Here is a 72,089-nt window from a genome sequence, read left to right as displayed (position 1 = left end):
AATACTACACTTTCCTTATCTTTCATCTGTCGACGGACATTTAGGTGGCTTCCATGTCTTGGCTATTGTGAAAAATGCTGCAATGAATACGGGAATACAGATATCTTTGAGATCCTGATTTCAATTCCTTTGTATATATACCCAGAAGTAAGGTTGCTGGATCATATGGTAGTTCTGTTTTTAATTTATGTAGATTTTTGAAATCTTACGTCATGTATCCTTTGTTTCATAGTTAACTAATCTTTGCCAAACCCATGGTATCTAAGATTTTCCCCAGTGTTTTATTCTAGAAGCTCATAGTTTTAGCCCTCTCATTTACATCTTTGATCAATTTGGAGTCAAATTTATATAGTGTGAGCTAAGGGTTAAACTTTATATTTTTGAACATGGCTATCAACTTTTCAAGCATGATTTTTTAAAAAGATTATTTTTTCCTCATTGAATTGTTATGGTACTGTTATTGAAAATCAACAGATTTTATATGTGTGAGTCTATTTCTGAAACTTTTATTCTGTTCCAATGTTGTATTTGTCTATCTTTACATCAATCCTATAATTTCTCAATTATATCTTCATAAAAACAATTTAGTATCAGTAGTGTTAGTTCCTCAAATTTGTTATTCCTTTCAAAATGTTTTTATTAACATAGTCCTTTTTAATTTTCATGCATACCTGACAATCCTTTTGTCAATTTCTACAGAGCTTTCTGCTGGGATTTTTATTGGTATTACATTAAATCTATACATCAATTTGGATTAGAAGATCCATATTAAAATGTTAATTCTCGGGTGGTGTAGTTGGTTGGGCATCTGACTTTTGGTTTCAGCTCAGGTCATGACCTCAGGGGCATGAGATCAAGCCCCACCTCCAGCTCCGTGTTCAGCTGGAGTCTGCTTAAGATTCTCTCTCCCTCTGGCCTTCCTGCTCATTCTCTCTCTCTCTCTCCCTCAAATAAATAAATAAATCTTAAAAAAAATAAAACACAATGTTAATTCTCTCCAAATTGATTTGGAATAAGTATGTGCAATATATATAACAGGCAAAGTAATGTTCATTTTATTAAAATAATTTTTACAAATAAACAAGAAAAAGACAATCTATAAAAGTGCAAACATACAGGGTAAGTTGTTCAACTGCTCTCGTAATCAGGAAAATGCAACGATACTAACAAAATACTTTCAAGTTGTCTAAAATCTAAAAAAGACTGAAATAGTGTTAACCAAGATGCAGGGAAATAGGTTTCCCATATGTTGTATTTTGCAGTGTAGATTGTTAGAACCATTTTGGAAGGCAACTTTTCAATACCAGTAAAAATATAACATTAGGGGAATTCTTTGACCCAGCAACTTCACCTCTAAGAATTCATCCATGTATAAATATATGTATATAAATCATATGTATATATATTTGTTGATTTGTGATTCAGATTATAACTAAGAGAAGTAAAACATTTAAATATTATTAGGAAGTGTGCAAGTTAATTAAATTTTTATACAAGCATACGATAAAGTCCATATGTGCGTGTGTATGTATATGAACACATCTCAAAAATACATTTTTAGAGGTGTGGAGGGGGGCTCTCAGTCAGTTGAGCATCAGACTTTTGATTTCGGCTCAGGTCCTGATCTCTGGGTCATGAGATCGAGCTCTATGTCAGGCTCCAGCCTCAGCGGGGAGCATGCTTGAGATTCTCTCTCTCCCTCTCCCTCTGCCCCTCTCCTGGCTTGCATGCTCTCTCTCTCTTTCTAAATAGACAAAATCTTTAAAAAGAAATCAGAGGGGGAGACGAACCATGAGAGACTATGGACTCAGGGAAACAATCTGAGGGTTTCAGAAGGGACGTGGGAGGGGTGGTGGGGTAGCTGGGTGATGGGTGTTAAGGGCACATGTTATAATGAGCACCGGGTGTTATATGCAAATAATGAATCATGGAACACTACATTAAAAACCAATGATGTACTGTATGGTGACTAACATAACATAAAAAAATAAAATAAAATAAATACATTTTTAAATAAAAAAAAACAAGCTGCAGAAAAATACACCTGATATGATCCAATTTATGTAAGAAAATTGGGTATTTATGTGAGCACCCTTATAAATGAAAAAGTCTGTGTGATTGTCAAGACATACTCCAAACTGCCAAAATGGGTTATCATAGGTATTGAAAAGGAAATGGAGAGGAGATGGGGAGAGTCAGATTGGGCTTTCAGGCTTGACTTTACATCCTTATGTAGTAACTTGAGTCTTTTACAATAAGAAAAGATTTGTGTGGGTTTTTTTTTGTGTGTGTGTAATAATAATATTTCAACATAAATTCTAAAAATGAAATTAAATTCCAAATATTTGTCCGTTATTTATCCCTTCCCCCAAATTGTCTGTATCCCAGTGATGGGTGTGCTACAGATAAGCAACTTGTTTTCAAGAGCAAATGACTCAGTTTCTGAAATTCATTCCCATGTTTGAGGAGTCGGAAGGGTTAATATGATGCACTATCCAGAGCCTGGGCACCTCTTAGGGTCTGAATGAAGAAAGTCTTCGGGACAACCCCGTGGTTGTTCTCACCTATTTCAGGGAGACCTATAGAGAAAGCAACATTTATTTAAGACAAAGAGCTACGGCAAATTCTCATCTCCCTTTCCCTTTATTGTAGGTTTACAATTGTGTCTCTTAGTTTCCTTGCGAGCTTTTTAGTCCGTCCCTTTGATAACGTAAGCTCTTCTTCCTCATCCTCTTTGTTCCTTCTATCCTTTCCTCTTTGACTCCCGCACTATCTTCACTTTACTCTTTCCCCTTTTCTCCTTTACTTCGCTTCCGTTGGGCTCCTGCTCATTCTTGTGCCGTGGACTTGGCGACGGGGGCGGCGGCTTCCCTTCCCCCACCAGGCAGATGGTGTACGGGGGCGGCCCCATCTGTGCCAGTGTGCCTCTCTCAGGATGCAGTAGTACACACCAGCGTCTCCCAGGGTGACCCGCGGCAGAATCAAGGTACTGGACTTTCTAGCTACTGCCACGATCAGAGTGGCCTTTCCATCAGTCACATTGTCTTTTAGACCACGAATCATGTACTCTGGACCCTGGTTGGGAATCTGTCGATACCAATGTATATACTCATTTCCACTGATTGTGGAATGGTTACAAGGCAGGTGGACAGGCTCTTCTTCAGTACTCTCCATTGCATTTGGCTGTGTGGTCTTAGCATCACTCATAATACCTGAAGGGTTGAGAAACGATAGATTAGCTCTGGTTTGTCAAATGTGGGTACCTCTAAGGTCAGGGTCACAAGCACTCCCAGAACTCTCCTCTCTGGCCTTACACCAAAACTTGAGCATTGCGGTGTGTATTACATAGGGCAAGAGAAATATTACTGGTATTTATTATTGAGCAATCCCGATCCACAAGGCCAAAGATAAATTTCTGTGTTCCATGACCATTGGGCTCAATGAACTCAAACCTCCCTACAAGCCTGAGAGCTGTGAGACTCGGGAGATCTTCTGTGAAGAGTGGATCTGATCAGCCCCTCACGATGATATTCAGACTCTCAAGAGAAACCCATAGACGCACAGAAAAGTATAGATGCAATTTTTTTCTAGCAGTTTAGTAAATACAGTGGAGGAAGGAGAAGTAGCAGATACCTGTTTTTTTGTCTTTAGCAATGAAAGTCATCCTTATTAGACCCAGATCACTTACCTAAAGTTAGGAGAAGAGTGATTCCTGTTAGTGATCTCATAGTTCCAGTGCGAACCAGGGTCCCAGGTCTCAGAGCTCAGGGTTTGTATCTTAACCTAGGTTGGGGGAGGTCCCAGCAACAGCATAGCAGCCACTAACATAGCTTTTTCTCAGGCAGCTTTCAATTTGGGTGTTCCCCAGCCAAGCATCGGCTAAGGACGGAGCAGTCTCTTGGTTGGGTCTACTCTCATCCTTAGGATTAAACAAAAAATTTGAAAAGAGAGCTAAGAATGTTTTCCCAGTGTCTAGCCCTAAGTCAGAGGGTTTACACTGAGATCCTTTTCAAGGTTCAAACTCAAATAAGCTATGTCTGAGTGAATCTGAATGAGCAAAATCATCCCCAAGGAGATTATCTATCTCACGTTTGTGGTACAAGGCAAAACCCACCACCAATTGGTGGCTTGATGTTCCGTTGAGTTGGTATGAAATGTCCTTTAATCCAAGAAACCTATGCTGAGCCCTGGACGGCAAAAGGAAGCAGAGAATTCCTATCCATTTTCCCAGCCACAGCAAGCACATCTCAAGAGCTGTAATAAACAATATAACTTCAAAAGTCAGAGACTTCTTTCTGTTAAAAAAAAATGATCATAATCTGAGTTAAACATCCAATAAGAAGAAAATATTTGCAACTCTGTGACAAAAATAACTTCATAGCTGTATGATGCTACGGTGTTCAGTTTACCAGGAAAAGACAAAATTGGAATCTAGTCTAAGAGTCAAGGTGCCTAGTATTCAGGTCTCCCATGCCGGCTCCAGCAATGATGTTTCAAGCAACTTCCAGATAGGCATTGATGGATGCCTCTGGTCTTAATACAGGAACCAATGACTTGAGTGGTACTTATTCCTATCCCACCGGAGCCCCTCTTTAACACATATTTTCTCATCTCCATGCCCATGCCTAGTGGTGGCATGCATCGGGGCCACTAAAATGAAAGAAGGCATGAGAACAGATGATTTGAAATGAAGCCATTTTCCAAGAAAGGTGGAAATAAACATAAAAGAGTTTCCCTGTTTATTCTCAAAAATGGTTGTTAATAAAGAAATGGGATAGAATAAAATTAAAATTACTCATCCTTCTCTGCTATAATAACTAAGCTTATCACTCTACTAGAGGAAGCAATGTTTGGCCATTAAAAATTAAACTATGAATCACCTCTCTCTTTTCTTCCTATGAGTGGTCAGCTCTTTACGTTGGGGAAGAGGTTTGCCTGTGTCCTTGAAGCTGTGCACACACTCCATGTGAGATTATAGGAAGTACAAGGTGACAAAGAGGAGGAAAATAAAATTTTTGCACAACTCAGTGATAACCTCCCCCTCACTCCGGAAGGAGCACTGGTTTGCAGGTGTAACAGCTCCCTCTTGTGACTATATATGAACCCCTTTACTTAGAACTGGGAACCAAGTCAGTCCACAGTCTTCCTTCCTTCCTTTCTTTTTTTTTTCTTCTTCAAGGTTTGTGTTTTAGATCTCAAGATAAATACCTTGTAAATGCTACCTCCCTCTAGTGGTAAGGCTCAGTAAAGAGCTTTCTACCGCAATACCCCAAGATTCAAGACTGCAGCATTTTCAGTCAGTTGGGGATTTTAGAACTATTTCTGTGATATTTTTTCTCCCAGAAGTAGTTCTAAAAATCTCTCTCAACCAAATTCCTTTCACATCCCTTAATACTTTGTTCTTTCCGTGTTTGAAGGCAGTTGCCCAAGCCCACATTATTCATTGTTTAGTGTACGATTTGGTGGAAAGGAGGCAAAAAAAAAAGGGAAATTATTAGCAAAAAATGCATTAATTTAGGCAAGGTCACCTTCCTAAGAGGAGCAGGGAAGCTCTTATCTGGTAGGTTATCTCACTAGTGCTGACGGGTAATTCCATGTTGACTGGTTAACGGTCACATTCCTGGGGGGCTGGAACTACAGTTAGCTTAGGGATTAAGTCTTGGTTTACTTGGTTTACTGATGTGGGCATTAGCACAAATGACGCCATTCTGAGCTTCCTGTTTCCTTTTTTAACAAATCTAACTGTTGAAGGATCATTTGAGGAACCACTTTGTGGTTTATTTAACCCAAGATAAAAACATAATACCTGGAAATCTGAGCAGATGGCTGCCTTTATGGAGCTAAGGTTTTTGTTTATCTTTCACTATTATTTTTATTACTGTGGAGCTACCAAGAGCACAGAAATACACTGCTGAGTCTGTCAGTTGTAAGGGAGAGATGGTGAGACTGATGGATTTTTCTGTCTTTTGAAAGTTCACAGAGAAGTGACCCTGCTTTGCATTTGGCTTGTTTTCATCCTGGTAAATGAGGAAAGTCATCTCTCCACTGGGAGGCTGTTTGTACCAATACAAAGTGTAATAATTACTCCAACTGGTTTCATACTTGCAGAAAATGGTGGCCGCTTGTCCTTCCTGCATTGTTACTGCACTCCGGGTCTGGATGACTTTCTCAGCCGTGCTGGGTCCTATGGAGAAAAAAGACAAGGTTGGTTCTCTGAAATGTCTCAGATGGGTCATGGGGACTAGATTCATTTATGACACAAGGACAAAGAAAAGAATCACACAGCATTTCATTTCCCCACCTCTCTTCCCTCTTAATACCCCTGATTCTTGGACTCCAAGAGGAAGCTAAGGCCCTGTGCTTAGGGCCACACCTACTGAAGCCAAAGGAGGCTATGAATGCCCACAGCAGGCCAGGGTAGAGCATGATAGAAATTCTTCTTCTGGTTGAAATTTCTCTTGTTCTCACTCCAGTCCAGAGACTGGCCTTCATACGAGTGCCTGAGTGTAGAGTTTCTGGGGCTATAAGATGTTTCTGCCCCCAAACAGGAAGTGAGGTTCGAAAATAGGGTGTTATACTGCTCTATTCAGAGACCGAAAATCTATCCCACCGCAAACCTGCTTTGGCTTGGTGTTCTTCTGTGGCAATACATTTGAAAAACGGCTATTATATCCAGTAAGGTACAAAAATGAAGTTTAATTATCTTTTTGTTATCGAATTCTTACTTAATACCATTGTGGTCGGAGACTACATTCTGAATGATTTAAATCCTTTGCAATTAAGTCTTGCTTTAAGATCTAGAATACAGTCAACTTTGATAAGTATTCTTTGTACGTTTGAAAAGAATCTATATTCTGTTGTTGGGGGTTAAGGTGTTCTGGATATGTAAATCAGGTGAAGAGTATTAATTGTGTTGTTCATATTTTCTCTACATTTCTACTAGGAGATGTATGTGTTAATGTCTGCCACTACAGTTGTATATATGTTTATTGATTTTTTTAAATCAACAAATTTTACTAGCTTAATTCTACTGATTCATGTTTGATATATTTTGAAGCCATGCTATTAGGTGTGTATAAAAATAGAATTGTTCTATCATCCTAGTAGGTGGTGCACTTAATCATTTTGAAATGTAGCTCTGGATCTCTAGTAATAACTCCCGGCTTAATGTCTACTTCAACTGATATCAGTATAGCTACTCAGCTTTCTTTTGGTTAGGGACGCCGACTGTCTTGTTATCCATATGCAACAGAATGAAATTGTATCTCTATCTCCCACCGTATTAAAAAATTAACTTGAAATGGATCCATGACCTCAACATACAAACCTGAACTCTGAAAGTCTTAGAAGAAAACACTGATGTGAATCTGTGTGACCTTGAATCGGGCAATGGTTTTAAAATAGGACATCAAAGCACAAGGAACTAAAGAAAAAAAATAGATAAATTAGACTTCATCAAAACTAAAAGCTCTTCTGCTCCGAAAGATACTCTCAAGGAAGTGAAAAAGACAACCCCCAGAATGGGAGAAACTATTTGTAAATACCTGTGAAGGGTTGAGTATCCAAAATATATAAAGAACTTGTACAACTGAAGGATAAAAAAACAAATAACCCAAGGAAAATTTTAATTTTATCCATGGTTTTCCTAGGCTGCTGGGGATAGTGTGGCTGCGGGTAGTGACTGGGAATGTTACTTTCCTAGGTATACTGTATTTCATTTTTTAAAAAATTTTATTTAAAGATTTTTATTAATTTATTCGAGAGAAAGAGAGCGAACATGAGTGGGGAGAAGGGCAAAGGGAGAGGGAGAGAGAGAATCCCAAGCAGACACTCTGCTGAGCATAGAGCCAACACTGGGCTCAATCCCAGGACCCCTGCATGACTGAGCCGAAATCACAAGCCAGATGCTTACCTGACTGAGCCACCCAGGCGCCCCCATTATATATTTTTTTTTATGTAATTTGTATTTTCTTTTTTTTTTTTAAGATTTAATTTATTTATTTGACAGAGTGATAGCCAGCGAGAGAGGGAACACAAGCAGGGGAGTGGGAGAGGAAGAAGCAGGCTCCCAGCAGAGGCGCCTGATGTGGGGCTCGATCCCATAGCACTGGGATCATGCCCTGAGCCGAAGGCAGACGCTCAATGACTGCGCTACCCAGGCACCCCATAATTTGTATTTTCTACCTTGTGTTTTTATTACCTATTCAGAAATCCAAGAATAATTTGTATTACAATTATTTTCACTACCCTAAGCTTTCCTTTATAAATATTAATTACTTTTTTGGCCTTATAGAGGAGTTGGTGAGGTTCCTTCCCCTCTCATTTGAATCATTTGATTACAATGGTTATTATTTCCCTTTCACGAAGGAACATTGGGGAAAATGGAAAAATTTCATACTCTTGCTGATGTATCTACAGACCTACGAGGTATGAAGGGATTGATGCTACGTTTGGGCAAAATCTCAAAACCCTTGAGTAGTGTCAGTCGAACCCTGAGTGTACACTTCGGTCAAAAACTTTCCCAGTGATTTCTGGAGAGCAGACACTCATCAGAGGATAGAGTCAGAACAGAGTTAAATGTTATCCCTTTCTCTTCATCCTGCTCAATCCTTAGCACCAAACCCAGTGTCTGACACATAGTAGACAGTAAATATTTGTTGAAGATACAACAGTCACAATGTGAAAAGCTTTGCAGGAATTCCTCTGGTTGTTATTTAAATTGTATCTTTTATAACCAAGCACCCAATACTTTGAAGATGAATTGTACAAAGGAGAATGGACATAAATGTTACATGAAAAGTATATTCTTCAGGTCCTGGGATCCAGCCCTGTGTGGAGTCCTGTGTGGCGGCCTATGTCAGGCTCCCTACTCAGTAGGGAGTCCTGTTCTTCCTCTCCCTCTGCTCCCTCCACCCCCCTTGTGCTCTCTCTCTCTCAAATAAATAAATAAAATCTTTAAAAAGAAAAGTATATTTTATATGTTAAATTGATATGAAGGCATATGCGGACCACCTAGAGAAAAAATATTTGTGGTAAGTGATTATCATTGGGTAGCAGAATTTTACATGACTCTAATTCTTCTATTACATTTTCTATACTCTCGAAAGTGTCCATAATGAGCATGTGTTGATTTTATAATAATTTTTAAGGATATATATATATATACATATATATGTATATATGTATATATATATATATATCCAAATTTTTAAGGCTATATATATATATATATATATATATTTCTTTTTTTTCCCTGAAAGCCACCCACGTTGTCACCTGGAAGACTTTTAGATCTCTTTGGCACATTATGAAACATGTACGGTCTCAATCAGAGAACCTTAAACACCCCAATGAGGTTATCCTTACAATTTACATATCTATTTAAAACACCACCATTTCTTCTCTAGAATATACTGGAGTTAGTACAAATTGTTGTAGCTCGCTTGAGTCATTGGAAACTGAATTTCTTATCATCACAGTGATTAGAGCTCTGCATTCATTTCAAGTTGGACACAAACACATTACGGCAAGCCTTTCAACCCCAAACCAGTTCCAGGACAAAGAATGTGACTGGTCCCTCACTGTAGGCTGCAGGTGCCTGGAGAGCTCTGTGCGATGGGGGCACAGAAATCCAAGGCTTAGTCTCCCAGCTGGGTGGCTGTGATACGCAGGCAGGCACGTTTCACTTTTTTATTCAACAGTACTGTGAATCTCCTGTCCTGTTTTCTATCCACATCTGGGCGAATCTCTGTTAGAAGAGTAGAGTTTTTCTCTGCTTCCTTCCTGTACCAAGGAAATACCTCAGAGTCTCTCAGTGTGATTGTAATTGATAACAGCCGTTTTTCTCTCCCAGACATTCAGGATTGAAGGACTCTGCTCCACATTCTTTTTTTGGCCACTCGTCCCTGTTGAGGCAATGAAGATGGGTTACTGGATAATTTTCGAATTTACATTTTATTTCTAGAGTCTATAGGAAACTGGAGAACCAGAATAACCGTCTTCTTTCCCAGACGTGTGATGGCTCTTTCCAGAAGCCTCTGGACTTAACAGTGTCAGCACCTATGACAAATCTTGGACAGATAAAAATATTATTAAGAAACAGCCCCCTTTTTTTAACCACCTTCTTCAGAATGATACCTGGTGAATAAAAGTGTATGAGCTAACATTTCTGACAGGAGTGTCCAGTCATGTCATCTCTAGGAACAGAAAGCCCTGAAAATAGAGAGTTCTACCTTATTAGGCTACCCTGACTTAAGTATCAAAGTTTTCCTGAAACAATCTTACTGCTTCATGAGCCATTGAAAATCTAGCTTCTCAATTACTGTTAATATATGTAAACTTAATAACACTGTTGTGGTTATGTTAAAAAGGAATCTCTTCTATAGTAATCCACTTTAAACTTTTAGCTCCACCTTCAGCTTGAAGCTGTCCCGGAATTCCTGTGGCAGTGAGATCTCTCTACTTACCCTTGTTCCTCCCCCAACAGCAGATGGCTGTTGGTTATTCAGAGCTTGCTAGGCTGACTGTGTGGGTAGGTAGACTGTGTTGTCTTGGTCCGGTGTCAATGTAGACTGATCCATGTACCTGGATCTTGGATGTAGGATTTTCTCAGCATTCATGCCTCTCTTCCCTGTGGCAGCCAAACACCGCCATGTTTCTCGGTGCGTCTTGTGTAAGAAGATTTTCTGCCTCTTCCTCATCGTATAAGCAGAAAGAGTTAGGGGACCTCGGAAAAAGAGAGATGAGGCATAGCTCTCAGGACACAAGAGACGTCATTGTAGGCCCCCATCTATTTTTGTGAGTTATGCCCACGACGGGACTGTTTGCCCAAGCACAGGGCTCACAGGCTTGCAGAGCTTTCTTGAGAGGTGTTGGAATTACAAAAGAATGCAAAAACCTCTGCAGTTAAGGATTTTAAGGAAACAAAGGGAATGAAAAAACTAGCAATCTCTAGGAAGCCAGGAGAGAGCCTAACATATCAGAGATGGTAAATCCCTGGTAAAACTCCCAGTGTTTTTCAAAAGTAAGGATTGACCTAACACACATTCTTGAGTTGTTTCTGCAGGATTTAAACCCCTTTGAGCCTCAAACACCAGACTGACTGGCGCAGAGAATTGAAGATACTGACCGTTGCTGGCCCTCATGACTTCAATCAACCAGGACCGGGACTCTGTCAACTTGAGGATGGCTCTGCCAGGATTCTATACTGAACTCTCCTTTGTCAAGCCCTTCGTGAATAAGCATGTGCCCTTGGCCTAAAACTTCCCCAATTTTGTTGTTTGGGGTGTGATGGCTTTGGAAATTATTCCCCATGATCTCCCTATTTGCTGCAAATAAAGATTGCTTTGTGTGACGACTCCCCGCTTCATGTAGTCTCTATCTGTAACTCACCAGGGACGGAACCCATGCTAGTTCAGTTCTGATCGGTAGCAGAATGATTAACTGTTCCGTTACAGGGTTTTCAGCTCAGAGTGTTTTCCTGCCCCTCTACCTTAACCAAAGTTCATGCGCTTTTTCCTTGACTATTCACTCTGTTGCAGTAGATCTCAAGTGTGCCCTAGGAGTGTGTGTGTGTGTGTGTGTGTGTGCCCACGCACATGCATGTGTGCATACAAAGAATTTCCTCTTTACTCCCATGCCCAACAGCCCCAGGCTTTTCCTCCATGTGAGAGACTGACCTAGGTAAGGTCCCTAGCTAAGGGACTTGTGCCCCTTGCAGTCACATTGTGCAGACCAACATCTCAGATGGGGCTCCCTCTGTCACCCTCTCTGCTCCCAGTCATTTTTGTGAGCTTATGGTGGAGGTCTGTGAAAATGGTCCCACCAGTGAATGCAGATTCCTCTTGCGTCTGTGACTCCCTGCAGTTCTACATTGTCATAAGAGACCTCACTCAGTCTTTTAGCTGATTTCTTCTTGCTCGCAGGGCAGCCAGCACCTGTTTTACCCATGCTCTGCTAATATGGTGTCAGTCCACAAGCCTACCTGTTCTTCAAGGAGGCTGTTCCTCATTAGAATCCAGCCTACTTGGCTTCCCTGTGACTTCAGGTCTCTGATAGTAAAAGCAAAGTTACGATTTTGCTGTTTATCTAGTTTTACGAGGTAGAGCGGAAGTGACACTTTCATGCTTTACATATCCTATGACTAATTGGAACTCTGTCCATCTTCCAGTGTACCTAAAATTGAAATAGTGGTATCAGGAATGCAGCACATACTACATTGTAAATCACAGTTCATAACTGAAACACCTCACACCTATTCTATCAGAAAAAGACAGCACTGTTTTACCTTCTGCTCGTTGTATTTTGAGCCTATTTATATTTTATTTTTAATAATCTCATAGAAATGAGAATCTTTGTTGGATCTTTGCTGAGGGAGGAATAGGCAAGTTCCAGAATGCATTGTTGTTGATTCTGTGGCTTCATCTAGGTTGGGAACCATAGGAGTAAATCAGGACCCAACAAGAATAAATCCCAAGGAACACTGCAAGGCTGAGGAATCAGGTATTGGTAGTTTATTCTGGCCCAGATGGGTTCTTTCTGGGATCTTTAAAAATAGGTCTTGAAGATGAGCTTATGGATAGCACAGATATCAAAAGAATATCCTCTGTCTTATTATTAACCTTGGTCTTGATCCAAAGATCATGAGGAGGAACATTCTGTAATATATACGAGGGAACTTGGACAGAGACATTTGCCTGAAAGTAATTAGAAGCAACTGAAAGGTTTTACGTGGGACCTGGTATTTTTCTCCTGAACAAACAAGTGACTGACTAAACCAATGGGAGTAAATATTCAACAAGCATAGCAATGTTACTTTAAATACACACAGATACAGTTTCAGGGGAGGAATGCCCAAATTGTCCAGCAATAGGTGACAACCACAAAAGAGTTGACACTTCATGTATTTCATTTTTGGTTCTGATAAGCTGTCAAAGCCTTAGTTCAGGGTGCAAGATTAAGAAGAAAGGTGGGTAAGGATCTGGCACTGTGTCAGACCTGAAGACACGGAAGTAGGGTCCATTCATTATCCTTAGCAGATGATTCCTAGGAGGGATTTTAGGGAATTCCTAAGGCAAGGAAAATGACTCCTCAGAATGGAAAGACTAGTCCTGTGGACTTGACAAAAACAGTTGGGAAGCAGGCATCTGAATTAAAAAAACACCTCGTTTAAAAGCCATGGTCTCATTTCTTGTTTCCCATGAACAAGTCAGGTGGCTACGAGATCAACTTCAGACTCCAGTGTCTGTAGTAGTGCCTCACCACATTCATCCTTTCTCTGTCATGATTAATTAAAGCTTGTGATGGGCATGTGACTGTAGGGGGACTTCAATCAACAAACCCAGGTACAGGGAGGATGTGAATCAAAGGGCATGGTAAGCCAAGCTGGAGCTGGCAAGAATTAGGGTGAAATGTGGCCAAGGAGATAGGAAAAAGTGGTCTAGAACATGTTACTCTACTACATGGTGTGATATACTTCTGTCTATAATTATTCAGCCAAGGTTCCATTTCTCTGGCCAGTCCTTAGGCAACCCAGCAAATAAATTTCTATTTTGTGTGCTTATTTTTCCCTAGTGCTTTCCACGATTTATAATAAGAAATATGTATTTGATCTTTAACCCCATTTGTGGCAGAGGGCTTCTAAAATTCTTGGAATTTCTGTGATAAGAACAATGAACCCGTCTTTTATGTTAATGATGTGGCTTTTGGAAACCCTTAGGCAACCTAAGGATGGGGGCTGTTGCTGGGGAACCAATCCTGGGATTCTTTTGGAACTTTCAGTAACCACCCCCATCCTCCAGGGAGAGGAGAAGGGCTGGAGGTTGAATCAATTGCTGATGACCAGTGATTTAATCAATCATGACTAAGTAATGAAGCCTCCGTAAAACCCCAAAAGGACAGGGTTCAGAGATCTTCTGGGTTGGTGACCCCAAGGAGTTGCTGGGAGAGTGATGTTCTCAGAGAGCATGGAAGCTCCGCATTCTTTCCCTATACTTTGCCTGATGCAACTCTCTCATCTGGCTGTTCCTGAATTCCTTATGTCCTTTTATAATAAACAGTAATCTAGTAAGTAAAATGTCTCTTTGAGTTCTGTGAACCACTCTGGCATATTAATTGGACCTGAGGATGGGGACATGGGAACTTCTGATATATAACCAGCCCGTCAGAAGTACAGATAGCAACCTGGGTTTGCAACTGGCACCAGAAATCTAAGGAAGGTGCTGTTGGAGCCTCACATCTATAGCAAGTTGGTCAGAAGTACAGGTAAAAACCTGGGCTTGTGATTGGCATCCTGGGTTGGAGGGGGTTCTTGGAACCTCCAATATGTAGCCAGTGTGTCAGAAGTACAAGTAGCTTGGGCTTTTAACTGGCATCTGAAGTAGGGGGGAGCAGTCTTGTGGGACTGAGCCCTCAACCAGTGGGATCTATCTCCAGATAGATGGTATCAGAATTGAGTTGAATTGTAGGACACCCAGCTCATATTGGAGAATTGCTTGGTGTTGTGGGAAGCCTCTCCTTCCCCCACATTGGAATTGGGTCCAGAAACCCAAAAGAACTATCTTCCCCAAAAGATTGAGTTGAGCACGTATAAAATCTGCAATAATCAAGTATAATCTTAAAATACTGTCCTTCGTATGCTGATTTTTTAAATGACCTACTCCATGGGAAGAAATAAGAAATATGATGATATCTGAGGAGTTTGACTTTTGCAAATGGTTCTGAGTGGTCCCCGAGCCAGCTGTGAAGGAGTGCTTTCTGGAATGAATTCAACAACTTCCTTTTTAGATCTTATCTTACACACCTTAACCACCAGCTGCTAGCAAATGTCTGGGTAAGGTTTGAGGCTTCCGTGAGAATATGGGAACAGGCAATTGCCTCAGATTGAGCTCTGTGCTTTTTGTAAGGCCCTCTCTGAGACAAGAGAAATATGTTGCCGTCTTCCAAATGTGATGGTGATATGATGAGCCTGATAGTTTTAGCTGCTTTCTGGAAATTCACAAAATACTGACCCTGTGTGACATTGGTTTCTGTATCTGTGTGCTGGCAAATGAGGAAAGTCATCTCCCCTTGGGAAACTTTTTGTACCAACACAACACATAATATACAACCCCGGCATCATATGAACAGTCCAGTTTCACAGTCTTGCCCTCCTGCCTTGATGTTGTTGGTTGAGATTGAATGACCTTTTTGGACATGCTAGATCCTGTAGACAGAAGAAATAACAAGACTGATCTGCTGAGCTGATCTTAAGGCAGTTGGCTACTAGGTCATGAGTTAAATCTTCAGTCAAGGCAAAAGGAATAAAAAATCTGGTTCCTTTCTCCTTCCCTTTATTCCCTCCAGAGTGTCTGTCATAATTAGCCATCGTTTATCCCCTCTTCCCCCCTTCCCACAATCTCAAAAAGATCAGAAAGGTGACCCAGCTCCTGCCCTCAGGGTGCTGTCACCGTTATAAGCCTCTCCCAGACTCAACCAGGTACTGATGGGCCGACTGCCACAACAGCGTGCACGAAAGTCTCTTCAGGGGAGTGGGCCAGGTCAGCTCCTGGGTGACCTTCCTCAGCAGCAGTTACTTTTGAGCTCAGAGTGAGGCCCGTTGCAATTGTTTCCAGAACGCTGTGACTCTGGAGGACAACCAATCAGAGAGACATCACAACACTTTCACTCTTCCCACAGGATTGTATACATCTAGCTAGAATGCTTTTAAAACAATGCTTCCCTGTGGCCAGGCTGAGAAATGTTGATTAAAATGTGAATTTGGGGGGCGCCTGGGTAGCGCAGTTGTTAAGCGTCTGCCTTCGGCTCAGGGCATGATCCCGGAGTTCTGGGATCGAGCCCCGCATCAGGCTCCTCCGCTGGGAGCCTGTTTCTTCCTCTCCCACTCCCCCTGCTTGTGATCCTCTCTCTCGCTGGCTGTCTGTCAAATAAATAAATAAAATCTTTAAAAATGAATAAATAAATAAAATGTGGATTTGGGCTTTTCTTTAATAAGTTTACATCCAAGATATGTCCTTTTCTTGCTATAAGGAAAAGCCTAGCAATGTACTGTGTTAGAGAGAGAATTACTCCAGAATTAAGAGGAAAAAGAAAAATCAAGGGAAAATATACATACAATTATATATAAACATATATCTACATGTATGAAAACAAAATAATGTTTTAAATAATATAACGTTCCATTGTGCCATTTGCTTGTTCAGATGCCTTTTAGTGCTCATTAATGCCTTCCGGATAATGTACAGGCATCTTATAACGGCTTATAATTATTTTCACAAAGTGATTTCTGCTTAGTGCTTTAGTTTTATATTTACTGTTGCCCATTTTGAGTTGAATGCTCCAGCCATTCTGAATTCCTTTCACGTAATTCTCTTAAACTAATTTTGTCTTTATACTTCTGCACATTCTATTTCTCTTCTTCTGTAATACCCTTTGTCTGACTCTCTCTTTGGCGAATGCTTTTATAAGTCTTAACTTAGACATCACCTCTCCCAGATAGCTTTCTGTTACATTCTGTTTCCAATTTAGATGCCTCTGTTAGGTGGTTTTATTTTACTTGCCTCCTATGGTAGCTTTGATTGCACTATTTTGTAATACACTCCATAATATTATATGTTTCCTGAAGGCAGACACAATGCCTATTTCTTTTTGATTGCATCTCCTGTATTCAAGTCTAAGGTACACATCAGGTGTCTAATATATGAACTGTTAGAAGAATCTCAAATAAATAACGCATTTGGCAACTTCACAAAGAATATGATTGTTCATTTGTAAAGTTGAGAGTATGGCTACTTTGCAGTGTTAGTTTGAGAAATATAAATAAATAAATATATAATTTTATTCATGACAAAATTTTGGCTTTCAGTCCTAAAATTCACTATGATCTTTACAGTCTTCTATGCAGGGAGGTGGGGCAGGGAGCAGAGGGAAAGGGACAAGCAGACTCCCCACTGGGCGGGGAGTCCACAAGGCTTGATCCCAGGACCCCAGGACCCCAGGACCCTGAGATCAATCATGACCTTAGCTGAAGGTAGACACTTAACTGACGGAGCCACCCAGGCGCCCCTGTGCGGTTCCTACTTTTAGGATCACTTTCCTACCTCTTCTGTCCTTCAACCTGACTAACTTCTACTAAACTTCAGGTCTCAGCTTAGGCTTCACATCACAGACTCTACACTGTCTTTGACTCACTACTAAGGCTGAGTGACAGTGGGACTCTATGTGCCTTCAGATCACCGTTTGATTTCCTAAGCTTAGTCCTTGACTCATTTTAGAGTAAAAATTCAGTGAGAGAAGATACTATTTATTTTCTCATAGTTCTTTTTTCCCCAGCATGTAACATGCATATAGAATTTAGTAGGTACTCAATGAATAATTGTTGATTGATTGAATGAATAAAATCTGAGAGCCATGTTAGCTGGAAATGATTGGCCTTGAAATACACATGAAGTCCTGATATAAGATGCTGAGAAGTTGATCACTTGTTCAAGATGACCTGGCATGCTCATAGCTAGGTCAATGGTAGAAAGTAACCCTTTATCAATGTCACTTCTCAAGTATATCAAATAAGAAAAGCATATAGATTAATGAGTGTGGGAACGAATAAAATGTGAACGTTGTAACATAAAGAGCTTGAACAAAAATAACAGGGATGAGATTGTATATAGCATTCCCTTTTCGGTGTGATGTTTTGTGTAGTCTTAGGAATGTAGAAAAGGCATCAATCCATTCCCACATTATAGCCTCCCTCATGCATAGACATGAAATAGGGTAAATATAAGTGGCAAGCAGAGTGAAAAATGTCCATTGTAATGGAACTTATAACTAAGTTTGAATAATTTATAAATCATGTTAAATCTAACTGAAGATAAGAAAAGGTATTTGATTGATTGACTTAGGATGTTAGAAATAGTTTTGTTAAGAACAGAAATATACAATAGCTAGACTGATTATCCATATTTCTTTATCTTTTTAAATTTAAATGAACTGCACAATATCTCTTATACGTGAAATCTTTTTTAAAAATTGAACTTATAGAAAGGAGTAGAAAAGTGGTTGTGAAAGCCAAGCAGTAAGAGAAATAGAGAGGGGTTGGGAAAAAATAAAAAATAAATGATAAAAAAATTGAATTCATAATAATATACAGCATATAACAAATATTAAAATACATATCTAGATAAATGGTATGTATTATGTAAAATAATATATAATATTCTATCATGTTATATATATTTTTCCCCATCCAGCCCCTGCTGTTGTGGAACATATATATATATATATATATATAGTGATATATTATGGTGGGAATGTGAGACCTGCTTTGGCCAATTTGGTATTGCAAATCGTAATGGAAGTAAAGGTTTAAAAGATGCTTTCATGTTTCAAGTCTTGCTCCCCCATGATTGCCATGGAAATATGCCTGACCTAGGCTGCTGGAGGATAAGGCGAGTGGAGAAGAGTGGAGTAGTCTTAGTTACCCCAGACAAGGCCATTCTAGACCAGCCAGCAGCCAGTTGATCTTCAGACATAACAGTGAGCTCAGCCATGCCCAGAAGTGTTCATCTGCCTCCAGTCTAAATTATCCATTCACAAATTTGAGTGAAATAATTTGCTGTTTTAAGCTTCCGAGGTTTAGAGTTATGCACTATTACTGTAATAATTGTTTACAGAAATAGCAGGAGAAGTGGGTACTTCATTGAACAGCCTGTGGTGTGGCTTTGAGAAGATAAGGCTATATTTCATTACAATAGAATAAATAAGTAGGCTCTCCAGTGAGCTCTGTACCGACTCCACGGTCAGATGTCTCACGGTTCCAGAGATCGGGACTCTCTGAGCCCATCCAAAATGGAATGACTATTGAAATCATCTCCTGTGTAATATAGCTTCTTAACTCAGGGACCACTTTGGAGGGCCACCTGATTTTCTTCTTAGAAAGGTATCTCAGGAATGCCTTTAGCTTTTTGGTGATGAATCGGGAGAAGGCTCCTTGGCAAAGATTACACACACACGTACACACACGACACGACATGTACATTATGTGCACAAGTAGTCTCTTGTTTTCTCAGGCGAGCCATGGGTGTCTTATCCTATTTCTCTTTTCCTTTTTGGTAGTTGGCATCTTTTTTCTGTTTTCAGCTTGAAATTCTACATTTAAGGGACTGAGAATTCAAGGCATAAAGAAGAAAATTTTTTCATAGAAATTCAGATTGACTAATTTCCTTCTATTCATCACGTACGTGAAAAGCATAAAACTAGTGGTCAGTAAACGTTTGAGTGGAATCCCATCCTCATTAGGCTGTAAGGAAGTGATATCATCTAGTTCTAGCCTGTATTCCACAGCAACCTGAGTGATTAATAAAAATGCCAAGGTCATACAAATCGACAGTGGGGAAGTTGGAATATAAAACATCAGGGTATTTTTTATTAGCTATGATGCTCGTTTCATTACTACTTATTTGTCGGAAAGGGGAATCCCAGGTAAGGAACTTGGGCCATTTAGATCACTTAAGTCTGAAGCTGCAAACTGCTTGTATTTTTATTTGAATGACGACCTACTGGAGACTGCTGATTAATAAACATTTGGGATATTTGGGATGTTTGGGATATTTCTATGTCTTCTGAATTCTTAGAATGACCTTGGCCTGGTTCTTCACACTATGAACTGCACCCTAAATGCTCAAATGTGATGTATCCATCTCATCTGGGAGTCGGGATGGCTCCCCAAAACAAGAGCCTTGCGGCTGGCCAGCTTCATGACATGCCTGTATTTATTATGATCCCCAGGGCAGCACATTTCCTGATGGACAGCGTGTCAAATAGTTCAGTGTCTTCCTTGGGAAAAGGACACACAGTAAGTGATTTACTGAAGCAGTGCCTGGAAGTATCTTGTGAGTGATGAAACAAATACATGATTATGACTTACAACATGTATATTCTCAAATGCATTTAGTGTAAAGATACAATTATCCGGAAGTGATGATGAGGTATTATTTTGTTCATTTGACACAAAAATGAAGCACATAATTGCTAGTACTGAAAGGCACACAAATATTCACTGGGAGAACTTGAAGTAGGACCCCGGTTTCCCCATTTCAAGTGTATGTTTTCCCCGAAGCTACAGGGGAAACGGTATTTTCATTCCAGGGTCTAGTGGAATCAAAGCATCACCAGAGATGGGTGCTTCAGCTAAGTAGTACCCCCTCTCTGTAAGTGAAAAGGGAGAATGATTAGACTTTTTGATACCCTAAAACCCAAGGAATGACCTTAACTCATTTGTAGGACTTGCTACGTATCTAGTCTTCCTTAAAGCTCGGCCCACTCTCCTACTTTAAAGCACACCCTCTCTTACTGCTGTGTGTAACTGGAAGCAAGTACGTGCCTCCCAGTAGAGACCCCAAAGAGGCAAGGAGCCAGCTGCAGGTTGGGGTACAGGCTGCAGGTGCCTGGAGAGCACTGTGCACATGCTGCACAGAGGTACAAGGCTGAGTCTCCAGGCTGGGAGCCTGCGATATGCAGGGACAGGCGTCTGGCGCTTTTGTTGAGGAAGACTGTGAATCTTCCATCTTCAGTTTTACCCGTAACTGAGAATATCGATATCAGGAATTCAGGACCTTTAGCAGGGTATTTTTTGTACCACGGGAAGTAATCAAATAAATCATTATTGTAGTCACAGTTCAGAATAGAAATCTTTCCTTCTTGCACGTTCAGGGACGGAATTTGCTTGACCTGCTGCTGGTCACCCGTCCTCTGTTGACCATTCACCCCTGTTCGGAAAGAGAATAACAGATTTTAAATTCTATTTTTTAAGTCCCCACAGAAAAACATCATGAGCCAGAACACAATGCAAAATAAAACACAACTTCCCAATGATCCCATCTCCCAGCCTTGTGGCGCCTCATGGAAGTTTTCTACTATTTTCAGACCTCCCGCCCAGAACTCACAGTCTGGCTGAAGCCACAGAATCAACAGCGATGCCCCCAGGAGCTTGTCCATTTCTACCGTGGACACAGGTTGTCTTCTCTTCTGCCCAAGCAACCATAAATCTGACTTCAACTTCCTGCACTTCATTCATTTCCTTCCACAGAGCCTTCTATTTCCAGTATGAGCTGCCCTGTTTTTAACTGTTCATCTTTGTAAAAGGAAGCACTGCCCCCTTTAGTCCTCATGTAGAAAAATTCTGAAAATGTATTTCTGTTTCCTAAAGATCAACTTGCAATCCCTCCCCCATAAAAATGTTAGAATAAGAGATTGATGGTGTTTGGGGAGAACACAGGGTATGATGTTGTCTTTACCATGGTTACAGATTTAGAATACGGGGAGTTTGATAGCTTAGCCTTTAATGTAATTGCGTTCTAACATGGTCTTCAGAGCTGTCCATATTTGCTCTGAATTAACAAATGCCACAAGGCAATTAACGCTGATATAAATTCTGGACACTTCTCTTAAAAACACAGATCAACACAACAAAATTTATCCTCTGTATTTTTTTTTAAAGATTTTATTTATTTATGTGACAGAGAGACAGCCAGCGAGAGAGGGAACACAAGCAGGGGGAGTGGGAGAGGAAGAAGCAGGCTCCCAGTGGAAGAGCCTGACGTGGGGCTCGATCCCATAACGCCGGGATCACGCCCTGAGCCGAAGGCAGACGCTTAACGACTGCGCCACCCAGGCGCCCCTATCCTCTGTATTAAATCATCCGCTGCAACGTCTCTCTTAGAACTTAGATGTGATTATTTTGTGTGTTCTGTATTGTCAAATGAGAAAACATTACATAATCCTGTAAAGTTTAGAAATGGCAGGAAGCCGTATACGTGAAAGGCACCAGAAGATGCCAAAAGGCAACATGTTTGTTTGCCTTCACTCTTGGTCTATATGTAGTGTACGTCTCCCCAGTTTAATCCAATGGAAGAGACGAGAAGAATCTATTGTGCTTTCGATGTTAAATCAGTAGGGCAACTAGTGATTGCAGCTAATGATAAATCTCAAAATAATGTTTTGGAATTGATTTGAGCAAAGACAACAGAACACAAAACAAAACAATTTCCAGTGCATATTTTATATGGGAAGAAACACTTTAATTTTTTATTCGAATAATAATTCCACTATTAGCTATACTGCAAGAACCAGAAAATCTTTTTCTCTTAAGATAACACTCACATATTTCCTCTCTTTTAAAGGCAATTGTCCATTTTATTCACTAGTCAAAATGTGTCATGTTTATGTATCATATTTAGCATATCCTGTGTATCTTATTTAGAAATGCTTTCTGCATTTAAAAAGGAATCAGGGTCTCTAGAAAAGTAATGTTGCTTATCATTCATTAGTTTCACAATTCTTTTGATTAGTCCTCAATGCAGCTATCCCTCTCCGTGCTCTGTGAGTATGTAGGCGTGCTGAGTGCTCCCTGTACCCTTCACCTTGCTGTCTTATAATATACAGACAACGCATTTCAAGGATCTGGTTTATTTTAAGTCTCTCCTAGCATGAGAGTCACCCATGCACACGGTCTTATCATTTGCAAATTATATTTTAGGACTCAAATTTGCCAAGATCTGCTTTGCTTCACACACACACACACACACACACACACACACACACACACACACACCCCACCTGCACTTTTCCCTGACCCGGAGCACTTTTCCCTACCCTCTTCCATCCTTCAGCTTGATGAACTCCTATTAGACGGTTAGGTTTCAGGCTGGGGGGTCACATAGCCCAGAAAGCGATCTCTGACTGACATGTATTTGTTTTCATAATATCCTTTTCTCTCCCAATTCAGTTCTTCTCTTCGTTTACAGGAACTTTATGATAACAAAAATGTGCTCCCCGCTCAACTGTATGTTCAATGAGGAAAGGAACTCTTCATTTAGTCAAAGCTCCCTATCCAGGTCTCACAGGTACTCAAATAAATATCTGCTGGACGATTGAATGTATGGAAGTACGAGTCATGGCGGCGGGAAACACCGTCCCCAACTACATGAGGATTCGGAGGTACAAAAATGGTGACTTACTCGCCCAAAATGCTACAGCATATCTGTCATTGGAAACTAGATTTTTTTCAACGGCTTTCCACATACTAACAGAGAGGAAAATGGATATGAACAGAGCGAACAATTAAATGCACTGTACGAAGTTGGAACAAAAGACAAGAGAAGGATTACAGAGCATAGCGTTGCTCTTTCTTTGACACTTTATGTCTAAGGTTTGACTTTCTTATGATTTCCCTTCATACACGAGCATCATTTAGGGTGGGGCGAAAACAGCTTTCAGGGTGAAAATACCTGTATAACATAAGCTTTATAACTGGGCTTGAGGGATCTGCTAACTGGATTTGCTAAGTCACTGGTTCCCCAACTTAGAGATTAGGAGGTTAGGCATGGTTTAGTTTCGGACAGAGACGGTCACTACGTTGAATACTCATCAGCATTTCCAAGGGTTTGGAAAGTGGAATCCCTTTGATCAAGTGTGCCCTTCCCCACACCACGTTAGAAGATAGCGAGAGCGTGCAAACATCTCTCCCGTGCTGCTGGGCGCGGGGACTGCAGCCACATGCCTGGGTTCAGGCTTCGGGTGGGAAGCTCTATGCGCCCACTGCGTGGAAGTAGGAGGCTGAATCTCTGGTCTGGGATGCGGAAAGCTCTGCCCATCCTTCATACTAATAGTGGTCCTTCGTTTATTTCTCTTCCTTTTATTCCCCATTTAAATATATCAGAAAAAGGATCCTGGAGCTTTTTTCAGGGTTCTGTCTGTACCAGTGAAAGCTAGAAAGATGCAGAAGAGATACAGGTGAGATTGGTGCTTTCTTGCTCATAGAGATGAAGCGGGAGGCTCTGCTCCACATTGACGTTGACCGCTCATTCCTGTCCAGAAAGAGAATCAGATATATCTCATATCTGATGATCAATCTGCAGTATTTACCTAGTAACACAGTGCCACAGAGATCTCAGGATGAACCATCCCAGTGCCCGCCCCGTAGTGCTGAGTTGTGGTGCATTTAGAAATGCTTTCTGCATGGGTCAGGAGATGCAGGGCAATGGACGTGCAATGCGAATCGTATTGGGCCCTTGCTCCTACTCCGTGGGCTGGGTGAGCTATGGCTTCATGTGCAGGCTGCAGGTGTCTGGAGAGCACTGTGCCTCCACAGCGCAGAAATAAGTGAATGAGTCCCCAGGCTGGGAGTCTGTGATATACAGGTGGCTGTTACGTTCCTTGGTATTGACTGTGAAAATTAGCCTTCCTTTTTGCTGCATTCCAGAAGCAATGTACGACAAGGATGTGAGGCGTCCTTCAGGGCTTTGTTGGAACCACTGCACACTGGTCATGGAGCTAGAACAATTGCACATCATTGAGGCATTTCTGCCCTCTTGGAGGGTCAGGACCTTAGGACTCTGTTCCACCTTCATCTGTGCTCTTACCCCTGTTGAGAAAGAAAAATAGGCATAGGTGATGGTCACTGCAAAATGACTAGCTGTTTCCAAGTGTAGGAAAACTCTCCCTAGCTTCCATCGTCATGGTAGAGGACATAGCCCAAGAGACTGGTGTTCTCTCTCTTCCTCCACTTCTCCTTCCCACCCTTGTTTCTTCCCAAATTCAGTTGTGAAATGTCTTCAGGTTCCCGCTGGATGTTCTTAACTCACAGCAAATCTGTATCCACAGGAGGCCCAGCAAGATTCCCATTTGTGTCTGCATGGTTCTTGACTCTTGTTGTATGGACACTCCTTGATGTCAAGTCCCTTTAAATAGTGGCATGTGTCATACCATGAGCTTGAAGCTAACTTGTTCCTGTAACCCATCAGTGTCATGATATAGATGTGACAGCAGCCACTCCTAAGCACTGTCACTCAACTTTGTAGTGGGAACTCCACCTACTTGTGGCTTAGGGCACCTTCCGCACACTGCAGGGTGTTTGCATGTGTGTGTGTGCATGTGTGTGTGTGTGCGTGTGTGTGTTGGGGATAATGGAGGAGTTGCCTTTTTGCATTTAAAAATATTTTTTTCTTTAAACTCTGAGTATATGTAAAATAATTTGTGTGAAAAATGGGGAAATGTTAGCTGAGTGGAGGAATGAGAAATAGTTTATATACTATGAGTAAGAGATACTGACCAAACTGAAACCTGACACATGATCAGACTGAGAAACTTATCTAAGTTGTGAATGACTTGTTATATATATATATATTTACATATAAATTATATATACATTACATATAAGTACACATAAATATTACAAATATATATAACCAATTTCTGTTTTTATATTCCATATATTTTATTTGTTGAATTTATTAAAGTCAAATGATATAATAATAGTTCAGTATATAGGAACACTATAGAAATAAGAACTACAACATAGTAGTAAAAGGAAAATATTTACTTCCTCAGTCCTTTTCATATATATATATAAAATATAAAATATATATGAAGAGTGTGTATGTGTATGTATATGAAAAGGACTGAGGAAGTGAATTTTAAATAGCCTATAAGTTAAATTGGTAGAGCAAAAACCTTTAGGACATATATATATAATATCTGAAATATCTATCATTTCTCTCTATCCATTGTCTGTCTATCTCCTGAAAATTTCCGCTTTATCAATTTAACATACAGATCATTAGTTTTTAATCAGGACTGTTGCTCCCCAGGGGATATCTGGCAATGCCTGGAGATGTTTCCGATTGTCAACTGGGGAAGGGAAAGGGTTGCCACTGGCATTTACTGAGTAGAAGCCGAGGATGCTATTAAATATCCGGAAAGCAGAGGACAGCCCCTCACCCCAAATTCCCTGGCCCCAAATGTTACCGATGCTACTGCGGAGAGACTCATGGAGACAATGATTTTCAGTTCAATCCTCTGCCATTTTCTTTTCCCCTTTATTTCTCCACCTGCTTCTGCCCGTAGGTACACCGCCTCTTCTCTTTTGGCCTTTTTCTTTGCTTTTATTTTTCTGATCCTTGAGTTTCTGATCTTAAACGAGGTATAGGCATGGCTTAGAGAAGAACAACAATTTCTAGACCAATAAATGAAAGCTCATAGTGGTCTTTGATGCTAAAAAATAGGGATCCATGAAACCCCAAAGTTATAGAAATACGAAACAAATTGTCTTGTTTTAATCTCCAGCTTCATTCTGGCTTTTGGAGATAAAAAGGAAATGGGCGATAAGAAAGCGGGATCATGTGTGTTATTCACAATTCTCGGGTCCACCTAGTCTCTTCTCCTCCTCCTCTGCCCTGGCCTAAATTAGTAGCCCTCTTTCTGTTTGCTGGATTTTCATTGCTTATTCAGCAATGGATCCTGAAAGCCAGAATACACTCTCTGATGAGGGAGCAGAAGGCTGGCTGAAGACAAAGCATAAGCTGACACCCCGCAACCTCCCGCCCCCCACTCCTGGGTGGGATATGTGATGTTCCTCCAGGAAGTTCCCAACCGTCTTAATGTTCATGCCTTGCTAGAGGGCAAAACCACCTTCCCTAGACAATGGCAAGGCCTCTGTACCTTGGGAGTCTTCTTTAACATATGCAAGTATTATCTCAACCTCCCTTTTTCCTTACCTTCCCCCAACCCCATAGTCTTATCATCAGCCACCCCTCACAAGCTGGGGCAGCAGCTCTTTCTGCCACGGGTCCTGTCATAAACCACCAATTTTGCACCAAAGACGTCTCAAGAATTCTCTCCTGGTCATCCGCTCTGGGTTCCACCCCACTGAACCTCACCTATATTCCACAACCTCCTCATTTCCAAAGCACACTGGGTACTCATGGAAGCTGCAGGATGGACAGAGCCTCAACTGGCGGCTTTGGCACTGGGCATAGCCCCTCCACACCCCTCAGGCTCCTCCAGCAGTGACCCCCTGCCCCTGCCAGCCCCAATTCTTGATAACCCTCCAGTTCAGTTGTTGTGAGAGCGGTGCCTACGCTTCCTGCTCGAGACCCAAGTGAGGAAAAGGGAGAGATCCCTCTCCTCGCACGAAGTCACTTGACGGGGAGTCCACTTGATCAGAAGCTCTCCATCTGGGAGCCCTGCAAAGGACAGGAATGCTGTGACCCTCCGCCTTCCCCCAGGAGCTTTGGTGTGGGGAGCACCGCAGACGTCTACACAACTTGGCGCACAACAGCATTACACCTCCGCGCCTACAGATGCAGGCGGCTGTTTTCATTCTCACCCTCTCAAGAGGCGGGGAAAGCCCTCTGGGAACGCAAGGCACACAGAGCAACTGGCTGACCCTGAGCCCCACCGGGCCCCCTGGCAAGGGGCAGTGCATCCCCATCCAGGCAAAAACACCTGAGAATCAGGGCACTAGGCCCCTGCCCCCCGAAAACGAGGTGAAAGAACAAGTGAACAGCAAGTTTACAGACCAAAGAGGACGGCCAAACTCCAGCGCTAGGGAGGCTTTTTCTCATGATTCATTTCTCTCTCCATTCAAAATTTTCCATTTCGTTTTCTTTTTTCCCTTTCCTACTTTTTTTTTATTTTAGCAACTCTTCATTTTTCAATCTTTTCTTAACTTTCATTTTTTACATTGACATTTTATGCATATATTCTTCATTTTTGGATTCCTGTCGCTATATTCAATTTGATTTAAATCATATATATATATAAATCATATATATATATAAATCGTATATATATATATATATATATATATAGAGAGAGAGAGAGAGAGAGAGAGTTTGGCTTTCTTTACAATTTTGGGATTTAGTGACTTCCAACACACAGACCAAAAGACACTCGGGACCAAGTGGATCACCCTGTTTTGTCCACCCTGTGAGATCCTAATCTCTCTCTCCCCCATCCATTCTTCTCTGGGAAAAGTGACTAGAGGGAGGGATTCACAGCAAAAGAAAGAGCCAGAGGTAACACTCTCTGCCACTGATCTAATGCATACGGTTTTAAGTAAGATGTCAGAGCTGGAACTCAGGATGACAATTACAAAGTTGCTAGCTGGGCTTGAAAAAGGTATAAATGACATGAGAGACTCTCATAGTGCAGAAATGAAATCGAATCAGGCCCGAATTCCAAAGGCTCTAACTGAGATGCAGTCTACATTGGATGTGGATGCTCTAACGGCCAGGGTCAATGAGTCAGAAGACAGTCAGTGACACCAAAGACAAGCTGATGGAAAGGAAGGAAGCTGAGGAAAAGAGAGAAAGCCAACGAATGGACCATGGGTGGAAGAATCGAAAAATCAGTGATGCCACAAAAGGAAACAATATTGGAATTACTTCTGGCCCCGAGGGAGAAGACACAGAGGGACAGAAGATCTATCTGTGTAGATCTTAGCTGAGAACTTCCCTAATCTGGGAGGGAAACAGGCATTCAAGTCCAAGAGGTAGAGAGGACTCTTCCCCAAATCCACAAGAATAGAGGAACACCCTAACATATACTAGTGACGTTTGCAATTTCAGACATAAAGAGAAAATCCTGAAAGCAGCTTGAGACAAGAGGGTCTTCACCAAGAGGGGTAAGCACATTAGACTAGCCACATACCTATCCACAGAGATCTGGCACACCAGAAAGGGCTGGTGTGATCGAGTCAGGGTACTAAATGCGAAAAACATGCAGCCAAGAATACTTTACCCAGCAAGGAGTCATTCTGAATAGGAGCAGAGATGAAGAGCTTCCAGGACAAAAAGAAACTCAAAGGATTTGGCCGCTAAACCACCCTGCAAGAAATAGGAAAGGGGATCCTGTAAGTGAAGAGACACTCCAAGAGTACCACAGACTAGAAAGAAACAGAGACCATCTACAGAATTAGGGACGTGACAGGTAACACAATGGACTCATCTCCATCTGCTTTTTAGATTTTTTTCTTTATCATTGGTCTGAAGCAATTTTATTGGGATGTAGGTTGATAAGGAGGGTTTTTTTCATGATCTTTATGTTTGGGGGTTTTGTTGGCTGGACTCCTGAATTCTTGAATCTCTGGGTGTAGAGGGTTCATACAATTCAAATCATAATCAGACATTACTTCTTCAAACAGTTTTTTTCTGTACCTCAGCCAATTTCTTATCTACCAGGTCGTGTGAAATTGCTACAAAGCTCACACATACTCTAGTGTTTGTGTGCAGGGCGTGGTTTGCACCCTTCCTTTTCTCTGCTTTATTCTGGACAACTGCAATCATCATACATTCACGTTCTCTCTCTCTCTCTCTCTCTCTCTCTTTTTGCTATTTAGTGTTTAACATGAAAGAAAGGCCATCTACCACATTTTTCATCTTAGACGTGCTACTGTTCAGCTCCAGAAGTTGGGTTTTCCTTGTTTTCATATTTTCTATATCTCTGTTTCACTTCATCCTTTGTGTACATTCTTACGTATATAAAACCTCTTTCTAACAGTTGTTTGAATGTCCATATGCAATACTTCCATCGTCTTTTTCATTTCTGGGTAGGTTTCTATTGTTTAATCTTTCTCCTCAGTACGAGGTGAACTTTTCTCCTTTGCATCCTGGTAATCTTTTGTTGGAAGGCAGGTATCGTGAATTTTAATTGTTAGATATTAACTATGGCTTATATTTCTACACATACCCTTGAGGATTGTTCTGATGGGGAGGTTCCTGGAAAACTATTTTATCCTTCCAGACTAGCTTTCCAAAGGTTTGTTAGGTGGTATCACAGTAGTCTTCAATGTATTTTGCTACTGTTCTGTTGGTATTCTGAGCTCTCTTTGCAATGTCCCACGAATTACGAGGTTTTCCACTCTGCCTGCTGCCGGTAGCACAGACTTTTCCTGATTGTGTGTGAAGGCTACTGACATTTTCCTCTCTGCTTCCCCTGGACTATTATTTTCCCCACGCCACCTACGTTCCTCACACATGTGCCCTACTGAGGAATTCTATGAAAACTCAAAAGTGATCCTAGATGGCTTTCTGAGGTCCTCATTCTCTGTGCAGCTCTCCTCAGTATTCTGTACTGTAAACCACAGCCATATTGACTTCTCCAAACTTCCACCTTGCTGTCTCCAACTCATGGAAATGGCTGAGCTTCACCTGTATTCTTCATTCCTGACCCGTAGACTAGAAATGAAATCTCTTTAGGCAGTAAGTTAGGGAAATGCAGAGTCCCCCATGTTTGTCTTCCCCCTTGCACTAGTCACATCCCTGCATTGCCTGGAAATATATCGAAAGTGTTCTTTTCCCAGGGCGCCTGGGTGGCTCAGTTGCTTAAGCCTCCGACTCGTGATCTGGACTCAGGTCACGAACTCAGGGTCTTGGGATCAAGACCAGCATTGCGCATCACACTCAGCACAGAGTCGGCTTGAGATTCTGTCTCCCCTCTCCCTCTATCCTCCCCACCCCCCACACTCTGTCTCTCAAACCAACACAGAAAATCTTTCAAATAAAATAAAATCAGTTACGTAAGAGACAGCCTCTGCACCAAGGGGAAGACCCCAGCAGGGTCCGTGCCTTGCCCAGAATCACAGACCGGTAAGAAGGCAGAACCAGGCCTGAACCCAGCTCTCTGAGTGTCCTCAACGGTGGGGCCGTGGCTGAACCTAGCTACTCACTGGGAGCTTGGGAAGAGGTTGTGTTTTGGAACTGGCTGTAGACCTGGAGATGGTATGGGGGTGAGAAGAAGCATCGACATCCCAGGCAGGAGGCATCCCAGCACGTACCCGTCTGAGGAGGAGCCCAGGCCAGGGCAACCCACTGACGGCACCCCTGCCCGCATGACACCCAGAGGAAAGGAGGGATGGCTCGTGACACACGACTGGCAGCGTCTAGGGGCAAGGGTGGGCTCAGCCCCTCTAAGCCAAGGCTCCAATGCCTTCTGCAGGGTTTGCCTTGGAAATTAGAAAGACTAAGACCTGGGAAAGCTATTTCCCATCCACCCCTAGGTGGGACTCTCATCTTCTGGGCCTGCACAATAGGAGTATTGGGGCACACACATGTGCACAGGTACACACACAACACAATAGGGACTGTGGGTGGCATCGGAGGAGCTACAGACTCAGAGAAGGTGAGAAAGGAAGAAAATGTGGTGGCAGGTATTCCCTACGTGGGACACCACTCCCCCAATTTCTTAGATGGTATCCCACCTATGCCTGTGGACTTCTGCAAGAAGTACATGCTGGAATAATCCCTATCGCACAGGCAAGACACAGACCATCCCTGACGGGCACAACGGCTTCTCCGGGGTCCCAAACAGGGAAGATGGAGACTTGCGTCAGAGCCCGGGGTGTTTCTAAGCTGGGGCCCTGGTTGCACCCAGACCTTCCCTAGGGCCTGTGGAGAGGGTTGTGTTGGCGTCACTGGGTACGCATGTGGCATGGCACGCAGAAAGGGGATGAGCAGTCGGCAGCCCAGAGCACTGTTTGTGTAGGTGCTAGTCCAGGTGTGGACTCGGGGAGGGGATCCCAGGAAGTGAAGTCACTTCCCTGATAACCGACCCCCACAGAACTTGGAACCCCGGTCACCAGGCACCCACATTCTAGTGCGGTCCCGTATCAGGCTCACTTGGCCAGAGACATTCGATAGTGAAAGATGTTCTCTTGCTGCGTGCCCATTTTCCGGGGCTGTGGCTTTCAGAAACCCCGGGGTGAGGGACTTTTCACATGCTGCAGACACTGGTTCAACCCGCGCCCCCGACGCCGCAGGGCCTTTGCCAGGAGGTGCCGGAAGGTAATACCGAGCGGCCTAGACCAGGCCAGGCCAGGCCAGGCCACCTCTCCAAGCCACCCCCGGGCAGCCCCATACCCCCAGTTTCAGGGAAAAAGGGGTATGTGGGGGAGGTCCCGCCCTGGGCTGGAGGAGGTTGCAGGGCAGTGGATACCCTGGGGATGCCTTCATGGTCACACCAATGCCACGGTGGGCAGGGTGGAAAGAGGATTCCTGAGGTGCCTCTCACCAGGGCCAGAGTGAATCCAAGGCCCTCGAGCTGTGTCACTTTTCTCTCCATGGTGGAGCTGCGTGCATCCTGGGGTGTGGTGGGTCTGCAAGGGAGTCCCCTGGGTCTGAGGACCAGCAAAGGCAGCCAGACAGACCTCTGAGGCCTCCCGCCTGGCTGCCGGGCACTGTCTTTACAGAGCTCCACACAAGAGGCAGGGCAGGAGCTGAACGATGGGATCCCCTGCCCCACCTCCTTGAAGGACAGGAAGGAGTCCCCTACTGCCAACAAAGTCCAGCGCTGGCTCAGGGTGAGTGGAGGTGCCAGAGGGACCCAGCACCCAGGGCACCGATGCGGCACAAAGGGACCCAGATCCCAGAAACCAGCCTCTGGGCTCCTCGGGGCTCCCTCCTAGACTCCTGCTCCCATGTGAACCTGGATCCCCATCTCCTCCCCAAACCTGCCCTCAGGGTCCTGCCAACGGCCTTCGCCCTATGCACAGTCCCTATCCACATATCTGTACGAATATCAAAAAAGCCACCTTAAACCACCTCTCATCCCTTGCTCGAGATCCTGCTGAGCTGGGAGACTTTTCCCCAAAGGGGCCTGGGGCTCATGGTACTATGCCTATTGCTCTGCCCTTTGGTTGTGAAGGAACCCATCCCTGGGGCCCCTCCAGGGTCCGGAGCAGGCGCCTCCTTGTGCTGCACAACATTCCAGAAGGCCCATCCGTTACCGCAGCCACTGAGCCCTTCACAGAGGCAGGACGTTCATGTGATTCCCTTCTGTTGCCAACTCACAGCACTGCACGGAACATCCTACGTGCCCTAAAATCCCAAGCACCCCCACCCATGAAACAGTCTCTGTGTTCTCAAGCCTGACATACATCGTCAGAAATCACAGGGACGATGCCGTTAGTGCAGGGAGCGGCTGTCAATACTCAGCTAACGATCTGACCTGAGATACCGACGTCCATTCACACACCCCCCCACCTCACATCCCCGTATTGTTGCCATTCTCCTTTTTCCCTAAAGAGATTGCACGAGTTATGTTTTTGAGAGACAGACAGAGATAGAGACAGAGACAGAGACAGAGACGGAGACGGGGGTTGGAGACACAGAGGGAGAGACAGGATCCTCAAGCAGACCCTGCCCTAAGTGCAAAGCCTGACGACGGACTCGATCTCAGGACGCGCGCATCAGGAGCTCAGCCGAAACCAAGAGGCGGACCCTGAGCCCACGGAAAAAGCCAGGCACCTTGCTCCTTTTGTCTACTGTGGGCCCTCCTGTCCCACCTCTTTGCCTACGTCACCAAGAGCCTGGGGGTTTGCTCTGGGCTCCAACCCCCAACCCTCCTGGTGACCGCAGTGAAGACCGCATGTCTCCCCTGTCCCACCTCAGGCTAGAAAGGCCTCAACCGTGAAGAGCAATGGGACCTGCGTGGTGCGGCCCCAACGGGCAGAGCTGCTGAAGAAGTGAGTAGAACACCTGCTGCCCGCCTTCCTAGACGGAGACCTCAGCTACGTCTCCATGTTCCTGGCCACATACAGAGCTTATGCTACCACCCAGGAGATGCTGGACCAGCTGTTGACAAGGTGAGCACCCTGCCCCTCCACAGCCCAGTGGGATTTGCCCACCTCCTGCCTGGGAGTCTGGGGAATGCCACCCAACTTCGCAGAGCCTCAGTGGGCTCCTCGGACTGGGGCAGAGTTATTACAGGGACATTTAAGTTATTTCCAAATAAATCTTGCACAGACGTCATTTAGATAGCACATATGTCACTGGATAAATTCCTAGAAGGGGAATTATTAAGCAAAATGAATTATACATTTCAATTTTGAGAAATATTTCCAAACTTCCTATTGTATTGTATTAATTTATATTTCCACCAGCAACGCATGAGAATGCATGCTTTCCTGACACTCCATTGACACATTGTGTCAGTAATTTTTTTTTAACTATAGGAATAGGATAGGTATGTTACATAGCTGAGTTTCAATTTGTATAAGTGAGGATGAGATTTTTCCCCACATACATGTCATCTTCCCAATCCTTCATTGGACATTGGTCTTTTCCCAACTGATTCACATGGATGCTGGACATGTTAGGAATATGAATTCCTTAACTGTTAAAGGAATTATAATTTTTTCCAGTTTTATCTTTTGTTTGTAGAATTTTATATGCAGTTTTACCTTAATGTAATTAAACACAGCTATTTATATATTTGTGAGCTTTTTGTCATTTTAAAAAAGCTTTCTCCAATCCAACACCATAGCATTTAAGTTGAGCTTTGCCTTGATAAGTTAACTAGTGGTATGTTTTATATAAAATGTATCATGCAGATGAATGAATTATCCTATTGGAAAAAAATATCTCCTATTTAAATTTTGGAGTTTGAGATAGTCAACATTTTGCTTTTTGCATGGTTAATATTCAAATGCACAGGCATTGGAAAACAGGCCTAATTGTTTCTAAAGCTATTTCTGGTTCTAAATGATAAACCACATCTTTGACACAAACAAGGATACTTTGTTCTCATTTCTAGTAGAAACTGACGGCCTCCAAGTCATCTAGTAGTTACCCTAAAGGATCCAACTATAATTAAGATGTAGAAGATGTAGTTTACATCCCTTTGACCAGAATTAGAATTGTATTTGTCAAAATATTTTTCTTATGTTTATTCTAGCTGAAACTAGAAGCTACTTCTCATGAAGTAGATGGCGTAAAAGCATTTGTGGTTTTGTATCTTTACTGAGATTTTACAGTTTTCTGGTGATATTTCTATCTGTGGACTCAAAGCCTCGTAATTAATCATATATGTTGAAAACCCCTTACGTATGTTCTTCATGACATGAAACTGTATTTTTTGAGTGACATTTTAAATGGGAGTATCTACACATAAACCTATATGCTCTTTTTATATTGATATATACATTTAGTCCAAAAAGTATACAAGAAATATCCAACAGTAATATTTTGAAGGGATATTCTATAGATTCATGGCTTTGTTCTTTTGTGAGAAAATATTTTCCCTTTTTAAAAAAGAAAACTATACTCACATTTCTCGGTAAGGCAACTCTGTGTAGTTAAATCAGAGAAAGAACATTTTGTAAGGTTTAGAGAACTCTTTCAGGAGAGACTACAAAGTAGTCTTGCAGTTAGTATATGTGAGTTAGTATAAGTGAAGTAATTATCTCAAGTCCAAGGACTTCATGTGAATCTCCAGAGCAAGTCAAAGCATACCAAGAATTCTCAACATAAAAGAGAGGAGTTGGGTTTGTACATGAATAAGATAATCAGATTTTAAAATTCCAATATAGTTATCCAAACAGTCCGCCCATACCAATTGTAAATTGTATTCACTTACTTAAAATGTGTAATTCTACCCAAAAGTTCATTTGTCCCTATAATTTACTTAAATGATGTACTTTTAACCGAGATTTCAATTTCATCGATGTCCCTATAATAATGTGGAAAGTAAAATGGAAAATTCAAACATTTATCCCACATGGAGCAATATGGAAGACCCTAAATAAGAGACTTCAAATAAATACCTTTTTATACAATGAATTGCTTTGAATGAAACAAATTTCCAGTGTTAGTGACATATAAATGGAGATGCAGGAAAATCTTGTCCTTTACTTCTATTTTTATTATTACATACAGAGATAAGATTTTAAACAACAGAAGGAATAAAATCAAATATTTCAGAAAAAATAGGAAGTTTTGAGGAGTAATTGTATATGGCATTGTTTATCCATGAGTATGATCTGGTAGGTCTTTCAACCCAGGTGGGAAAAGCAGGAGAGCAGCCCTGTGGGTGGGAGTGTGGGGTAGACTGGGTGGGTGATTGGCACCTACCACTCCCAGACATATCTTGTGCAGGACTTAATACTGTACGTGTGATGGAACTTCACTTTAACATTCCATAGCAGAGTGTAGCTTTGACATAAAGGGACTCTACTTTCGATCCACAGCGAGATGGTTAATTGCAAGTACAGAAGAACCCTATTAGGCAGTACTTCCTTAGACGATGACTACAGAGTAGTTTACCTGCCTCTTGGCCACAACTTTTGTAAGCGAAAGGCCGCCTAACTCCCTAAAGTTGGCTAGTATCCACTGCTTGCTTCTAAGCCAGTGCATTTCTTCTGCTCAATTTCCCAATTAAATCTGATCTTTCTTTGGGATCAAGTAAGTGAGCTGTAAGTAATAAATAAAAATACTAGCTAGAAAACAGGTGGATAGGTAGTGAAGGTAAGAGTTTACCTAGAAGGAATAGAAAGAAAATACAAACATATTAAGAGTCTCTAAAAAGTTAATACACATTGAATGTGAATGTAACTACTCATTTTTTTTTAAACTGTGACTCTGTCTAAAATAAAAGAGATGCTTTTCTGTGTGACTTTGGGATAATTATCTTTTATTAAAAAAAAATCAAAATCTGTCCGTGCGTTCCCAAGAACACGTACTTTGGCAATTAAATGCAGCAGTAGAGCTATCAGAATGGGAAGTATTTTAGCAATTATTAGTTCATAAAATAACCTTGATTTCTTTTTGAGTCAAGTTCATATGTTTTCTTTAAGTGGGATATGCATGGAGCACTTTACTGTGGTTTACAAAAAAACTATTTCGTATGGGAATCTGATCGCCATCAAAGCATTAAATCCTAGTCAATCACTAAAACCACTAGATCTCAATCACGACATCACCTTTTAGGTTTACAGTTCTTCCTCCTATGTTGGAGGTTCTCAGAATAACAAAGGTTTTCAACTAGATCCAGGAGAACTATGGAGGTCCTCATGTCAGACAGGTAGGTAGCAGAATTTCAAAAATCACATTTGGACAGTCAGGTGCTTTTCTCAGTTTGCTACGTAAATTTGCCACAGCCTAACAAGTCTACCATTTTACGTTGCAACCATGTAAGTTATATACTATTTTCCAAACTGAACTTTTAAGAGTAAAAGGGACACTGATAATAAGGATACCGGGAAAACAAACATAATCTGGGCCTATTTCAGGCTAACTGGAACTTAATGGCCACCTTACCAGGGAAGTGTTAGGGTCCTTTGTCTGCTTCTATTTCAAGAATGCAAATATTGACTTTGGTATTTATATTGATTAAAGCAGGAAAAACATTACATCTCAATTTCTTTTGATGAAACGTGGATACACCATTTAGAATGATGGCTCACCCTTTCACATCCTATGATCTACCAATCTTGTTACCACTTTTTAAAGCTGGTTCTTACAGAGAAAACCCAAAACACCGCTTGTTTTAATATTGTAAATAAAAGACCTGAAACAGGGTAACAGGATCTCTGAAAAGCCAGGCCTTAAAAGGCATAAAATTGCAAGTCATTGTAATGTTGATCTTTATCCCCAAGATGATTTTGATGATGATAAGGTTTGTTATCATTCCTTGGATGGGTGCTGTATGCCAGGTGTTTTGCTAGGTGCTTTTCATATATTAACTTTCCTCGCCTATCCAACATCACTCTCAATCTGTCCAGATTTGCTTTATTCTAAGAACAAGAAAAATCAGTCATAGATAAGTTTGACTGATTTGTTTAAAGAAGCCCAGCTAGTCACCCAATGGAAGCTTTTGTGTTCAAACTGGGATACAATTCCAATCCCCACGCTCTTCTTGAATAAGCTACAATACCTTTATGTCATCTTTGTTAGGAATTTTAGGATTCCTCCTGACATAGTACTGTGGTCAGCCTTGTTCCCACTGCTGACTTTTACATTAAGGAATTAGTGGAGACATTTGAGGCCATCAGGAAACAGAACATGATGTACATTTGCCAATGTGTAAAGAAGGAAAATGTCCATATTACTAGCAAAATAATAAAAGCCATGTGTACCTAATCCACAGCAAATAATATTGACCGGAGACAATAAACCGTGGGAACTGACGTGGGATTGGAAGATAAGAAATTCTTAGTAACTGCTTTGTCAACGCCAAATTCCCCACGAACTCCTCTTTGCAGCCCAGTCATAAGGGGCTCCTCTACCCTGCCACCTACCAGGCAGTCACATGAGGAGAGATGGGAGGTCTACCCAGTACACGTTCCACAGCAAGCACCAGAACACCTACGTGCTGGTAAATATTTGTTAATTGCAAGAAGGACCTAGAATTAACTAAATCAGGGCATCAGTCAAATGGATAGGAGTATTTCCCATCTGCAAAGCCTCTTTTTCCATTAAGTTAGTATTAATATATGACTATTATCATTTCCATCTCTCAAATCAGAAAACCAGGCACAGCAACGTTACTAATTAGATCACACCCTTTCTAAGTGATATTATCAATTAAAAGATCCAGGTATTTTAATTTGAGTAAGACTGTAGGCTTAAGTACTATGCCCCACTCTGCTTTTACTAAATTCTACAAATAAAAATTTAATTTGCAATACTGAAGAAAAATCATTAAAGTACAGATATGTTCGATTTTTAAAATGAAGTGCTTCTATTATTTCAATCCACATTATTATAAAGCTATATTTAAAAAAAATTATCTTCAAAATTTAACAAGGTTGCCCAAGGTCTACTCCTTAAATGATCTGAGCTAATCATCCTGCTTGGCCACTCCCTGACATCTCATTTCAAGAAATAAAAGTTCTAGATGAAAACACATATTGAAAACATGCGCTGAAGTGGTGATTTGAAATCAGGCATATTTCACTTCATCAGCTACACGAAGTATCAGGGATTATGTGATGTTTCTACATACACCTTGTACTGATAGAAATAAAGTTGTATTTTTACCTATATTGTGATTTTACGAAAGGATCACTATTTATCTTCCTCTCTACTCTCAGCTTCATTCTAGCAACTAATACTAATTACAGGAAGGTTGAATCGCCATCACGTGTGATTAACTTCAATGGCGTCCCTTTCTCCTCCACTTCAGACATCCTCTCCTTTCATGGAGTTCTTCTCAAGGCCACTTAGGCCATCGGTGACACCTACAGAGAATACTAAAACCCAACTCATTATGAAAAGTAGTAGGGAGAGCCACTGTAGACAGGAGGCGGCATCTGGGGAAACCCAACAGTAACAACAAAGGTAGAGCTGGGGCAAGTGAAGATTGCAGCTGTGTCCCTACATCCCTTAGCGCTATGGGAAAGATGAAGTAGGAAATGCTTTAAAAAAAATTATACCGAATTTTAAAAAATTGTTTAACACTGTTTAATCCTGTTTAAAGCATACAAGAGAGTATCATTAAAAACTTCTCCAGAAACAGCTGTGTTTTGATGCTTTGCTACTTAGAAAAGTAACAATGGAAGATGTAGGGTTCGAAGGGTTTAGATTTCATGTGAGCATTCAGGGTAAAGAGAGCGGAGCACTGGGATAAGGCACAAAGAGAAGCTGGAGAGAGAGACAGCAAGAAGAAGGCGGACTTGGTATGCCATGCCAACCTTAGTGGGCTCAGCTACCACCCTGAAGGGCAGCTTCTGAGTCAGACGACAGGAGAAGAATGAGACACAGCTCAGTCCCTACAGATTCAGTGAGGACTTGGTCTCAGTTCTGAGATTCAGAGGTAAAACCAGTACTGCTGTGCTCTCCGTGGGTGGGTTCTGGCACTTGGCTAACAGCAGAAGAACTACTGCATAGGGGAGAGAGACAAGACTTGCCCCAGGGCTGTATATAGCCAAGGTGTACTTGAAAGTAAATCTGTCTTCATAAACCAGTAAGAAAAAACACCAACTTCACTCATAGTGGGCAAGTTAAAACTAGACTTATATGTTTTTATTTTCACATCTTGCTTTCTTTTATTTTTTAAAAGACTATTTGAGAGACAGAGAGAGAGTGAGCAGGAGAGGCAACGGGAGAGGGGGAGAAGCAGACTCTCCACCGAGCATGCAGCCTGATGTGGGGGCTCGATCCCAGGACTCAGAGAATGTGCCCGGAGCCAGTCAGATGCTTAACCAACTGCGGGGTGAGGTGCCCCTCACATCTTGCTTTAACGTCATTTTGTCTTGTAATGGAAATGTATATATGTTTTATCCATATCTGCCTTTATATTTAATAAACAGCTATTTTTATATAGGTAAAACACTTTGAATTTTAGTAAACTATGACCATATAAATGACGCTTTCTCAGAGCACTGCTTTTGTCCGTCAAGCAGCTACGTCATTTAGTGGAAACTAAGCCAAACTGTAGCCATAAGCACAAGCATGGTCCTCCAATATATATGCTCTTTGAATGCATATTAATCACATATTACACTCTCAAATGGCTACTTGGACCAAGCAGGTAATACATGAATGAAACGAGCCAAGATAAGAAAAATCATGATTGTTGAAATCTATGGTAAACTGATGTGTACTTGCCAAGGCTAAAAGGACTCGATTCCAGAAGATTTCTTCCCTGTAGAAAGTGAACTCCATGTTGGCAAATCCCACAATTTTCAAAAGCCAGGTTGCATGAAATTTCCCGATTTTTAAAAGTTATTCAATTAAAAAATACTACAGAGGTAAAAACAAAACAATATAACTCACAACAGTCATTGCAGTAGAAACACATCTGCTGAATGAATTTGGCTTACAGGCTGCCAGGTTATGACTTCTGATCAAATTTTTGAAATTATCTTTGGGAGGCTGGGGAGGGGAAGACTCAAGTTGAAAGGAGCCACATGTAGTTTTGCAGGAGAATTTGTAGACGTCAAAGTATGCACTCAGAACATTGCCCAAGGGAAAACGAAAACTAAAATAAGGCACATTAAGGTTAATACTCAAAGGAAGGAAAAGTCACTCCTTTGCTATCATGCAGACGTACACTCACACATGATTGCTGGCTGTAAGACCAAATCAGTCTGTGAGACTAAACCAGAAAAAGTAAAAAGAATATAAACAAGCAAAAATAAAAGAAATATAAAAATCTTTCAATTTCTTATAGACAAGGACTAGAAATCCAATGTCAATCAAAACAAACAAACAACCCCACCAAACAACTTCCCTAGGTATTACCTGGCAAACATGGGCATTAATCACAGTTTCACACTAAACTGCAGATTTTATAGCAGTATTTGCTGCAATAAAATTTGCTTAGTCTTAGCGCTAGTTGTAATTTATGTTTTGTTTAGATGAATTCATGAGTTCTCTGTACCTAAATTTAATTAATGAATGAAAATAAATAGTTTAGCTTATGTGCTTGCTTTGAAAAATAGATATAAATAAAAGGTAATAGTACATGGGTGATGGACACTGGGGAGGGTATGTGTTGTAATGAGCACTGGGTATTAAAAAAGACTGATGAATCACAGACTGTATCCCTGAAACAAATAATACATTACATGTTAATTAATTGAATTTAAATTAAAAATGTTTTAATAAAAAAATAAAATGTAATAGTACATTTAAAACCACATTATGCATGGTAAGTATGTCCTATCTACTGGTGAGTTGATTACTGGAGAACATAGCAGGTGCCAATGGGGAATGTAAATATAGTTATTGACCTACTGTGTCAGTGACAAGAGATTAGTCTTTTTTTCCAGGAGGTTGTAATTAGCCTTGCAGAAAATATTAATTCCATACCAAATTAGACTACACATTGTATTTCTGTCACTGAATATTTTCCTTGATGGTTGTCTGAGTAAAACAAATTGGACGTAGGTTGAAGGTATATCATTCAGGCACCTTCTTTCAAAAGTAATTAGGGTCTTACTCACTTGAAACCAGATAATTACATTTAATGTAATCTTAAAAGGGCCCCCAAGGATTGTTTTCCATTGGTAAATGAATGAGAAGTGGAACAAATTGACTTTCATGATCACTAAAGTTTAGAAGAACTAGGAAAAGAAAATAATGCTGAATCTAAAATTTAGTCTCATAAAACTAATAAAGGTAAAATACTTTTTTCCATTTATTCTCATGTAACCCCCAGGGGATTTTTGTCCAGTGAAAGTGGCACATGGAAGGATGTTCCACAAAGACTCATTCAGTGATCAGCTCAGCATGGTTCCACACTAGACCTCCAACCAAATGAGAGCTAGACACTCATCCCCTTGGCTTCAATTCATTTAGGAAAAAAAGCATATCTTTGGATAGCTCACTGGACTCCATGCTAGCACACCAGGATGATAAGACTTCATTCCTGACTCAACATACAGGTGGAGACCCATCACTGTCTGACCTAAACCAGGCCACCTGTAATTAGAAAATAAATTCACTACCAGCCCAAGAACTAGGTTAGTAGATACACAAAGATTTTAGGAGTAACATCATAAAATTAGAACAGAGGAGGTCTTGAAGGGAGAAAAAAGGGTTTGGTAATTATTAATGGGCAGAAATGCTAATAATGATTTAAAAAATTCAGCAATTTTCAGAAGAAATTTTTCCCCTATTTCAAGTATTTCTAGAAAATGAATCTAGATGCAGTTTTGAATAGGTTTGTATACCAGAAAAGTTATATTTGATTTCTCTTATTTTTCTATGTCCAGTATAAGAAAAAAATTGTACTAAATCACTGCAGGTACTGTCTAATTAAGTCATATTCAATAATATATTTTAGTCTTCGAATGTACCCTACTAAAAGTTAAAATACAATTTTTGAATCAAATAAAAGCTATTTTAAATTTCACTCTGCCAATTTCTAAAATGTATTCAGAAATTTATATGAAAATTATTTCAATGGCCACCGTGCTTAAATCTCTTTTATTTTAAAATATACATTTTCTTATTAAATCTATTTATTTGAATTTTAATTAACATTTGAATATGTTAATTTGTAAAGATACTTAAATATGCCAATGGTCCTATTTCCTTCCTGTGGGTGGGTATTTGAAACACATTTCTGTAAATTTAAAGGACCCTTTAAACTTTGAAAACATAGCTATTATTTTGTACTTTCAAAACTTGGTGTTGCCTATGACCCTTTTTAACTGAATGTCTTCTAAGCAGTAAGCCTGCCACAGTTCACCCATGTAATGGACACCCTGTGGATAAAATCATGATGCTTCATCTTCCTGACAGCATTCTCTTCTCTCCTGAGGGAACTTCTAATGGGATGACTCTGGTGTCTTGAATGTTTTTTCAATTTCCTTCATATGATACACAGCCTATTCTTATTATGCTGTTTTTTTTTTCTTTTGTAAAAATTCAGATCTAGAATTTGGCCTACTATAGTGTATTGCTTATAGGACTCTCTTTTCAGCAACTCTGAACAGATTATTGAGGTTTAATTGACATACAATTAACCACACATGTTGAAGAATACAATTTGATAAGTTCTGAGTATGTAAATAAACATATATTGGTCAAATTCTAAAAAGATATGTTGAAATATTTGTTTCTTCAGGATGTGACCTTATTTGGAAATAGGGTAACTGCAGATGTAATTAGTTAATATGAGGTCGTATTGGAATTCCAATATGACTAGTGTTTTTTGTTTTTTTTTTTTATGTTAGTCACCATACAGTACACCATTAGTTATTGATGTACTGTTCCATGATTCATTGTGTATCACGCCTGGTGCTCCATGCAATACCTGCCCTCCTTAATACCCATCACCGGGCTAACCCATCCCCCCACCCCTCTCCCCTCTGAAACCCTCAGATTGTTTCCCGGAATTCATAGTCTCTCATGGCTCGTCTCCCCTCTGATGTCCCCCCCCCCCTTCATTTTTCCCTTCCTTTAAGAAGTGGGAACTTCGGAAAAAGACACAGATGCAGGGAAGATGGCCATATGAAGATGGAGGCAGAGACTGCAGGGATGTTGCCCCAAAGCCAGAAACACCCAGGACTATTACAGACTGGAAGAAGCAAGGAAGGATCCTCCCGTAGACACCTCAGAGGAAGCATGACCCTGGAACACATTGAGTTTGGACTCCTAGTCTCCAGAACTGACGTCATAAAATTCTGTTACTTTAAGCCAACCAGTTTGTGGTAATTTATTATAGTAACCCTAGGAAACTAATAAAATTTGCAGTCAGGAAACTGACACCAAAAATAGCAAACAAATGCATCACCTCAAACAGTTACATGATCCCCTTGCCATTGACATCTCCCTAACACTCACCCCATCCCCGTGAAACCACTGAACATTTTTCTGTCATCCTAGATTGCATTTTCTACAATTTTACATATATTTTACATAAATTTATAAGAATTCTAGAATGATATGAAATATAGACATTTGGCATGCACTGGATTCTTTCAGCGTAATTATTCTGAGACTCATTCATGGTGTTGTTCATTCACGTGCACATTCACTTGTTGCTCCTTTGTGTTAACAAACAGTATTCCATTACATGACTTTACCACCATCAGTTCATTCACTCACCTGCTGACATACATTTAGATGGTTTACAAAATCCTGGCTATCCGAAATACACCAGCTATATACCTCATACGAGTGTACAAATATCTGTATGGAGTTACACTTTCACTTCCCTTGGGTAGAGAGACCCCTAACTGTGGAATCACTGGGTCACAAAGCAGGTAAATGTTTACACTGTAAAGGAACTACCAAACTGTCTTCCCAAGTGTATGAGAATTCCAGTTCCTCCACACCCTTGTCAACAGTCGGTATGTGTATTAATTGTGCTTGGTTATTTTCTGTATATTATGACGTTCTGACCTCTCTTGGGAGCCTTCAGACCTGGGAAAAGACTGCCCTTCCCGGAGCTAGAGGATTCCTGAAGATAACGACAACCTTCCCACAAGCACGTTTTCGCGTACACACCAAGCAGCGCACTGTCTGTGCCCCAACTACGTCTTACCCAGCTCTCCCTCCCACATCCGTAGGGTCGTGTCCCTTTCCTGGGGAGCACACATGCCAGGACCACAGCGGTGCCGGAAACCGTGGAGCGTACCGAAACCCGCGGACACGATGCCCTTTCCTATACCTAAGCCCCTCTGACAAAGCTTAATGCCTACAGGAGGCACCGGAAGAGACACAGCAGTACCCAGTAATAAAATAGCGTCATTATAGCAATATACGTTCACAAAAGCACACGAACGTGGTCCCCCTCTCCCCAAATCCCTTATTACACTGCACTCACCCTTGTGTCTATGACGTGCTACGAAACATCCACAGCAGGACAGGAAGTGGGACGAACGAGGCGGGCGCGCCATGTGATGCGGGGTGGGCAACCGACTATTCACGCTCCCACGGGAAGGAGGCGGAGAGACAGCTGCTCCCCGATGCAGGTGCGAGTGCGGAGCTGAAGATGCGGAGCCCAGTGCTTTCTCTGCCCTGAATGGGTTTCAGGCAACTAGAGACCACCTCTGTGGCCCCAGACGCACCAGAGTAATTCGAACCGGCTGAGCCTGAAGTGTTGACTCCTTCTTGCCTTGTCTTTCCTGGGGGAATTCCAAGGCGGCTCTGGCACAACTGCCTTCCTGGTTGGATTTACACTCTATTATTAAAGAAAGTCTTTCGTATTGATTTGTTTTTTCAAAAGACTTCCCTACTTCATTCATCTGTTCTGCCTCATCATTCCTTTTTGATAGGCATTGAGCATTCTCGCATCTGCAAGGATGAAAATACGGTAGCTATTTATGAGACCGCCATGAAACTGGAAAGGTTGAAAATCAGTTTTTGATACAGATTTCCATAAATAGTTTTATTATTATATTCCTAATCTCTAACTGCTGAATCCTAGATGAATCTCATACTTTGTTTTCTTGAAACAGAACATAATTTAAACTATTTTCGGTTTTTTTGGTTTTTGGGTTTTTTTTGTTTTGTTTTTTGTTTTTTTTTTGTAGCTGGTCTGTGATGTCTTTTAGCTTGAACGAAGTTTTGTTTAGAGAAAACATTTCTTCCTTTATCTATATAGTCACACAGATTATAGCTGTAAGGGTGGGGGAGGGGCATAGGAAGAGGGAGACAGAGAATCTCAAGCGGACTCCACGCTGAGCACAGACCTGTCATGGAGCTTGATCTCACAAGCTTCAAGTCATGATCTGAGCCCAGATGCCCCTCTTAGTAGATCTTATTAGGAGTGTATCAAATCTATTAGTCTATAATTTATAGAGAAATCAACTTTTGGCTGTTTAATACTTTTATTGACTATTTAGTGTTCCATAGATTTTTAAATTTTTATTTCTGCTCTTTATGTTTTTCTTCCATTTTCTTAGAATTAATTTGATATTATCTAACTCCTTTAGAATAATCATTTTTAGCCTTTCGTTTTTTGTATATATACATTTAATGTAATACCTTCTGTCTAAACAATTTTGCCTGCCTCTGCAGGCAATACTAGATTTTTAAAAAATTGTAATTCAGTTCAAAATATTGTCTGTGGATTATTTAGTAATATATAGCTTTACTGTATAACGCTTGATCTGTGGATTATTTAGTAATATATAGCTTTATTTTCAAATATAAGGACATATTCTAGTCATCTTTTATGACTGAATTCCAGTTTCACTACATTGGGGTCAAAGGACTTTCTGAATTATCTAGTACTTTAACATTTGTTGAGATTTTCTTTTTACTCCAGCCTATATAAAATTTTTTACAATACACTTTGATAAATGTTCATGTGAATGTCAAGAGAATCTGTGCATTCATCTATTTTGTTCTGCAGCACTTCTTATATATCAATTAGGTAAATATCTTAATAACTTCTACAGATCTTCTATGTGCTTATTGAATTTTTTTCCTGCTTGGACTTAGTTATGAGAAATGTGTGTTAAAATCTTCTTCATTGTGGATTTTTGCACTCCACCTTTTACTTTTGCCACTTTGTTCTGTATATATTTGGAACTTATATTGTTGGATGCACACAATTTTAGAATTATTTAATCTTCTTGGTAGATTGACCTTTTTCATTATGAAATGTTTTTCTTCTATTTATTTATTTTTTTGCTCTCTCTTTATTTCTAGTGATACTTCTTGCCTTAAAATATTCCCTATTTGACATTGGCATAACTACATAAGACTTCTTTTGGATACTGCTGAAATAACATATTTTTCCATTCTTTAGTTTTTTTAGCACTTTTACTCTTTTCTGTATTTATTTCTAGGAGTATTTTCCTTCTTCTTGAAGACTTCCTTTTAGTATCTATCTACTACTAGTGAATTCTCTTCACTATAATTTTGTGGACATGTCTTTATTTCACCTTTACTTTGAAGGATATTTTCAGTGGGCATAGAATTATATATTTTAAATTATTTTGTTTAAAATGATAATTGCCATTTTTTAAAAAAATTTCTATTAAGAATTCCACTGTCAGTCTTATTTTTAGTCTTTTGGGTTGCAGTTAAGAAATACACCCTTCCTATAACACTAACTTGACTACTAAGATAAGGAAAAACTGAAAAGCGGGAAAAGTTCATAGTGGGGGGAAAAAAAACAACTATGAGGGGAAGAAACACCACAGAAAATAATTTATTAGACAATTAAGTGACACTTACTTTTGACCAAAGTTTGCAGACTGGCTGGAATTTGATTATTAGCGGTCAGATGAAAACAAGTAATGCTCCACTCTTTGTCAGAATACCTTCCAGAATGTCCTTTAGTAGAAACTGGATGTTACATGAAACTAATTGCCACAAATGAGGTTATAGTTTTAGTAAAATCCAGCATGGATGTAAATTTTGACTCGTACTCCAAACCTAAAATGAAAGCAGAACTATGTTAATAACAGTCATATTTGATGAAAATAATTAGTTCACTTATTCATTGATCAATATCATATACCAATGAGGTGACAAAAGTTAATTTTCTTTCATTATAATTCACTTGATATATTTTGTTAAAGATATTTATAATATCAGTCAATAAAAATAAATACCGACTTTCAGGGAAGACACGATGCAGACGTGGGTATTACATGAGAACATAAACCCTATGAGAGTGTGAACTTTGTGTATCTTGTTCTCTGTGGTATCTCTTGCACTGAGATTAAGGTTTATTTCATAGTGCTCAAAAATATGTGTTGAGGGTGCAGGAATGGGTTACCCAGGTGATGGGGATTAAGACATGCACTGGGGATAAGCACCAGGTGTTGTATGTAAGTGTTGTCTCACTAAATTGTACACCTGAAACTAATATTACACCGTATGTTAACTGGAATTTCAATAAAAATTTAAAAAATATATATGTGTTGAACAAATGGATCAGTTTTTCTCTAAAAGTTGACTTAAAAACATCTTAAGGGTGATGATAATAAGCAGTATAATCTAGTTGGAGAGGCATCTAACAGAAGTCTGTAAACATCAATCTCTTATTCACTCTACACACATAGTCCAGATAGTATTTACAAATGAGGCAAATCTTGAATGTCCACTGAGATTGGCTCTGTCACTATTTTTAGGGGATACTGAAGTTACCACGTAGTGTGATCTGAGATGTCTTCAGGCCTAGTTTGCTCTAAAAATTATTAACACCTTTCAATGGTATAAACCACCTCTTGAAACTTTGAACTCTTCATCGTTTGCAGCACTTCTGGTGAGGCTACCAAGCTCTGTATATATTCAGTATGTTTTGATGGTAACAACAGTTTGAAAAGAAAAATATGGAAAATAACTACATGTATTTGGGTGAGAAAGATAACTCCAAGTTTAGACATATGAGACAGGCCTACGTTTCTCACCAATAGCATTTCATGATTGTCTACAGTTCCTGCCTGGCTTGAAGTTCCTTAATGTAAAGTACTTATTTGGTTAGACAGTAGTGAGGCTCTTGCCTCCAGACTTATTTAGCAACTACCATAACTTTTACTCTTTTAGCATCATATTAGATTCTATGAGTGGTATAAAAAGTGCATAATGCAGTCTGTTTTTATGACGATCACAATTTTGTTTTCTGCAAGGAAAAAATAGAGATATCTGCATTTGCTTGAACATGTATTAGAAATTCTGAAACCTCATATTAGAAGTCTGAAACTTCATAGTGGGATTATATATTTGAGATCTAAATCTTGACTTAACTTTCCTAAAGATATCCATGGTTGGCAAAGCTGGGAAGTTGGGTTATGTAAAACCTTCCTGGTCTACTACTTTTGGGTTAAATTGAGAGTGTTATCACCCATCCTTGGAAAGAGAAAAGTTTCCTCCCCCCTCCCAGAAAAACTGGATTACTTTAACCTTTACAAATGTAAAATAATGCCACCTAAAGGAGCTTCACTGATACAAAACAGAGTTTAGCATGCAGAATCTACTTTCATGTGAAAAACAGAGCAAAGAAACTATAGTCTGTGTCCTTCACCACTACTTCCGTGGAATAATGGAAAGATCACAGGCTTTTGAATGAGATAAATCTGGATTTGAGTCATGTTTGTGAATTAGCACAGGTTTCTTAGTTTCTCACCTACAAAATGGCCTTAATAATGTCGCCACAGAGCATTCTTGTGAAGATTAAATAAGAGAATGCATGTGAAAGCTCTCAGCAATTAGATTTTCAGTAAAAATGAAGTCTAGTCTTCTGTTGTTCTTATAGTTGTTTCCACAGAGTTTAACAGAAATTGTCTTTCATTTCATACATTAGCTTTGTCTTTCTATTGGGTTAACATATAATTGAGGAAATGGCCAAGAGTTACGTGGGAAAAAATCACTAACCATCAGGGAAATGCAAATCAAAACCACAATGAGATACTACTTCACATCTGTTAGAATGGCTGTCATCAAAAAGAAAAGAGGTAACAAGTGTTGGTGAGGATGTGGAGGAAAGGGAAGCCCCCCATACACTGTTGGCAGGAATGTAAATCAGTTCAAACACTATGGGAAACAGTTTAGAGTTTCCTCAAAAAACTAGAAATAGAACTACCATATGATCCAGCAATTCCACTTCTGGCATGCAGCCAAAGGAAATGAAATCTCTATCTTAAAGAGATATTTGCACTCCTGTGTTCATAGCATCCTTATTTACAATAACCAAGATATAGAAACAGCCTAAAGCAATGAGAGATGGATAGAAAAATAGCAAATATACATATATATATATTTATATATTCCATATAAATAGATGGATAGAAAAATAGCAAATATTCCATATATATGGAATATATATATATATTCCATATAAATTGATCAATGTGGAATATTATGCAAACATAAAAAGGAAAGAAATTTTGCCATGTATGACAACCTATATGGACTTTGAGGACATTATGCTAAGTAAAATAAATCAGACAGGGAAAAACAAATACTCATATGTGTAATCTGAAAAAGCCAAATTCAGAATCAGAGAATAGAATGGTGGTTGCCACAGGATGGGAAATGGGAAGAGTTGGTCAAGGAGTACAGACTTCTAGTTATAAGATTAATAAATTCTGGGCATCTAATGATGATTACAGTTAGCAATACTGTGTTATACACTTCAAAGTTGCTAAGAGAGTAGATCTTAAGTGTTCTCACCAAAAAAACAAAATGGTAATTATGTGAGATAATGGAGGTGTTAACTAACTTTACTATAGTAGTCATTTCACAAAATATGTGTTCAAACAATCACCTTGTACATCTTAACATTATACAATGTTATATGTCAATTATATCTCAATACAGTTGGAAAAAATATCCTTGAGGACAATAATAAGGTCTTAGTCTTCTTAGTACCAGTTTTCAGTCAGTTATAACACTGTGGTCTGGAAATACTACTTACCAGTTTGAGAAATAGACTGGTTCTCTCATTGTTTCATTTATGCCTATCTGCCTATCTGCCTATCTATCATCTATCTATCTATCCATCCATCCCAGATCTTCTATACCTGATATGGATACAAGTGAACTTCAATATTTCTGTATTTATTGTTAAATTTGGTTTTTTATTCCTTAAATACTTGAACAAAATTATAGTAAGTGCTATGTAAATAGTAGATCCCATTATTATAGCTCACTCAGTAAATACTTCATTTTACAATAATTCATTCAAAAAATTATAGGAGAAAAGATATAAATTTCTTCTGAAAACATGGTTAAAATCAAAATTCAAGTTCTAAGCTGATAAAATTCTTAGTAGTAACAATAAAGCTGACAATACTTACTCAACCAGAAAAGTAGTTGACTTATCCCAATCTTACTCAAAGATTTCTGTTAGGTGACTTTAAATATCTCTTCTCATATACAAAAATGTGTACCTCATTTAATTGAGATAAAGATGCTTTCAATTTCCGTTTATAAAATAATGGCCCTAAAGACTTTAAAACAAATAGTTAACACCAGTATGATTTATGGTGGGGATTTCAACAAAACTCCATCACAGATAAAGGTCAAAGTGATAAATTTATATTCCTAATGACAGAGAGTTCCAGAAACAGAGGTAAATCCAAGGTCTGTATACATAATCATGGAATGATAATGTGCTAGAGAACACCCGCATTATAACTCTGGTAGAAACCCTGCATCCTAAATGGCTAAGCTGGGAGCAGAGAATGAAAAGATGTTGATCACAACATAGTTACCAACACTCCCTTCACTGCCCCCCCCAACAAAAAAAAGGAGTAATCCAGATTTATCAGGCAGTCATGGACATTTTTTTAAAAGGAAGGTTTTTTTTGTTTTTTGTTTTTAATTTATTTATATTGCATTTTCTTTTAATTTCTGGAAGGATGAATGCACCTACAATAAGTTTTAGCAACGTATATGATATTTGTAATGAAATGGAAATAAGTAATCTTGACAGAATTGAGAAGATTTTTAATAAATCAATAAATTTCTAAGTTAGAAATAATACGTCTTGTTTCTGTGATAACATAACCTCTACTTCTTCTCATTCTCTTTTCTGTCTTCTTTGTGTAGACCACTCATTATACACATTGGCATTGCCCAGGTGTGTCTTCTTCCCTTGACTACCTGTTTTTCCCACTCTGTAGATTTAACTATCACTTTAGCCATGTGTGTGTGTGTGTGTGTGTGTGTGTGTGTGTGTGTGTGTGTATGTCTATACATACAGATATAGAATATATCAGAATCCAGTGTCTCTGTAAGGTATCATTCACAATGTTGGATATAATCCCATATTATTAGCTATACAAAGAAACATTAAAATGTAACATACTCAGAATAAAAGGCAATCAATGAACAACTCTATAAATATACTAAAACCCACTAAATTATAGACTTTAAATGATAAATTCTATCATATGAGTAATTTCTCAAACTATTTCAGCAATAACAAGCAATCACTGGGGTTTCTGAGATGATCCATATGTAATTAGCAGACAAGATTTTAAAAGCATTTATAATAACTAGGCTCAGTATGTAAATTAAAATACACACATAATGATTAAACACATAAATCTTAGCAGATAAACTGAAATGTTCATTGAAGAACCAAATGGAAATTCTAGAAAAAAGTATAGATACATAGATCTTATGTATATGTATATTCCATGTACTTATATCTACATTTATAACTATCTATAGTAAAGTTTTCAATCATAATCATTCTCTACTTGAGACTTCCGTAATAGATACAAGGGTCCAATGGCCATCTTCACATTGTCTCATATGCACCTTGAAATCAACACATTTAAAACTGAGCTTAACATCTTGTCTAAAACTCCACCTTCTGTATACCTCCACAGAAACAGCAGATTCCACCCATCCCATCCAATATGGAAACTGAGATTTACCTTTGATCTCACATTTTTCTTCTCCACTCACATCTAAACAATCACCCAGTGCACATAGATTTTACTTTCTTAGTTTCCCTTTTCTTTCTTCTGCATCACTACTAGATCTATCATGGGTAATTGGGGGGAAAATCTCCTTTGTTCTCTTCTGCCTCTGGTCTTATTTCTTTAAATCCATTCTCTAAACAAAGCATAGTTACAAACTGAAATATAACTATACTACGGTTATGATCAGGTATTTTCAATGACTCTACATATCCTTTGAATTAACTCCAATCTTCTTATATTATGTGCAAAAGAGAAGATACTTCCACATCCCCTTCTTCAACTGGAAGAAAAAGATGGGAAAGGGAAATTTTAACTTTAAATCAACTAGGAATCTTGACTATTTTATGGGACTGGGCATTTTAATAATTGACTGAAGGAACTGACTGGAAAAATCATGAGGGAAACTCCATCTGAGTTTCAGCTGGAGAAAAGAGAAATGATTAGCCTCATCAAATGAATATAAAGAATAATAAGAGGAGGATCAGAGTCATGTATACTTTCATTCCAAGGAGGATGGATTTGATACACTAGTTATATGTGCAATTTTTTATACTCGATACAAGCTCTGTACTTCATGTTCAATAAAAAAAAAGAGAAAGAAAAGCTTTATCCTTAGTTTAGAATGCCCTATCTCCTCCTTCTGCCTTACTTGAATAATTACTCTTCATTCTTTAAAACACAAGTGGTGATTTTACTTAGCAATTCCTGATTATTCAAATCTTAGTTTGTATTCTACATCCTTGTTCCCATCATACCCCTTGATCTACACATGCCATCATCCTTACAGTATTGGATTTTGACCATGTGTTTTGGTTCTGACTATTCCATGAATTCTTTAAAGTCAGAGAATATGGCCCATTCATCTTTGTGTTTTCAAAACTGCAAACTGGACCTGAAATATTAGGTTATCGATAAATAAACGAAACGATGTTGCAGAGAAGGAGAGACAAACGGAACTATCAACAACAATAGAGAAGTAGGTATGATTATTTTTCAGAGGGGATGAAGAACTCCATCTGGGGAAGTTCATACTGGAATGGCAAAAGATCGTTTTTAAAAATAGAGCTTCCTACAGACCTAATAAGCACTAGTTGAAGTTAAAACAGCACAAAAAGCTAGTTAGCACAATATCATTGGGATGCTTTGAAATTGCACTCTCTTTAGATACAGGAATCTGAACTGGAAAGTCTGGGAGTTACAAAAAATAGAAGGTATGGTCCCTTCACTCCTTAACATCTCTGTAACCATGCACCACCTTTGGGGAATAATCCTCTTCTGAGAAGATCCATCTGATGACTGAGATACAGAGAATACAAGTGATTCTCTCAATTGCTTAATAATGAAACTAAGACAAAACAAAAAACCTATCTTCTCTAAGGAAAATAACCCAATGCTTTGTGTGAGAGAATATAGAACTAAGGAATGATTTAGCTATAGAAAATGCAAGTATGATGATTATTTCAGTTCCTCTCAGAAGAAAGGAATGTCTTATGATACCACATACAGAAAACCCAAAAGACTACCAAAAATCTATTGGACTAATAAAGGAATTCAGTAAGATCACAGGATATAAAAATCAATATACAAAAATCCATTACATTTCTATACACAATAAAGCAGCAGAAAGAGAGATTGAGAAAATAATCCCATTTACAACTGCACCAAAAATAATAAAATATCTAGGACTAGGTGACTCAGTCAGTTAAGCGTCTGTCTTTGGCTCAGGTCATGATCCCAGGGTCCTGAGATGGAGGCCCATATCGGGCTTCTTGCTCAGTGAGGAGCCTGCTTCTCCCTCTACCTCTGCTCCTCCCCCTTGTTTGTGCACTCTCTCTGGCAAATAAATAGGTAAATCTTTAAAAAATATATCTAGGAATAAACTTAACCAAAGTGATGAAAGTCTATACTCTGAAAACTAGAAAACATTGATAAAAGATATCAAAGACAACACAAATGGAAAGATATTCCATGCTCATGAATTGGAAGGACAAATATTGTTTAAATGTCCATACTACCCAAAGAAATCTACACATTAAGTGCAAACCCTATCAAAATACCAACAGCATTTTTTACAGAAGTAGAACAAACCAACCTAAAATTTGTATGGAACCACAAAAGACCCTGAATAGCCAAAGCAATCATGAAAAAGAAAAACAAAGAGGAAGTATCACAATCCCAGATTTCAAGTTATACTATGAAATTGTAGTAGTCAAAACAGTATGGTATCAGCATAAAAATAAACACATAGATCAATGGAACAGAATAGAGAGCCCAGAAATAAACCTGTAATTATATGGTCAATTAATCTTTGACAAAGGAGGCAAGAATAAGCAAAGGGTAAAAGAGAGTCTCTTCAACAAATGATGTTGGGAAATCTCTATGCAAAAGAATGAAACTGGACCACTTTTTTACTTGGTACACAAAAATAAACTCAAAATGGGTTAAAGACCTAAATGTGAAACCTGAAACATAAAAATTCTAGAAGAAAGCACAAGCAGTGATTTCTCTAACACTGGCCATACAAACATTTTCTAGATATTTCTCCTAAGGCAAGGGAAATAAAAGCAAAAATAAACTATTGGAACTACATCAAAATGAAAAGCAAAGGAAATGACCAACAAAACTAAAAGACAACCTAATGACTGGGAGAAGATATTTACAAATGACATAACCAACAAAGGGCTAGTATCCAAGATATATAAAGAACTGATACAACTCAACACCAAAAAAACAAATAATCCAATTAAAAATGGGCAGAAGACATGGGAGGTTACTCAAAAAATTAAAAATAGAACTACCATATGATGTAGTAATACAAAAACACCAATTCGGCTAGATATATGTACCCCTATGTTTATTGCAGCATTATTTACAATAGCCAAATATCGTCAAGTGTCCAACACTAGATGAATAGATAAAGAAGTGGGATATATATATACAATGGAATATTACTCAGCCATAGAAAAGAATGAAATCTTGCCATTTGCAACATGAATGGATCTAGAGAGTATAATGCTCAGTGCAATAAGTCAGAGAAAGACAAATACCATATGATTTCACTCATATGTGGAATTTAAGAAACAAAACAAAGGAAAAAAGTAACTAACCAAAAACAGACTCTTAACTACAGGGAACAAACTGATGGTTATCAGAAGGGAGTTGGGTGGGGGGATGGGTGAAATAGGTGACAAGGATTAAGAGTACATTTATGACAATGAGCACTGAGTAATGTATGGAATTGCTGAATCACTATATTGTACACCTGAAACTAATATAACACTGTATGTTAACTATATTGAATTAAAATAGAATAAAATAAAAAGTCACTTTCATATTAAAAGAAAGGGGATTTCTTAACATGGGTTTTAACTTTTTTTTTAGTTTATTTTTATTTTTTTAAAAGATTTTATTTATTTGAGAGAGAGTGAGAGAGAGAGAAAGAGAGAACATGAGCAGCGGGAGTGGGAGAGGGTGAAGCAGACTCCCTGATGAGCAGAGAGACTGATGCAGGGCTCGATCCTGGGACTCCAGGATCATGACCTGAGCTTAAAGCAGATGCTTAACCAACTGAGCCACCCAGGTGCCCCTTAACTATTTCTTTTGAAAAAACTCTACAAAAAAACCTATTACCTTTTCGCCTAATATAAAAAAGTGAAAAATTACCATGTAAATAAAATTAGGTGCGTATGCTTCTATTTTCTTTTGAAAATATATCCCAGGCTAGAAAATGTTGCTTTAATAATGTTATGACTATCTATCATCTATCTATCTATCTATCTATCTATCTATCTATCTATCTATCTATCATTTTTGTGTATATATGCACACACATTATATATCAAGGATTATCCCTTTTTTAAAAATTTTCTTATGCTGCCCTTTAGTTACTTATTTTGAACATTAAGATACTAAATTTTGAAGAACTTCTTTTAATGAAAGGTTTCAAGTTTATTAATTTAGTTTTTCTAATAAAAATGAAGAAAACAAGGCATTTTACAGAACTATAATCACTGTTATATAGCCAATGGAAGGGAAAGGGGATAAAAAAAATATGGACTTAACAATGGTTAATTAGTATTTCATGTTAAAGTAAAGGCATTGTTTAAAATAATATTAAATGGCTCAAGCAGCATAAAAATGCTACCAAGTTTGAGTAACAAAATCTAACAGATTGATTAGAGTTGGTTTGGGTCTTCAGAGTTCAACTCTAGAGGCCTTGTCTCTGCCACCTTACTTTTACAATGACATTTTCAGTGCACAGTGATTACTCATTGGGTTTTCCTTTCCCTCTGAATGGTTTATGGCAACAGGAGTCATCGACCATGAAATTGCAGGAGGTCTCCGAATAAATACTATCATTGACTGAAGGGAAACAGCTGCACACATTTGTACAGATTTCTATAACACCTAATGTAAAACAAGGCATCACACTGGACCTGGCGAGGTGGTTCTCCTCCCCCTCTTCCTCCTCCTTCTTCTTCCCCTCCTCCTCCTTCTTCTAATGGAAATATCCTGATTTAGGTGGGCAAAGGCTGGATATGTTTTCTTAAGTGAAAAGCAATGGAGACATCGTGGAACTGCTGCAAAGATTAAAACCCATTCATATACACACCCATTTCCTATTCCTTAAAGTAAAAAAAAAAAACAAACAAAAACAAAACTATAAATTAACTTACTGAAGAAAACCACAGGCAAGTATATGTATATGCATATACATATATGCACATATATCTGCATATTTACCTATTTGAAATCTTTTCCCCCATTTAAATTCAAACAAGTCCCTTAATGAGTCTTCATCTGTCCCTTCATTTGTTCATTTGTCATGAGTCCCCAGAAATGAAAGACTCCATTTTATGAATGAAGATAAAATGTTCCTTGAATAGTGAATCTTTCTTAATAAAAGGAGAATTCAGGTTAAAGCAAGGGGGATAATCAGTTCTTGAGGGCTTTGGGTTATTTTTTCTAAAGTTTTAATTCATTTATATCTTCACTAAAAAGAAAAATGTAAATTATTCTCTGGGTTTCCATTTAGCACACAAGTGAGTTCTAAGATATTATTTGAGGGAATTAACAGCCGAAATTATCCTAAGAGAAAATCAATAGTATTCAGTAATGTGTAATTGCATTTTATTTTAGTGAATGTTAGAATAACGACATATACGTGTTAAACCACAAGCATCTTACGGGCTTTAAAATATGTGGTTAGGGGATTTTCCAGCTGCCACATATCCTGCCAGATGCTTCGGGTTTTTGGTCTATTCCACAGATTCGGAATGAAGAAACTTGCTCTGCAGAAGTGCCAGGGCCTGCATTCAGATGCTTTCCTTGAAGATTCCTTGAATCTAGTTTCATGGTGTGATGAATAAAGCAGCACTGTCAATGAGATTAAGTCAAGCTGCCCCTAAAAATAACACTGATTGAGCAGTTATTTCATGATTCATCCTTTAGTTTCGTCTTCTTAAAAAAATTGTCATTAACAAGCTAAGTGCTCGTTAATAATAAATAAATGAATAATAATGAATGAATAAATGAAGGAATGTATAGCTCAAATATAATCTTCTCTAAAAAACTTGGTGACTCTTTCCTAAGAGATTTCCAGAACCATGCACTTCTTGATTTATTCACACTTTCAGTATGGCTTTTCTAACTTTGCTTTAGTATTATGATCATGTGTTTTATTTCTCTGTGACTTTCTGGTGTGCAAAGAGCACATTTTCTGTTTGCCTTTTCATTCTCAACACAAAGTATGGCATTTTGCATATTAAAGATGATTAGGGAATGTTTGACAAAAGAATTAAGGAATGAAGCAATAGGCTTCCTAAGCATAGTCTCACTCCGTTGACAGTATCAATTAGATCATTACAAACTCAAGCCTTTTATTTCATCCCTTCAGGAATGTTGGTAGAGTGCTTAATATAAAGTAAATGCATCCATAGCTACCGATCAGCTTTCCATTGAAGATAACATCCGTGAACGTAAATAAGGGAGAGGAGGGGAGAAATCCCCAATGGCACACAAAGCCCGAGGCTAAAGCTCTGGGGGCAGGAGATACGAAGTTACTATGGGCTCCATAAAAAACTAGTTAGGGTGCTGTTGGCTGCTTAACCTTTCTGGTTATCGGTTCCTTCATTTGTATGATGAAGGGATCACTTTAATGATAAAAATTCCCTGTAGGTCTAACGTTTTATTTTTGTGATCGATAGCTGTACTGTTCAGGGACAAGCTCTGTAGGCTCCTCATCACATTGCTTGAAGTACAGGCATCAAATCATTCTAATGGGTATCAACAGGGGGAAACCAGACTTCTAAAATGATTCTATGTGCAAAAAGCAGCACAAACAGAGGCAATGAGGGGTCACGTCCTGGTGGTGGTGTGTGGTGGGGAGAGAAAGCTTCAAGAGAAGTGTTACCAAAAAATATGGACACTAAACCTAGGCTTTTCAGGGTGAATTTTGCAGGGACACAGCAGGGGACGTAATGGGAATAGTCGTTCCAAATGTCAAAAACAACATGTGCAAAGAATAAAGGTTTGAAGCGGTGGGAACATAAAGGAAATTGAAAGTAGTTTGGTTTTGTTGGAGAATTAATCTGTGTGATGGAGACTGGAGTCATAGGCAATAGTCAGACCTAAAGGATCTTGGATTCCATGTCTAATGGTGTAGACATTCTTATTTGTGCGGTGATGGACCATTTGGAGGCGTTTTAACAACAGAGGGACATGACCGATCATTGTTTGCAAAGCTCATGACGGCTGCTGTGTAAAGACTAACTCAAGGAAATAAAAGGAAAAGCAGTGGGTCTCTAAGAGGGAAGTGAGGTGAAACTGCAGGGGAGATGGTGAAGGGGTAAACTGGAACAGGAGCAGTGACCTGGAAAGGGGCGCAGGACGAGAGAGATTTGTGAGGAAGAATCAGCAAATAAGATTTGTTAATAAACCAGATTTGGAATCAGGGAAGAATTACAGGGCAGAGTAGGAGATTCTTTTAGGTCGGGCAACTGAGGGGAGATGATGTCATTAAATGAGATGGGCAACGTAGAAGCAGGAACATGCTGGTGGAAGAAAGATGGTGAATTTGGTCTTAAATATGTTAAATCTGAAGTGCCTTTGGAACATTCAGGAAGGAATAGCCTTTTGCAATTAGTCCAACAGTCCTGCCTTTAAAGTCTAACATCATGCTCTCACCCCTTCCTCATTTCCTACCTTTCTCTGCTTTCCTGCTCTAGCCAACACTACCATCTTTAGATTCCTTGAACATGCAACAGTTTTCTGCCCAGAGCTTTTGCATTTATTATTTACTCTATTTAAAATAATTTCTGAGGGGCACCTGGGTGGCTCAGTCGGTTAAGTATCTGCCTTCAGCTCAGGTCATGAATTTGAGGTCCTGGGATCAAGCCCCACGTCAGGCTTCCTGCTCAGCGGGGAGCATGCTTCTTTTCCTCTGTTTCTCCACCCTGCTGCTCGTGCTTGCTCTCTCTCTCTCTCAAATAAATAACAAATTATTAAAAAAAAATAATTTCTAAGGTGCCTGGGTGGCTCAGTCTGTTGAGTGTCTGACTCTAGATTTCAGCTCCGGTCATGATCTCAGGATCCTGGGATCCAGTCCCACATAGGGCTCCCAGCTGAGCAGAGAGTCAGCTTGAGATTCTTTCTCTCCCTCTGCCTCGGCCCCTCCTCCCCACTCACATGTGTGCTCACCCTCTCTCTCTAAAATTATTTCTCCTAAAATATTTATAGCAATGGTTTATGTTTATTATTATGTCTCAGAATATTTTCTTCTTAGAATCACCTTCTAGTACTATCTCAGGTTGCTCATTACCCCAGTCATCTTTATCAATTCCTATTTTATTTCCTGCATTGCTTATATGACTATCTAAAATAGTCTTGGTTATTTATGTATTTACTTGCTAATTGGTTGTTCCCCTCTCCCCACCTGACAAAAAAGCTCTGTGGGAACATGGATTGTTATTTGCTGTTTCTACACCCACATCTAGAACAGAGCCTCATATGTACTAAATGCCCTGCCGAAATTTATTCAATGAATGACTGAACCTATGGCCATGGAATTATGGAGAAAGGATGGGCTGATACTCAGTGGGGGGCACAAGAAGATTTACTGGGGAGTTTCAATTGTCCAAGCCCCTTCTACAGCTCTGGGAGAGCTGCTAGCAATGGGTTCACACAATCAGATTTTGTGTGTGTGTGAAATTCACAAAATAAGATATTTTAACCATGGTAAAAGTACTATCTTTTTTTAACTCTGACCTTTTCTACTCTACCCTCCTCATGTCAGGTGATGTTGAAAAAGGCATATTTGAAATCTGGCTTGAAAAGTTAAGTTGGGATACATTTAGTTTGTTTTTTAAAGGATGATATTATATAGTTCGCAAAATAAAAAAACATAAATGCAGAATTACATACAGACAGGGATATTTACTTAGAATGAGGAAATAATAAATTACAAATTTTAAAAAACTAATACCTTAAACATCACAAAGTCCAGAGAAATAATGTATTTTTATGCTATTTATTTCTGACGTACTTCTGTAACACTTCTTTTCTGATATTTTTGGCTGGGTACTCTTTGACCTCCTCTTCAAATTCCAGTGCTTTGGTGATATAATTTTCTTTCTTTCTTTCTTTCTTTCTTTCTTTCTTTCTTTCTTTCTTTCTTTCTTTCTTTCTCTTTCTTCCCTTCCCTTCTTCCTTCCTTTCCCTTTCCCTTTCCCTTGCCCCTTCCCCTTCCCTTTCCTTCCTTCTTTCCTTCCTTCCTTCCTTCCTCCCTCCCTCCCTCCCTTCTAGACTCCAGCCCAGCTAGAGCACAACACGAGCCTTGAACTCATGACCCTGAGATCAAGATCTGAGCTGAGATAAAAAATCAGACACTTAACCAACTAAGCCACCTTGGTGCCTCAGTATAATTTTCTATACAAATAATAAAAAGAAAATTCTACTTTTCCACTAGCATGGTTGATTTTTTAAAACACTGGTTGTTTAAAAAAATATTTTTAGCATTATAACTTGTTAATGCAATATCATATAACTTTAAGGATTGTTTTCAAATTTGGGAAAAATCTCAAGTTTCCTTCACACAAGTTGTTACTTTCATACTCACTGACTTCACAGGTTTGTACCCTACAAACACAGGAATTCTGATAAATTCTATTTTGTGTAATTGCCACTAAAAAATAGTGTGCTTATCTTTGCATATACCCAAAAAGAAAGAACTTCTATTACTTGAGAACCAAATTCTCTAATTGCATGTTATTCATTGAACATTAGAAGAATTTTCAGTTATGTACATTTCAAAATTTATTTCTCCTCCATTCTTCATATGCTTCTGGTACTGAGTCACTCGGGGTACATTCACATTTCGATGAAATCTTTGGCCCTGCTGCTCTGTCACGCCATTAGATGAGTCAGTATTTGGGGTTGCCTAGGTGACCTACTAATAACTTGACTATATACCTACACAGCTATACAGACGTAGTTGATATATATACAAGATGGCCTAAGGGAAAGAGGAGATGGACAAGACAGGAATTCTCACATGAATTGTTTAGTAAAGAAGTCAGTAAAAGATTTAGGAAATAAATGGACAGAGAGGAAGAATTATAACAGGTAAAGGCAAATATCACGGAAGAAAGGCAAGGAAAAATTTCATGTCTATAAATATGTTTAAACAATGTTTATACAGTACTAAACCACTAATCATTATGAACTGATATTTTAAAGAATTAAAAATTCAGATAATATAAAATATTGGATTTTAGAATGAAAAGTTTTCATATAAAATTGGAACGAATATACTTGTATTACTTTCCTAAGGCTGTTGTAACAGATTACTGCAAACTGAGTGGGTTAGCCAACAGAAATTGTCTCATATTTCTGGAGGCTAGAAGTCAAGATAAAGATGTTGGCAGGTTTGGTTCCTTCTGAATGTCATGAGGGAAAGATTGATCCAGGCCTTTCTTTTTGGCTTATAGACAGTTGTTTTCTCCCTAGGTCTTAATTTTTTCTTTTTCCTACGCATGTTTGTCTCTAGGTCTGAATTTTCCCTTTTTAAAAGGACATCATCGTACTGGATTAGGGACAGCCCTAACGATCTCATTTTAACTTGATTGCCTCTGTAAAGACCCCATCTCCAAATAAGGCTATATTCTGAGACATCAGGGGTTAGGACGAGAACATATCTTTTGGAGAGGACACAATTCAACCTGTAACACATTAAATTTAAAATTATATTTAGTGTTACTAAGTAATGAGTGAAACAATATGATGGTAAGCAAATGTCATGATTAAAAAATTGAGCTACCCTATGACCCAGCCATTGCACTACTGGGTCTTTACCTCAAAGATACAGACATAGTGAAGAGAAGGGCCATATGCACCCTAATGTTCATAGCAGCATTGTCTACAATAGCTAAATCATGGAAGGAGCCGAGATGCCCTTCAACAGATGACTGGATTAAGAAGCTGTGGTCCATATATACAATGGAATATTACTCAGCTATCAGAAAGAACGAGTTCTCAACATTTGCTGCAACATGGACGGCACTGGAGGAGATAATGCTAAGTGAAATAAGTCAAGCAGAGAAAGACAATTATATGATTTCTCTTATCTATGGAACATTAAGAACTAGGAAGATGGGTAGGAGAAGAAAGGGATAAAGAAAGGGGGTAATCAGAAGGGGGAGTGAAGCATGGGAGACTATGGACTCAGAGAAACAAACTGAGGGCTTCAGAGGGGAGGGGGGTGGGGGAATGGGATAGACTGGTGATGGGTAGTAAGGAGGGCACATATTGCATGGTGCACTGCGTGTTATACTCAACTAATGAATCATCGAACCTCGCATCAGAAACCAGGGATATACTGTATGGTGACTAACATAATGTAATAAAAAAACGTTAAAAAAATAAAAATAAAAATAAAAAAATAAAGTCCTGTAGAAGGAAGCACTCTGTCAAAACAATCAGCCTTTGAAAATTATAGGAACATTATAGCTAGAAAACTGACAGCTATGAAGTTTCTAAGTGAACTTCTAAACTCTAAACCACTTTCCCTTGGTTCCGTGAAAGAAAACATTTTATTTCAAAAATTTACTTGACGCTTATTCTGTTGTTGTTGTTGCTGTTGATGACCGCTCTTCAGTTCCACCTGAAAAAGTATATTTCTCATTTTGATAAACCTAGCACATTAGGCATCGGCACCCACTCCCACCACTGCCTTCAAAGCTTCCACTTCAAGCTGCAGTCTCCTTACCAGCCTGCAAGTCTCTATTTCTTCATTCAGCCTAAACTAATTGTGCCCACAACTCTGTCTCTCATTTTCTGCTTCCCTTCTGGAATTCAGCTACCTCATCCTCAGCTTCCTGGAAGCTAATCAGAAATAAAGTGGGAAAGAGAACTATAGTAAAAACGAGGGTCCTCTTGGAGATGATCACAGAGCAACTCAGGAATCGTTGCCTGGGTTCTCTTGCTACTACTGTAAAATCTACTTCACAAACAACAAAACCAAATGTGCACGCACACAAAAGAAAGGAAGTCACGGGATCCAGAGAGCCCAGGATCTAAGACCAGGAAAGGCTATAGTAACCCACAGGACTGTGGGCCTGAAAGCAGCTAACCCAGACTGGAGCAGTCAAGACTGAAGGAGCAGTACTCTCAAGATGAAATGATAAAGTTCCTGCTGTGCGTGAAGGTCCAGAGAAGAAATTTACACAGCTGGGGAGTATGGAGATAAAGGAGGAGGTAGAAAAATAAGCATTTTAAAAGAAAAAGAAGCATTTGAGCAAAAGAGCAATTAAGGACATCAAGAAAAACAAAACTTTATGCAAGAAATTGTAGCAAACTCTGCAGCTACAGATACTATTTACAAGGTCATAATAATATAAATGTGAACACGGATCTAACAAAATCATATTACTGAACTGGGAGGCTCCCAGGTCCTATATATATAGGCTTTCCATGAAAAAGTCATTCCAACCCCTCAGAACGCTGGTCCCATTAAAACCACGGGAAAGCACGTGTGTCTCCGCACATACCAGTTTGCTTCTCTTAAAGGCGGTTTCTGATGCTCGTGCAGCTGGAGCAGCGAGAAGGGACGCTATTCACCGTGCTCGGTAACCTCAGCAAGCGGCCCTACTGGTTCCACTCCGAGTATCTGAAGAGTCCGAAGGCAGTTCACCTCGAGGCTGGCTGGTGGAAGCGATCTTATGCCGGAGGAGAGCACATCCCGCGTGTGGAGTGTGTGTCACAGACCCTACTTCATGTTAATCAGTGGGACCCTGAGGACAAAGCTGATATCTTGATATTTGGTCAGCCTTATTACCAGAAAGATGTAGCCAAGATGATCATGAATTTAGCCGACTATCACCGCCAACTCCAGGCACAAAGCTCAGAGGAGGTCCCTGCCCAGGGCACATCCACCCAGCGGTCCCCCGAGGCTGCCCGTTGAGGCAGCCACCTGGAGCCCCGCCCCCCCCTGCACTGCCCGCAAGGCGGCCACCTGGAGCTACCCCCTCCCACCCCGCGTTGCCCACCAGGAAGCTACCTGCAGCTACACCCTCCCACCCTGCCCTGCCCGCCAGGAGGCTACCCGGAGCTCCCCCGCCCCAGCACTGTCCGCGAGGCTGTGACCCAGAGCTCGCCCCTGGCGCTTCCCGTTCAGTGGGAAGCCTGCTTCTCCCTCTCCCACTGCCCCTGCTTGTGTTCCATCTCTCTCTGTCAAATAAATAAATAAAATATTAAAAAAAAAAGAAGTTGTGGTCCATATATACAATGGAATATTACTCAGCTATCAGAAAGAACAAGTTCTCAACATTTGCTGCAACATGGACGGCACTGGAGGAGACAATGCTAAGTGAAATAAGTCAAGCAGAGAAAGACAATTATCATATGATTTCTCTCATCTATGGAACATAAGAACTAGGAAGTTTGGTAGGGGAAGAAAGGGATAAAGAAAGGGGGGTAATCAGAAGGGGGAATGAAGCATGAGAGACTATGGACTCTGAGAAACAAACTGAGGGCTTCAGAGGGGAAGGGGGCGGGGGAATGGGTTAGACTGGTGATAGGTAGTAAGGAGGGCACGTATTGCATGGTGCACTGGGTTTTATATGCAACTAATGAATCATCGAACTTTACATCAGAAACCAGGGATGTACTGTATGGTGACTAACATAATATAATAAAAAAAAAACACTAAAATAAAAAAAATTTAAAGAAGATAAATAACCATCTAAAAAAAAGAACTCTACAATCATACTCTCTTATAAATAATATGGATGTCATACCAAATCCATTAGGATATTTAACCACTCGACAAAGCAAGTAACTTAAACAAGGCAGTAGTAAGCTAGCAACAAGCATCCATTTGTGCCATCCCTGAGCACTGTACCTTCCCATCTACTAAATTCATAGGCCTGGAGGTAAAGTCAGAGCCCATGGGAGAAGACCCAAACATCTGAGTCTTTTTTCCACCTTATGGAAAAAGGTGAGAAGCCACCTTAATTTGGCCAACAATAGATTCAACTGTCTAAAATTCAAAGTGTTTATTATTGCTGCTCAGCTGACTTCCACCTGACTCCTACATTCTGCATGTTCTATATTTCATCTACTTAATTTCATTTTTCTTGGTCCTGCTTTTTAGTTAGAAAACCATTTGGCCTCTCCTCCACTGCTATGCCCCTCACTATTTTGCAGTGTAGAAATAGATTTCAAGATGAAACGTCTTCTTTTCCCATGGACTGATAGATCTATAAAAATCTTTTTTATTCTCTAAAAAAAGGGGCAAGGAATTTCTAAATTCTTTCACCAACTCACGTACCACTTTTCTCAAGATTAGTGCAGATATGACTTAGGTATTGTCAGCATCAATCTTGTTCAAACGTCTCAGTTTTTGGCAGAAATCCCTCATAACCTTTGCTAAGAAATTGTGTCCATGTCTCATTCAAAAAAATTTTAATTCAATATTATTCAACACTTTTGATTCTTTTTGCACATTTCAGTGGATTTTAGGAGGAGAGTTAAGTCAATATGTATTGCATCTCTCAACTTTAATTCACAGACTTTATTCTAATTTGTTTTGTTTTGTTTTAGGTAACATATGCCAATATTCAAACAAATGGAGAAATAAAATCACTCCATGGAGTCTGAGTTTATTTTCCTGGGAGTCACAGAGTTTCATGAGTTACAGATTTGCTTTTTCTTATTTTTTTTTTTCAATTATCTACATAGCCACTGTATTAGGTAAACTCATTATTACCTTTGGAGTAAAACTGGACCCTCACTTACACTCTCTCATGTACTTCTTACTGGTCAACCTCTCCTTTACTGATATGACCCTGGCCTCCTTTGCTACTCCTAAAATGATCTGTGACCTAATTAGTGAATATAAGGCTATCTCCTACGAAGTCTCCATGGTCCAGATGTTCTTTCTTCACCTTTTAGGTGGAAGTGAGATGATGTTGCTTGTAGCCATGGCAAGTGATAGATTCAGTGCTGTATGCAAACCCCTCCATTACAAAACTATCATGAGCCATCGTGCTTGCACTGGACTTGCAGTAAAAGAAGACAACAATGGATAACTGGGTCTCATGACTCATTGGTAGGAAAATGATGATTATATTAACTAAGAATATTTTCCTCCTGAATTGTGTACCATGGTAAAATTGTGTATTTATGATATTTATTAAGAATTTTCAAATTCACTTTCTTTCTTTGATTTTTCCTCACCAAGGAGATGTTGGTGATTAACTTTACCACTTAGTCTCTAAGTTACAGAATATTCCTGTGGGATTATAACTAAACTAGAGGAAATCCCAACACTAACCTGAGATGAATATAGTAACCTATGAGAATGTTTAGCTTTCCTTTTGGAGAAAAAAGGGACAATATCTTAATTTGTAGGCAGGACAGATGAGTCTTTATGCTCAAGCAACTGTCATTGATTGGAAATTTAAATAAAGGTGGAGTGATGTGCATGGATGCTGAGCAACCAAATGGGAAGATGATTCTGATTATTTCTCTTTTGACTCTCAGCCCCATATTAGCTCTCCTATAGTCCTCTCTCTAGAGGAGATAGCTACAGTTCTGAAAATTACATTTCCTGAACTCCCTTGCAGTCATATGCCTATCAGGTTCTATCAGTGGAAGACACTAATGTGATACTGGATGGCAGGAAGAGAGAGAGCCTTTGTATTCCTCTGCTTTGGGATCAGGCAGCAGCAGTATTGGGCAACTGTGGATTCCAGAATTATTTTGGGGGGCTCAGCAGCATCAGCAATGTTGAAGGGTTCAAGGCTCCTAAAGTTTCATCAAGTGCATGGGCTCTTATCTTCTTATTCAGTAATAGGATAGAGGTTCCAACATCAGAAATGGTGACACTGTCCCAGCAGCATTTATGGGTTCTGGGTAATGCCTCTTCCTCTTGCTCATCCGGCCTTCAAGGTGGTAGTTACTATTTATACTTACTCTCAGTAATATCATTTTCTCCTTTCTGCTCATTTCTGAGCTGCAAATTTTTATTTTCAACTTCCTACTGAACCATTCCCTGGGTATCTTGAAGACATCTCAAGTCCAATATGTAAAAACTAAATTAGTTACCTACCTTCCCAAACCTGTTATTCTTCCTGAACTCCCTATTTGAATTTATAATATCTTTTTTTTTTAAAGATTTTATTTATTTATTCATTCGACAGAGATAGAGACAGCCAGCGAGAGAGGGAACACAAGCAGGGGGAGTGGGAGAGGAAGAAGCAGGCTCGCAGCAGAGGAGCCTGATGTGGGGCCCGATCCCACAACGCTGGGATCACGCCCTGAGCCGAAGGCAGACACTTAACCGCTGTGCCACCCAGGCGCCCCTGAATTTATAATATCTTGATGAGATTAATGGTCCAATCTAGAAGTCAAAATTTACATCCTATGACATATATATTGGTGTATTTAATGGTGTCACACGTTCTCCTAATGCTTTGTAATTTTTCCTCATTTTCTATTGTACTATTTGTTCTTGAGATTGCATCACTGCTACAGATATATCTTCAAATTCACTGGTTCTTTCTTCTGACGGCTCACATTGACTGGTGAGTTCCTCTGGTGAGTTCTACATTTGAGTTACTGTACTTTGCAACAACAGAATCTCCATTTTTAAAAAATAATTTCTATCTTTTTTGATACCCTCTACTTGATATTTTCATACCGTCCTCTACTTCTCTAGGCACGCTTTCCTTTAGTTCTCAGAAAATAATTATAATAGCTACTTCAAAGTTTTCGTCTACTAAGTGCAACAGCTTAGTCTCCACAAAAGCAATTTCTTTTGACCTTTTATTTCATGTACGGACATAACTGTGTTTCTTCCAATGTCGCATTAGTTTTGATTAAAACTGGACACTTTTTATAATGTATTGCAGTGACTCTGGTAACTGATCTCTCTTCTCTCCAACGTTGATGCTCTTGTAATTATGTGATTGGTTGGTTGTAGTTGTTTGATTTGTCTACTTCCTTGGCTGAATGAACTCAGAAGTTTATTGCCCCTGCAGTGTGTTGCCTCTGAGGTCCCTGCTGAGATATTTTTTTTCCTTGTTTCTAATCTTGCCATTTGGCTACCATTGGGACATCATAAGCCACTTATCAGTCAATGGTTTTGCTTAAGTCTCCTAGACCAGGTAGAATTTTATCCTTTGCTAGGAGACGTGTGTGTGGCTTAGAAGCTGCTATCACAGTGCAAAGATTTTCATTTGTGTCTCACCTTCAGCCAGGGACTAATACCTGGATGCTAACTCTGCTGTGTTTCCAGGGAGGTACACAGGCTTGGGTGCTGATATTCTCTTCTAGTCTAACATGAATTTGTGTAACTTTTTAAAACTTGGATCCCTAGGAGTTGCCTTTGGGTTGGTGTTGCTTATTTTTCAGACAGTATTTGGTTAGAGATTGTGCTTTTGTCGTGTGTCATCCTTTGTACAACCTCTGTTACCAAAGTTTCACAATTCTACCTGACAAGTTAATCTGAACCTCTTCTTCATTACCTTCCATGGCCTTAGGTCAGAGTTCCATCATTTCTTTTTCTTTCTTTTTTTTTTTGTAAATATTTATTTATTTTTTAAAAGATTTTTATTTATTTATTTGAGAGAGAGATACAGAGACAAAGATAGCAACAGAGAGCAAGAGCTGGGAGAGAGGGAAGAAGCAGGCTCCCTGCTGAGCAGGGAGCCAGACAAGGAGCTCAATCCCAGGACCCTAGGATCATGACCTAAGCAGAAGACAGACGCTTAACTGACTGAGCCACCCAAGGTGCCCCAGACCTTCATCATTTCTTACCTAGGTTATTAAAATAATACAGGAGTTACTTCACGGTGTTACTACCATCAACCTGTAAAACCTCAATACTTTTCAGTCTCTGTTTTACCATTTCAAGCACTCCTAAGTAATTACAGAATATATTTCAAACTACTTTGAATCATATTTAAGACCCTTCAAAGCTATCATTCTAACCTTTCTGTCCTCATCAAAAATTCTCCCTTCTTCACCATCCAAGCTATACCATAATTCAAACATACTAGCTATTTTCTGTTCACTCAATATGTCAGAATACTCTATGCTTCCATACCTCCCTACATATAATTATCTCTGCCTAAAATTTTCTTCTTGCTCCTCTGTGCAGCCAATCAATGCCTATCATTAAAGACAAAGTTGCCTCTTTGGGGAAAGGTAGCTTCTTTTAGGAGAAATTTGCAAACTCCATAAAACAACATTTGCCTTACTGCATACCTGTATCATCACACTTAGCAATGGGTTATTTGGAGTCAGTGTTGAAGAGTAAGATTCTGAGATCCTTGAGGACAGGTTCCTGACATACAGTATGGGCCCAAGAAAGTTTGAGACTAGCTGACTTCAATACCTATTTCAAGGCTTCATTTTACTCACTTGAGAGCTAGTAGTAAATAAAGAGTTTCCTTATATCTTAGAGCAATATCTGCACTATAAGTACTTATGCTGCTATTAAACAAATTTAAAGACAGAACGCCAAAATTTTGTCCCCAGAATATTCTTTAGAGGAAATCAAAGAACCATACATTCAACACGAGAGAGTTGAAGGATATTAGAGAACAGAAAGAAAATTTACTCAATAAATTCGTCAAAAGTAAGAAATTAAATGAAGGGAGAATGCTAAATACAATCCCTACCACCAAGGAATACACAGTGACCTAACAGAAATTGGAAATATTAAACATTTGAGGACAAGAAAGGAATACTTGAGGAATTACATAATTTTACCCTGGTTAGCAATGTAGGGTGAATATGGAATCAAGAAGTAAAGAACTATGACTGTGGAAAGTATGGGCCTGTATTAATTGGGTCAGATCCATTGTTGAACCAAAAGAGAAGAGTGCAATAAATAGTCATTAAAAGTTATTTAAATCCATTGTCCCAAAGGAGGGTGAACACATTTTAAGCTGTCTGTAGCCAATTGATCAAGTGTAGGTTAAAAATGAGAACATCTATTTATGTGTCTTTTAATTTCAAAAAATAAGTAAGCTTTACTAATGTTTAACAGATTATTTTTGGTACTCTGAATTAATCTATGTAATACCTGGTCACTTTACACATGATACTTAAAATATGTTAAACAGAAGACAGAGGGATTTAGAGCAGTTCTCTTTGCAGTAATTTGCTTGGAATACATTGCTATGTATTATAGCTTAGGTGTGCCAAAACTGGAAGAAGGAAATACTTAAAGATTATTTTATCTTCTTTTAACTTAATTCATTCCCCAGAACTTTGTAAGGAGCTTAAAAAGATCTGTGCCAATGAACTTTGCATTGAAGATAATTCTAATTTATTAAAATTCACATAAACAATTACAAAGGTACAGCTGACAATTCTACCCATATTGTATACTTCAATATGATGCTTTATATGTTAAATTAGTTACATATGATTAATGCTGCAATGAAGATGCAGGTGTAAAGATGCAGGTGTAAATATGTTTTCAAATAGGTATTTTCATTTTCTATGGTTAAAAACTAAAAAGAGAAGTTACTGAATTGTAGGGTAGTTCTCTTTTTAATTTTTCTTTTGTTTGCGGAGGCTGCATACTGTTTTCCACAGCGTGTGCACCTACTTCTGTACCCACCAACAGTGCACCAGGGATCCCTTTCCTTCACATCTTAGCTAACGTTTGTTATTTCTGTCTTTTTGATACTGAACCTTCTAAGCAGCGTGAGGCGATACCTCAGTGTTGTTTCGCTTTGCATTTCCCTGATGATTATTGATGTGGAGGATCTTTTCACGGAACTGTTGACGTCTCTGTGTCTTCTCTGCATGTCCGTTTGGAAAATCTTTCCACTTTGTTTTTTGTTGTTGTTGTGATTGAGTTGTAGGAATTCATTCTATATATTGGAAAGTCACCTTTTATGAGATTTATGAGTAGCAAGTCTTTTCTCCCAGGCGGTAGGTTGCCTCTTTATTTAGTTGGTGATTTTCATGGTTGGGCAGGAGCTTTTTAGTTTCTTGTAGCTTCGCTTATTTACTTTTGCTTTTATTGCCTCGGCTTTTGGAACATGATCCAAAAAAAAAAAAAAAAATGACGCCTGAGTAGTACGTAGGGCAGCTTTGTCCCTATGTTTCCTGCTAAGAGTTGTAAGGTTTCAGGCCTTGAATTCATTTTGAGTTAATGTTTGTGTCAAGTGTAAGA

At 39.5% G+C, this 72,089-nt stretch overlaps 1 long non-coding RNA gene across 4 annotated transcripts; it reads right to left on the bottom strand.

The window, feature by feature from the left end:
- Window positions 1-19,259: 19,259 nt before the first annotated feature.
- On the bottom strand, window positions 19,260-64,813 carry LOC123777810 (uncharacterized). Of its 4 annotated transcripts, XR_015722720.1 has the most exons (7): window positions 64,441-64,813; window positions 57,584-57,800; window positions 47,190-47,390; window positions 44,827-45,296; window positions 25,798-25,962; window positions 23,917-24,415; window positions 19,260-20,759 (listed from the first exon to the last, which is right to left on the bottom strand). It is a non-coding gene; the product is annotated as an uncharacterized LOC123777810 (long non-coding RNA). The 4 variants fall into 4 exon arrangements; XR_015722718.1 differs by lacking the exon at window positions 57,584-57,800; XR_015722719.1 differs by lacking the exon at window positions 64,441-64,813 and having other exon boundaries at window positions 57,584-59,523.
- Between the last annotated feature and the right edge of the window lie 7,276 nt (window positions 64,814-72,089).

This window comes from Ursus americanus, chromosome 33, assembly GCF_024610735.1.
Source record: "Ursus americanus isolate L20-20 chromosome 33, mUrsAme1.1.p, whole genome shotgun sequence".
NCBI classification, from domain to species: domain Eukaryota; kingdom Metazoa; phylum Chordata; class Mammalia; order Carnivora; family Ursidae; genus Ursus; species Ursus americanus.
The sequence above is the reverse complement of the archived record's forward strand: the minus strand, read 5'-3'. Positions and strand labels throughout refer to the sequence as shown.